Source organism: Humulus lupulus, chromosome 1 (genome assembly GCF_963169125.1).
Source record: "Humulus lupulus chromosome 1, drHumLupu1.1, whole genome shotgun sequence".
NCBI lineage: Eukaryota > Viridiplantae > Streptophyta > Magnoliopsida > Rosales > Cannabaceae > Humulus > Humulus lupulus.
In genome coordinates, this window is record NC_084793.1 from 64,380,711 (window position 1) to 64,452,799 (window position 72,089).

The following is a 72,089-nucleotide window of genomic DNA, read 5'->3' on the forward strand; positions in this document are numbered from 1 at the left end:
CCCCATGTATGAAATTCAAGACACAGGCCGTAGCATGCCTACCAGAGAAAACTACCTCAGTGCCCTGAGTTCATACAGGTCGTGGCCAGCCCATGAGGGTCGCAGCATGCCTACCAGAGAAAACTACCTCAGTGCCCTAGGTACATGCGGGTCGCGACGCCCAAGAACATGACCGCGGCGCGACCCCACGAACCCAGAAATCCCTATTTTTCCTCAGCCAAAACCTTCCCAAAAATCATCCCAATCAATTCCCAAAACCAAGATTAAACCCACCAAACATTATCAACACCTAAACACCATCGAAACCCAAGTTCACAACCTCCACCAATAACAATCCAAGACCTTGAGCTTCAAAGCTCAAGAACACCCAAAACCAAAATATACTTCACTTAAAATAGAGTTTATAATCTTTCCTTAGTTGTGATTATGTCTTCCTATCTGCAACTAATCAAGCCCCAAAGTCAAGCCTTCAATCCAAGCGTAAGTTTTCCATTAATTTCCTCAAAACTCAATCCAAGGATAGAGAGAAAGAGAGAATAACGAGAGAGAAAAGGTTAAGGGAGAATGATGCTTTATTTTGGGTTTCCTACAGTTGAGGGAAAAAGTGACTAAGTCACTATATTGGCACCAAAATGACCATAATTCCCCTAGGGCCAAATTCCTCTCTCACAACCCCTCAAGGGTAAACTTGTCATTTGCACTTATCTCGCTAATCATAATTAACGTCTCACAATTCCAGTTATTTCTAACATCCTCAAATAATTACCAATTAATTTCCCCATTACCTGATCCCGGTAATGTACTAAATTACCAAAACAACTCTTGACTCACTCCGAGTCAAGTATTGGTCCCGTTGTGACTTTCCCACTAGATTGCTCCCTAGGATCGTCTCATGCCAAGTAACCCAAATATATCTACATAATCATGTGGTCCCACACATATATCACATATATGTCAAATGTACCCATAATGGGCCAAATTACAAAAATTTCCCTTTTAATCAGAAATGGGCCCACATGCATATTTAATACAACCAGCATGCATCTCAAGGCATATTATAATACAACTCACATAATCATATAGTGATGCACATATATATTACATAATTTCCATGATTTTCCATCCTGGCCCCCTAATCAAGGGCCTAAGCCTTATTAGGTAATTTGGGATGTTAAGTAATTAACCAATCAGGTCAATCCCCTATATTGCGAATGGCCAAGGCGATGAAATCATGGTTAGCGCCATGGGTGTTGCTCGAGCAATTATGGCAAAGCGTTGGCACTTATCACACTTTTGGACGTATGAGGCCGAGTATTTTTTTAGTATAGGCCAAAAATGGCCTTACCTCAATATCTTTAGAGGCATGTTTTACCCCCCAGTGTGGTCTCCACATAATCCTTCATGTATTTCATGTAGGATAGTTTATTGTTGACGCCGTTTTTCGTCAACAGTGAATAAAGAGCACGAAAACAATAAATGGTTATGGTCAGAAAAATACGATAAAATAAACGGGATTTTTTACGTGGTTCAGCAGTTAACTCTGCCTAGTCCACGAGTCTTTGTTATTAGAACTTAAGATGATTTCTGGAAATTCTTCAAGAATGAATTCTCCAGAGTTTCTCTCAAGATTACAAAAATTCGGTCCCTTTCAATGGTGCAAATCTTCTATATTTATAGAGGAGATTTTAGAATACTATCCCACACATTTCAGGAAGTTATTCTGTATATGTAAATAAATTTAATGGCATTAAAAGCCTGTAACTCCTTTATACAAGGAAACGTTCCCTGAAGACCAGGGAACGTATAACTGAATAATAAATACCCCTTTATTATAGGGGATTTACAACAATGAATGTAGACAGCGTCTCTCCAAAATGATTCACTAAGATATTCAAAGTTATCAATCTACATCGTCAGTGCCGTGTTCATCCAGGTCTCTTAATGACTTTCGAGTTGTAGCATTTTCCCCAAGATCATGTGGCTTCGAGCTCACACTTATGTCAGGCTCGGAACCCCTGATCCGAGGTCATCTGAGAATAAACGTACTTCGATGTCTATCTTTCGAGCTTGTGAGGATTTCAAGGCTACCATCTTCGAGGTTGCCCCTGCTTTGTAGGTTTGGTGCCTAGGTTGCAGACACATGTTCCAGACATTACGAGCCCATTCCTGACGAATCCAGCTTTCGAGATCACAATTCTTAAGGCTCGAAATCTGGGTGTAACATTTTGCCCCCTCAAAAGTATTTGTTCGAATCCTATGAGAAGGAAACTTTTGAACTACTTTCTTCAGGAACCGCACCATCACACATACTTGAGGGTGGACGCATGTCAGTTGGGTATTGCTCATCCAAGGTACTCGAGTACCTTGGAAATCTGCCCACGATCGTTCGCCTGCCACCTTTTCAATGCCATCTTGTCATTTGTCCCTGGCCGTCAGATTTTATAAGGATTCTGGCCAATGGCTCATATTAATCCCTTTTTTTTATCACTTTTTACTATCTATATATAAGGCCCTGGACATCTTCTTCCTTTTATTTTACACTCATCAGAGAAAAAAGAAGAGACAAAACCATAAGCCATCCCAGAGAGCTTTTTGCTTTTGCATGTTTTCCCAGTCGAAGAAACAAAGGACCGCTAGCTTGTTCGAGACCGTAAAGTTATACCTGCAGCCTCTCCTTTAATCAACTATTTCTCTGCAATCGCCATCATTGTGTAAGTATCTGATGATCTTTTCGTTTTCCTTTATGCCGGTTTCTGTCTGTGTTCTTTTTATTTTTGGGAATGCACTGGTTTATTTTTTAGTTTGACATGCTAGAAGGCTCTGGTCGATAGGCATTTAAGTTTAAGCTTCTACACTAGGTTTAAGTCACTGGTTCTAAATCCAGTTTTGATGTAGAACAAGCTCAAACAAGGTCTCTTTTTTCTGGGTTTTCAAAATTTAAAAGACATATCTTGCACACCAAGATATCGGGTACAAAATCTTGGTTCTAAAGATTGCACGATACCCAAGACTACCATTTCTGAATAACCGTCACCTTTTTCCCCTGATATTTTGGGATTCTCAAAAATTAGATCCACTCCCCTCCTTTTTCTCGTAGAATATACGTTCTGACCCTTAATCGGGTTTCCAGGATCAAGCTCGGCTCGTACCCAAGCACTTTCCGAGCTTGTCTTGCCAAGCTCATAATTCTTGAATCCTTGCATGCATGGCCCTCACCATTTTTTCTTTCTCGCTAGATGTCACAGAATCTGGAAAGACGGTGGGGGTCGTTGCTGGCGATTCCGCATTCGCCAAAAACTCCGAGCCCAGAATTGCTGTTTGCTCGGAACCAATGCCTGATTCGTGAATACGATCTCGCGCGCGAACAGGAAGAAATCTGAGCTCACTATCGCCTCCAAATCGTCGAGGTCATAGAAAAGAATAGGAGAATGCTTCGAGAGGCTCTTTATCCGGAAACTGATTCAGGGCCCGGGCCGATCCCCCTTGACCCTAGGTTAAAAGTGACCATCGCGTACAACCCAGGAGAGCTGCAATTCTCACTAATGGGGGAGCCTTCTACCTCGCAACCACGGAGGGAGTTCTTTGAGCCTGAGCACTACTGGAGCTCGGTAACCTTGACAGGTCAGATAAACGATCTCCTGGCCTTTCACGGCCTCAGACTGTCAAGCTCCTTAAGGTGTTGAGCCCCTACTTCCAGCGAGCGAAGCTTCCATGCCCCAGGCGATGGAAATCCTGATAACAAGCTGAGGTACGCGGCTTGGAGCTAGGAGCATATGAAGGCAGGAGCGTTACTGCCTTTGAAGTCTTTCTTCAAGGACTTCACAAACTTTGTTGGGTTGGCTCCATTCTAACTCAACACTAATTCTTACAGGGTTCTATCTGCCCTGAAGTCATTGTACCACGAGTTGAAGTGGGAAGGACCCACGCTAGAAGAGATCTTGTATCTCTTTTGTTTGAAAAGCAACCCCTCCCGAACTCGAGGAGGGGACGACTTCTACTATCTTTCGAGCTACCCCAAGGAGAAAAAGGTGTTCGAGGATCTTCCCAACCACCCTCCTGACTTTAAGAAGGCCTTCTTCTGGACAGATGGCCTGTCCTCGTCTCGATACTATTCATTCAGACGGATTCGTAAGTACCCCAACCCTCTTTACCTTTGCGCTCGGACTTTTGTCTGTAGGCTCGTACTTAGATGAAATGTGTTTTATTTTCCAGCCAACTATCATCGTCCTACTCCCACTAACGTGACGAAGGAGCATAGAGAGGCTCTGCTCCAACTCCCTTATGGCAAGAAGTCTCTCTCATATCTTTTGCATGAGAGTAAGCTCCGACCTTGCGGGCTTTTGGGAGATGGCCAGTCCACCTCGGATTGGTCCAACAAAAAGTACGACCTCTGGGAGCTCGTGCCTTTGCCAACAGGCATCCTCCCTCCAAGGAGAGAGGCGAGGCCCCCGCCTTCGGTTCACCGACGGAGCCCGCAGTCGTGGAACGAGGCCAATGATGAAGCCTCGAGCTCGGGCTCAGATGATCAAGGTATTGTCATCCTAAGCTTGAAAATGCGGTCCCCCACCCTATTAAAACACAAACCCGATAGGTTAGTGTTGTGCTAGGACGATAGGAACCACTTCTATGTGTGGACTTGGGTAGATGAACGGGTTCATAGGTTCGATAGTTGGCTCGGGAAGTATGACACTATGTACAGTCTGAACGAGGTGTGGGACGGAATAGCCGTCCAATATGGGACCAATGACTATAGGGACCTTTCAAGGTTGGCGTCCACATATAGGGAAGGTACTCCCCCCGCCTCTTCTGAAGATGGGGGAATTTCATGGTCTCCGAGCTCAAGCTCGGGGGAGAATTCCAGTTAGGTCTTTCTCCACTTGGTTTTTTTTATATCTTCCAAGTTTGCTAGCACTATGCTTAACCTCGATTGGAATTGTGCAGGTGCTATGGATTCCGACCTCGACAATATCCTCAAGAGTGGCGGTGCCAAGAGGAGCAAACGCCCCAGGGGGTCGCAAAAGGTTGACCGGCCTGCCAAGGTCCTTAAGAGGACCGAAAAGACACCTCCTCCCCCGGCTCCGCCTTCCACGAGTTCTACTGTGGTGCCGACCTCACAGGTCGGTGCCTCCGTTATGGCCGAGCCTCAACCTCCTGTATTGGTTCACCCAACACTCAGTCCACCTCCCAAAAAACCTTCAGCTTCTCTAACTCACAAGTTGTCAGTTTCTACTCACGTTGAGGAGTATGTAAATGACAATGCTGCTGGATCCCATGGGGCTACGCTGGCTTCGGACGTCTTGTCCCGAGTGGGCCAGAATTTTAGCAGTTTCGACGCTCCCCAATGGCAATTTTTGAACAACGCCCGAGACTGCACCGCCCTCTACGAGAAGAGTATCGAGCTTGCCGCTGCGGTAACTTTTCTTCCCCCCTTTTCTTTTTCTTAGTTATATTTATAGACGGTCCGAGTGTTAATGATGATTTTTTTTTGTGTGTCAGACTCTTGCTGTTTCTGCCCAGCTCAACTATAAGTTGAACAACGAGATCCATTCGAGCAAGTCCTATGCTCAGGAGGCGAAGGATCTTCAACTCAAAGTGAGTGATGACCTGAAGGCAGCAAATGCAAAGCTTGAGGCAGGAGCCGAGGAGCTTAAGACCAAAGCATCCGAGCTTGAGAAGCTGAATACTAGGCTCGCGGAGCTTGAGAAGGAGAATGCCAGGCTCACGGAGCTTGAGAAGGAGAACACTCAGCTCTAAGAGGCTAACAAAAAGCTCGAAGAAGACCAGGCCGCCACTTTTGATATAATTGAGGGTGAAAAGGCTCGCCTCCTTGCCGAGTATAAAGAGAAGAAGGACCAGGTGGTTGATTTGGCCATGTACAGAATGTGGGCCAATAACGAAGACCTCAATACCAGCTTCCTACGCTCTCTTGAGGCAAAGCTCCTGGAATAGTGGAATGCTCGACTTGAGGCAGAGGAGGCTGCTCGGGAGGCCGCCACCGAGATTGCTCAGAAGGATAGTCATGCTATTCGTCCTGAGGGGTCTAGTGCCACTGATGCTGAGAAGGCCAAGGAGACTGCTCTTTCTTGAATCTCATCTCGGGGCTGCGTCCCTTTATTTTTGTAATTGTTTTATTTTATGCCCGTGGGGCTGATACAATTTCTTTTTTCTTTTAATATCCATGCTTTTCATTTCTTGGTTTGAAATATTTTGCACATTTTATATTAAAGAATCGCATATGTTTATTTATTCATCCAAACATAGTTTGGATTTAGGCTCGAGGCTCAATGCATTCATGCACCATTTGCTCGAATTATCCGCTTCCGATCTCGTTATTCGTCAAGGTCGGACATTACTTTAACCATGAACCTGAAAGTACTTGTATGGTGTGTAATGCGAATGGTTTAGTTATATCTTTATTGTTTAGTTACTTTTCCTCGTCCTCGGTTATCTCTCTGAGGTTATGAGTTCGAAACTATTTTTTATAAGATACTCCAGCCTCGATCTCGACTTATCTCGAAGTAGGTTTATGTTCCAACTTATCGTTGATTAGTTTTAGCTGGTCTGTTCCAAACCTTTTAAGGTTGTGATTGGTTTGTAATCCATACACTTATATGTTTTTGATAATTTGGTTTTATCCAAACTATCTTAGCTCGCGCATTTGGTTACATCCAAACACTTAAGTTTTTGGTAATCGGTTATATCCAAACACTTGTAGGTATTTCGTATATGTTACTTTATTTTTCAAACTGGTGGTATTTATATATATACCAATGATGTCCCCTTAATATCCTATGAATGTGACCATAGGTTATTAGATTAAGAGAGATTGCAAAAATAAATTATATCAGACGAAATAACTCTTTATTTAATAAAAATCCAAAAGTAGGCAAAATAGTACAGATAAACAAGCATGGTCACAGGCAACATCCTTCCTGCACTATTGATAGTAAGGTCTTAGGTGTTCGTCGTTCCATGCTCGCGGTACCAGGCTCCCATCCAATCTTCCTAGCTTGTAGACACTGGGTCGGATGATGGACTCTATCTGGTAGGGTCCTTCCCAATTTGGCCCGAGCACGCCAACTGCTGGATCTTGCGTTGCCAAAAATACACGCCTTAGCACCAGATCTCCCACACCGAACTTTCGATCTCGAACCCTCTGGTTGAAGTACCTGGTAGCTCATTGCTGGTAGGCAGCGTTCCTCAACTGAGCTTCGTTTCTTCTTTCTTCGATCAAGTCTAAGGTTTCTTCGAGCTGAGTGTTGTTCGAGCTTTGGTCATAAATGTGAGTTCGCATTGTTGGGATTTCGACCTCGATAGGCAACATAGCTTCACAACCGTATGCTAGAGAGAATGGGGTATGCCCCGTTGATGTTTAAGCTGTAGTCCTATATCCCCATAGGACTTGGGCCAACTCTTCGGGCCATCGTCCCTTTGCTTCCTCCAACATTTTCTTTAGCGAACTCTTGAGAGTTTTGTTTACAGCTTCGACCTGGCCATTTTCCTGAGGATGAGCTACTGATGAAAAACTCTTTATTATTCCATTCTTCTCGCAAAAGTTGGTGAACAAGTCGCTATCAAACTGGGTTCCGTTGTCCAATACAATTTTCCTCGGCATCCCATATCGGCATATGATGTTCTTTACTACGAAGTCAAGGACCTTTTTGGAAGTTATTGTTGCCAACGGTTCAGCCTCCGTCCACTTTGTGAAGTAATCTACGGCAACTACAGCATACTTCACACCGCCTTTGCCAGTTGGGAGAGAGCCTATGAGGTCGATTCCCCATACCGCGAATGGCCATGGGGAAGTCAACATGGTCAGCTCGGATGGTGGAGCTCGAGGAATCGTGGTGAATCTCTGGCATTTATCGCACTTCTTTACGTACTCGAAAGAATCTAATTTAATGGTAGGCCAGAAATAACCTTGGCGTATGATTTTCTTGGACAGGCTATTCCCCCCAGTATGGTCTCCACAGAACCCTTCATGAATTTCTTCAATGATCTTTTTGGCTTCGGGTGGAGTCACGCACCGAAGTAATGGCATGGAAATCCCCTTCTATACAACTTTCCATCCAAAATAGTGTAACGGGGAAGTTGATACATTAACTTTTGAGCCTGGTTCCGATCTTTTGGAAGGACTCCAGTCTCGAGATATTCGACTATCAGGGTCATCCAGGTAGGCTCGGACTCAATCATACGCACGTCTTCCCCACCCGGCTCATTAATGCTAGGTGTCGAGAGATGTTCTACGGGCACAACGTTTAGCTCATCATTCTCGGCGGAAGTAGCGAGCCGAGCTAAGGCATCTGCATTTGAGTTTTTCTCTTGGGGAACCTGTTTGATCGCATAAAACTCTAAATGTTCCAATGCAGATTTTGCCTTCTCTAAGTAAGATGCCATTTTCATGCCACAAGCCTGGTATTCTCCCAAGATTTGATTAACCACAGGCTGGGAGTCGCTAGAGCAATGTATTTCTTTAGCTTTGAGCTCTTTCGCTATACGAAGCCCTGCCAGTAAAGCCTTGTATTCAGCCTCGTTATTCGATGCCTTGAAGTCGAATCTTAAAGCAGAATGAAATCTGCTCCTTGCGGGAGTAATCAAAATGACCCCTGCCCCCGATCCATTTTCATTAGATGACCCATCAACGTAAAGTTTCCACAGCTCGTGGGCCAGGGTTAAAACTTCATCGTTGGTCATGCCAGTACACTCCACTATAAATTCTGCCAATGCATGTGCCCTAATAGTCATCCTCGGGTGGTAGGTGACCTCAAATTGTCCGAGTTCAACCGTCCATTTAAGAAGTCGACCCGAACCCTCCGGTTTAGATAGGACTTGCCTAAGTGGTTGATCAGTCAGTACATGGATGGGGTGTGCCTGGAAGTAGGGTCGAAGTTTTCGAGACGAATGAATTAAGCTGAGAGCTAGCTTTTCCATCAAGGGGTATCTCGACTTTGCCCCCAGTAATCTCTTGCTGATGTAATATACGGGCCTTTGTACCCTGTCTTCTTCTTGCACGAGCACTGCACTTATTGCATGTTCGGTAGTGGTAAGATACATGTATAGTACTTCGCCCGTGACAGGATTTGATAAGATGGGAGGCTCTGCGAGGTGCTTTTTAAGCTCCCGGAAGGCCAGCTCGCACTCCTCCGTCCATTAAAATTTCTTTCCTCCCCTCAAAAGGTTGAAAAACGGAAGACAACGGTCTGTAGATTTCGAAATAAACCTACTTAGTGCCGCCATCCTGCCGGTCAAACTTTGGGCATCCTTGTGTCTTCGAGGTGAGGGCATGTCAATCAGGGCATGGATCTTGTCAGGGTTGGCTTCTATTCCACGAGTGTTTACAATAAAGCCCAGGAATTTTCCTGATGATACCCCGAAGGAGCACTTCTGAGGATTTAGTTTCATGTTATACTTCTGGAGCACGCCAAAGCATTCTTCGAGGTCGTCAACATGGTTATCGTTAAGTTGAGACTTGACTAGCATGTCATCAACATAAACTTCCATGTTGTTCCCTATTTGCTCTGAAAACATCATATTCACGAGACGCTGGTATGTGGCCCCAGCATTTTTGAGCCCGAATGGCATGACATTATAACAGTATAGCCCCTTGTCTGTTATGAAGCTCGTATGTTCCTGGTCAGGGGCATGCATGGGAATCTGGTTATATCTAGAATAGGCATCCATGAACGACATCAGTCCATGCCCTGCCGTTGCATCCACGAGCTGGTCAATCCTCAGTAAGGGAAAACAGTCCTTCGGACAAGCTTTGTTGAGGTCCGAATAGTCAATACAGGTTCGCCACGTCCCATTAGGTTTTGGGACCAACATCGGATTGGCTACCCAATCAAGGTAAAAATCATCCCTAATGAATCGGTTTGCTTTTAACCTGTCGACCTCCTCCTTCAGTGCCTTCTTCCTGTCATCATCCAATTGTCTCCGCTTTTGTTGCTTCGGAGGGAAGCTTTTATCAATATTTAGCGCGTGGCTTGCTATGTTCGGACTTATTCCTACCATGTCTGAATGTGACCATGCGAAGACATCCTGGTTTCTCTTCAAAAAGAAAATTAGTTGCTATTTGGTTTCTTCCTGGAGGTGTTTTCCAACCTTTACCTTTTTCGAGGGGTCGGACTCTTCGAGCTGAATCTCTTCGAGCTCTTCTAAGGGTTCGAGGTCAACCTTCTCCTCAACCCTTGGATCGATTTCTTCATCAATCTCCAAGAACGTCCCGTCTTTACTCTGAACAATGACGAGCGCTTGTGCGCTCGTCTGTTTCTTTCCTCTTAAGGAGATGTTGTAGCATTCCCATCCAGCTATCTGATCTCCCTTCAACGTCCCGACGCCACTAGGGGTCGGGAACTTAATGGCCAGATACCTTACAGACGAGACTGCCCCCAGCCCAACCAGGGCAGGTCTCCCGAGCAGCACATTGTAGGCTGAAGGTAGATCCACTACTACGAACTCCATCATCTTGGTTGTTGAGACTAGGTAGTCTCCCAAGGTCACGTGGAGTTCGATGGATCCCATGCAGGCAGTTCCTTCTCCTGAAAAGTCGTATAGCGTAGTCGCACATGCTTTCAGGTCGCAAAGGGAGAGTCCCATCTTTTCAAGGGTTGCCTTATAGAGAATGTTAACTGAGCTCCCATTGTCTATGAGAACTCGGTGGACCATTTTATTTGCCAGTTGAATGGTGATGACCAGTGGATCATGGTGAGGAAACTGAACATGGGACGCGTAGTCCTCAATGAAGGTTATTGGTTGGGATTCAATCTTTTGACTTTTTGGAGCTCTAGGTTCGGGTTCATAAGGAGACCCGTCCCCAGTCTTTAGCTCGTTCACATCTCTTTTGGGCATTTTTGCCCACTCCCGTGAGATGAGGCTCTCCCGAGATGGTTATCACATCTTCTCCATCGATTGGCGGGGGCCTATCTTCTTCCCTGGCTCGGGAATTGTTGTTTTGTGTGGCCTGTGGCGCGGCTGCCCTCTGGCTCGTAGTCGCCTGATTAGCATTCTGGTTTTTGACATATTGACTGAAATAACCTCTCGAGATCAATCCTTCGATCTCATCTTTCAGCTGTCGACATTCATCAGTAGTATGCCCTGTGTCTCTGTGAAATCGGCAATATTTGCCAGAGTCCCTCTTGGACTTCTGATTTCTCATTGGGTCTGGACGCCTAAAGGGGACCTAGTTTTCATTAGCCAGGTATATGTTCTCCCGAGACTCGTTGAGCTCGGTGTACACTCTATACACGGAGAAATATCTCTCCCCCTTCTTTTTCTTTCCTCCCTCGGCCTCGGGGTTACTCCCTTCGTTCTTTTTTCTCTTGGAAGGGTTTTCCGCAGCAGGCTTCGAAGCTGGTGGGTCCGTCGAAGTTGAGGCAGAGTTTACGTTTATCATTGTAGTTACGGGCTGGGAAGTCACATTAAGTGTCGACCTTGCCTCCTCTATATTGACAAACCTCTGTGCTCGTTTGTTAAACTCAGTTAAGGACCTCACCGGTTTTCTCTGCATGTCGTCCCAGAGAGCACTTCCTGGCATTACTCCAGCTTGGACAGCCATTAGGTGACTGCTGTCGTCCACATTCCGTGCTCGGGCAACTTCCAAGTTAAACCTTGTAAGGTAACTTTTCAATGTCTCACCTGGCTGCTGCCGAACGTTAGTCAGAGTTGATGCCTCAGGTCTAACCCCCATCATGGCTTTAAACTGCTTCTTGAAGTCTTTAGACAGCTGATCCCAAGAAGTTATTGAGTGTCTTCTATATTTTTCAAACCAGCTTTTGGCTGGTCCTGTCAGTGATGCTGGAAATAACATGCATCTGAGCTCGTAACCCACGTTACTTGCTCTCATTATGGTATTGAATGTACTCAAATGGCTGTACGGGTCGGACTTTCCCTCAAACGTTGGGACGTGAGGGATCCGAAATCCTTGGGGAAATGGAGTGTTGGAAATATGGGGAGCAAACAGTTCAAGCTCCTCATCAGAATCTTCATATCGATCCTGACCTTGCTCATTTTTCAAAAGCCTGAAGGCCTTTTCTAACTGATCGATTCTTTCCTAGACCGGGTCCGTGAGGGGTCTTGTCTGGAATTGGTTGTTGTCGATTACAATTCCAGGTTCGCGCCTCCGCAGGGGGTCTTTACGCCTATTTAAGCGATCCCTCAGGTCCTGGTTCGTCGGGTTAACATTACCCAGATTCTGATTCAAATGTTCCCGCAGGTCGAAGTGATTCCTGTGGCTCCCAGTATTCTGCCGACCTCGATCATGCATACTAACTGATCTGGTATTTTCAGAGTCGTCACTAGTAATACTTGTCGCATGATTATTTCTAGATGGGTCTTTTTCGTGCCGCCTCGTTTCTGCCGTGCGAGACCGGGACGTTTGAGTTTTTTCAGATAGGGCGCCTCTCCGCTCTTGGAAAGCTTCCTTGTTCCCTTGTCTCCTCCCCGCACGTCTTTCGTCCTCATCTTGAACTGGTTGAGCATTCCCGCGAGGAGGTGAAGGATATCTTATAGGCGATGGAGGGAACCGTATGGGTGACGGTGGCTGCCACCCATTTCGCGGCCTGGGCGGTCCGGAGTTTTCCCGAGATGGGTTGGTTGCATTCTGTGTGCTCCCAGAGACTTGAGTCTGAGCCTCTGCGGGGCTCGGTTGCTCTCAGTTCCCGCTGGTACCCCCGCAGGTGGATTAACTGGCGCCCTAGCTCAGGTACTTCTCTAGGGTCTCGAGGGAGCGGATGGCTCTGCTGGTGCCGGAGGTTGTTCTGGCCTTCTTGTGGCAGCATTCTTTCATGGGCGCCCACGAGGCCTGCGGGGAGGAACATGCACGTCCCTCGGAGGAGGATCTTGGTTTTCGCGCAGAGGCGGGGCCTGAGCCGCCTGCGCCTCTGCGACTATCCTTGCTAACTCCTCATTCCGCTTGTTGGCTTCTGCCAACTGCTGTTTCAGCTACCGGTTTTCAAGTTCCACAATTGGAACGTACCGCTCAGGATTGTAATACATATCCTCTTCCCTTGGAGGTGCGGGTGGTCCCCGAGAATCGGAGGACTCGCTTCTCTCTTCAACATCCGAGTTTACCATTGGCTGTTTCCCAGGGCATCTCGGATAGTTTTCTTCAGGAACGTTAGCGGCCATAACTCGTTCAGGGACTGCATGCTTAAGGCTCTCAATGAAAGCACCAAACTATTGACGTCGTTTTTCGTCAACAGTGAATAAAGAGCACGAAAACAATAAATGGTTATGGCCAGAAAAATACGAGAAAACAATTGGGATTTTTTACGTGGTTCAGCAATTAACTCTGCCTAGTCCACGAGTCTTTGTTATTAGAACTTAAGATGATTTCTGGAAATTCTTCAAGAATGAATTCTCTAGAGTTTCTCTCAAGATTACAAAAATTCGGTCCCTTTCAATGGTGCAAATCTTCTCTATTTATAGAGGAGATTTTAGAATACTATCCCACACATTTCAGGAAGTTATTCTGTATATGTAAATATATTTAATGGCATTAAAAGCCTGTAACTCCTTTATACAAGGAAACGTTCCCTGAAGACCAAGGAACGTATAACTGAATAATAAATACCCCTTTATTATAGGGGATTTACAACAATGAACGTAGACTGCGTCTCTCCAAAATGATTCACTAAGATATTTAAAGTTATCAATCTACATCGTCAGTGCCGTGTTCACCCAGGTCTCTTAATGACTTTCGAGTTGTAGCATTTTCCCCGAGATCATGTGGCTTCGAGCTCACACTTATGTCAGGCTCGGAACCCCTGATCCGAGGTCATCCGAGAATAGACGTACTTCGATGTTTGTCATTCGAGCTTCTGAGGATTTCGAGGATACCATCTTCGAGGTTGCCCCTGCTTTGTAGGTTCGGTGCCTAGGTTCCAGACACATGTTCCAAACATTACGAGCCCATTCCTGACGAATCCAGCTTTCGAGATCACAATTCTTAAGGCTCTAAATCTGGGTGTAACATTTATGCTTCCTTGGGAAAAACACACCGCATGAGGGGTAGAGAATGCAATCGTAAGTAGAGAATTCCCTCAACCATAACATACAGTGGAACTTGATATAAAATATTTCTTGCGTCTTTTCGATCATTTGGTAGCTCACCTGTTGTGAGAAATTCTACTATGGGGTTGTCCAGGTCAGTTTTGTATCAATCACTTCTACCTCAACCGGTTCCTTAGTTATGCTTGGTTTTTCTAAGAAATCCACTTGGACTACATTTAACGTGGCTACCTCTTCGGTGGTGGCATGTAGAGCTAAGGCATCAACATTCAATTCTGCTCTCGGGGTACCTGCTCAATGGAACAAACCTCAAACTAAGAGAACTCATCTTTAACCTTAGCTAGATAAGCCTCCATTTTAATACCACGACCTTGGTACTCTCCCAATATTTAATTAACCATGTGTTGGGAATCACTGTAACATTGACTCGCCATTGCTTTTTGTTCTTTTACCACTCGTACCCTTGGTAATAGTGCCTCGTACTTTGCTTCATTGTTGGATTCTTCAAAACTGAACCGCAGAGCGGTCTGGAATCGATGTCCTTCAGTCGAGAACAAAATTATCCCAGCTCTGGATTCATTCTCATTAGATGATCCATCAACGAAGAGTTTCCACAATTCTAGCACTGGTTCCCTCATTGGCTCGTCCTGGAAACCTATGTATTCTACCACAAAATCAGTGGGCCCTTGACTCTTGATTGTTGTTCATGGTTTATATAATATCTTGAACTGACTGGGTTTGATGGCCCACTTAAGAAAATGTCTCGATGCTTCAGGTTTTTGTAAGATGTGCCTTAAAGGTTAATCGGTTAAGACGTGGATGGTGTGAGACCGAAAATACGGCCTGAGCTTTCTTGAGGCCAAGATCAAGTAGAATGTAGATTTTCTATTGAAGGGTATCTGGATTCAGCTCCCAGAATCATTTTACTCATCTAGTACACTGGCTTCTATGCTCAATTTTTTTCTCGAACTAATACATCGTTGACCGCATTTTTTGTCACAGCTAGGTATAAGAACAAACATTCCCCAACTGTTGGTTTTCATAATATGAGGGGTTCAGCCAGGTCAGTTTTTAGATGTTGAAACGCCTGCTCGAATTCTTTGGTCCACTCAAACTTTTTGTTTCCCCTGAGCATGTTGTAGAATAGGAGACTCTTGTCATTGGATTTTGAAACGAAGTGGTTTTGGGGCGCCACCTTTCCAATTAAGCTCTGTAATTATTTACGCACCCTTGGTGAAGGCATTTCTAGTATTGACTTGATCTTCTTTGGATTCGCCTCTATCCTCCTTGTGTTGACTATGAAGCCCAAAAAATTTCCCCAAGAAACCCCAAAGGTGCACTTCTGGGGATTCGACTTCATGTCATATTTCCTTAGCACACCAAAACATTCCTCTAGGTCAGATACATGATTGTTGGTAGTCTTTGAATAAACGAGCATATCATCGACATACACTTCCATGTGTTTTTCGATCTGGTTAACGTACATTTGTTGACCAGCCATTGGTACGTTGCACCATCATTCTTCAGCCTAAATGGCATGACCTTGTAGCAGTATACATTATGCTCAATCATGAAACTAGTGTGCTCTTGATCTGCAGGGTTCATCATGATCTGGTTATATGTAGAATATGCATCCATGAAAGACATGAGCTCATGACCGGCTGTTGCATCTAACAACTGATCAATTCTAGGTAGTGGAAAATAATCCATAGGACATGCCTTATTAAGATCGGAGAAAACAAGGCAAGTTCTCCACTTTCCATTGAGCTTTGGGACCAAGACAATGAGGTCAATTATTTTGCTTCCCTTATGAACCCACACTTAAGTAAGTGAGCTACTTCTTCTTCTACAGCTTTTGATCATTCCTTCCCCAAAAGCCTTTGTTTATGTACCTTCGCACGCACGTTCCTATCCAGATTCAAAGTATGCATCATAACATTTGGATTGATTCCCACCATGTCTTCATGTGACCAAGCGAAGACGTCCATGTTATTTCTCTAAAAATTGACAAGCTCATTCTTCCTTTCAATTCCAAGATTCTTTGCAATCATTCCAACCCTTGAAGATATCTTTAGTTTGATACGAATTTCCTCAAGCTCCTCCAAGGTTTGGAGATCATACCTATCTTTGCCTAATCTCTAATCAATGTCATCCTATTGGGTGACCTCGTTATCTCCTTCCTGAGGTTCTTCCGCCCCATGGGAAATTTCCATTACCCGAGGTTCCTTATTCCCATCAATGATGAACATTGCTTGCTGCTCGAGCTATGATTTTCCCTTCATAGCAATGCTATAGCCTTCTCTAGCAACGAGCTAATATCCTCTTATAGTACATATATCTGAGGTCGAGGGGAACTTCATTGCTAAATGTCAGATTGAGGGGATATCTTTAAAAGTCATCAGCATAGGTCTTCCCAAAATTGTGTTGTATGCAGCCGGGCAATTGATTATAATGAACTCGAGCATTTTAGCAACAGCTCGCATATCATCTCCTAAAGTCACTACAAGCTCGATCGTTCAAATGGTTGTTGTTTCTTCTCCCAAAAATCTGTATAGGGTCATTGAGGTCACCTTAAGATCGACTACAAATAGCCCCATCTTTTCTTGGGTGGACCTAAATAGCACATATACAGAGCTCCCATGATCAATTATTATTCTCTGTACTCTTCGACTAGCGAGCTGGATGGTTGCCATGAGCGAATCATTATGTGGGAACTGGGCATGGCTAGTGTCCTCTTCCATGAAAATGATTGGTTGTTTTACCAACTGCTATTGTTTTGATAACCTTTGCTCTGGAATGAACTCAATGCCATCATGGGTTCAGCTCATGTATCTAACTCTTCTAGGCTCCATTGCTCGTGCGCACCAGATGAGGTCCTCCGAAAATAGTGGTTATGTCCCTCCCTTCTATCGGAGGAGGGACAATCTGATTCCCCTGATCTAGTTGAGCCTGAGGTTGATTAACCAGATCTTCCTGAGCTAGTTGAATATATTGCCCTGCTGGCTGATTGGGAACTACTCTATTTCGAGCATATTAGGCTAACGGTCTAGCCCGGATGAGAGTCTCAATATCATCTTTTAGCTAACGATAATAATAAGTGTTTTGGTTGATGTCGTTGTGATATCGAAAAAATTTGGTTGGGTCAATCTTCTCCCTCTGGTGCCTCAACGGATCTGGTTTCTTCCATGGATGGCGATTAGAGTTTGCCAAGAAGATACACTCTCGTGTATCTATCATTTTGGTATAGGTAGTGTAGATGGAATTGTAATTTTCTCTAAGCTTATTCTTTTTAGTGCCATTCTGGTCTCCACACCATTCCGGTCTCCACACCATTCCCCTTCCTCTTATTACCCCTCGCCTGGTTATTCTGGGTAGCAGACTGAACCATAGCTGCAGCATTCATTACAATTCCAGCGGGCTAAACAGGGATCTGGTTGGTTCCCGCAATAGCAAATTGTGCCTCCTCTAGATTTATCCATTCATGAGCTCAAGCTAGGAATACATCTACACTCTTAACTCCTTTTCACTGGAGTTCTTTCCATAAATTACCTCTTATTGTGATCCCTATCCTCATAGCCATGAGCTTGGAGTTGTCATCAACATCTCTAGCTCTTGTTGCTGCATTGGTGAACCTGTTCAGATATGTTTTAAGGGATTCACCAAGTTTTTATTTGATGTTGTCCAAAGAATCGGCTTCAACACGAACTTCCTTCGCAGCTCAAAACTGCCTCTTAAACTCAGAAGACAGTTTCTTCCACAAGGTGATTGAATGTTTCTTGTACTTTTTGAACCATAACTTGGTCGGTCCAGTCAGTGTTGTTGTCAAACTCGACATTGTGGGCCATAATTAACGTATTGAAGGTCGCAAGGTGGTTGTACGGGTCAGTGGTTCCATCATATGTGGGCATGGTCGGCATCCTAAAGCCAATATATGGAGCTGCCGCAATGATGGGAGCAAAAGGCTCGAGCTCCTCATCGAAATCACAATCATCGACACCTTTTCCAGATAGGAGTTTCTTCATATGTTCCTCCATTAGGAACAGCCACTTGAGGGTTGGATCCATGGAATCTAGGTTATTCGGGAGCAGGTTACCAGCTCCCATCCTATTGTACGCGTTAGATGGGTTATTATCTCTCCAAGCCTGATCTCGGTTAGGCGGTACATTCCCATTGTCACGTACAATAGATGGGTCTCGTCTGGCCTGAGTGTAACTCAAATCATCGTGGGGAGCTAGACGTCCTCTTTGTGAGTTTAGATGATCTCGCATGTTGGAATATGGGTCGGAGCGAAGGCGTTGTGCGAACCTTAAGTTATTTGTCAAGTTGCTCTCATGCATGCCTCTGCGCTGGCTCTCTGTCTAGCATCTTCAATTGGTGAAGCTTGCAGCTCTTGGCTGGGATCGAGGACTTGGATTATTAGAACCAAGTCGCAGTATATAAACATCCTCTGAGGGGGGAAGATTTCTCCTACTATCCCCTCAGGCTGAAGCATTCCTTTGTGAGCGAGGTGGCATTGGATGTCGAATTAGTGATGGGGGATGCCTTATTGGTGAAGCTATCCTAGATTTATCGGGACACACCAAATTAGCTCACCCTTGGTTTACTCCAATTTCTCAGGTTGGAGGCAGTGCAGGTTCATTTATCTGTGTCAGAGCTTCTGGCCGAGGCACTAATGGATTTACTAGGATGCCTCTTCTTCTTGAATCTTTCTCATCTCGCCCTATTTGGCCAGGATGATTCCTGGGAGTGTGAGTTGAATGCTTATTCTTGTGAGGGTTGACAAGTTGAGCATCCCATGGAATCCATTCAAAAGGTACAGAACTCGGGGTTGTAGTTCGAATAGAACAACTGACATAAGGTCGATGATTCCTATGGGGATTGACAGGTTAAGTGTTTCGTGGAATCTATTCAGAAGGCATGGAGCTCGGAGTTGCATTTTTTACAGAGAGACTAACATTGGATCAATTATTCCTGTAGGATCTGTGGGGCCCACTTTGTCTCCTTCCGACAGTAGCATCGGTTGCAGGAGAGGGTGATCGAGCCAAGACCTCCTCAATCTGCTTATTAGCCCGTGAAAGGTGGTTCCTTAACTGGGTGTTTTCCATCTCAATGGCTGTCAAGTACCCAGGATGGGGATTTGGTGGGTGTGAGGCTGAGCTCCCAGCATCGTCATGGTCCACGTGTTGTTTTCCAGGACAGCGTTGTACAAATGTGCTTTCTCCATTGAGGACGGTCTCATGGTGAGCCTCCTCATCTGGTTGCTCCATCTCATTGTCACACATAGATCGCGTGACCACCATGGTGACTGTTAGGTGAAAATTATGTGGGGAATTAAGCCTAATATGCTCTCAATGAAAGCACCAATCTCTTGACACGATTTTTCGGCAACAAGGATTTAGAAATTCGACAATATAAATATTAGGCTCTTTGTAAACCAAACGTGTAATAAGTAGAAAATAACAAAGAATGCAAAATGCTCACAAGATCTTATGTTGTCCCATGGTTAAAATCCACGTAGTCCATGAGTCACTCTTATTGAACTATTTGGGACTCTAGAGAAGACAATTTCAGCATAGTTTTTTCATGTAGAAAGTCCATCCTTTTAACTGCCCATTCCTCTGGTATTTATAGGAGATTCTCATGAACATTTTTGGGTAACCGTACATTAATATGGTAATTCGAAAATTTGGGTAACTTCCAATTTACATAAATACATGATTCGTTATTGAATTTACACTCGTTATCTCAGGTAATAAATGCATAATAAAATTTGGGCCTTTATGAGGCATATAAAGAATCTCCGAGTCTTTTGAGATCATTCACTGTGCGTCATAAATAGACTTCCGCAAGCTGAACCCTTTCTTCGAGATGGATGTCGCAGGACTAATCTGAACTGACATGGGTTATGTTCAGGGCTTCACGAAGGTGATCTAGATGACGCGCATCTCGATCTAAGTTGTTGGCGCAAGAGGCGATCTGGAGACTATCTGGTTTTCGTAAGCTATCAAGTTTGACTCGAGCTGCTCACTACAGAGTTAGCAAGATGCTCTATATATCTGTACACTTTCTTCATAGGCTTGTCTGCCAGCTGTACCCTATGTTAAGTAATTCAGCTCATATTTTTGGGGTACAAGATAATCAAAAATATAAAATAAACTTATTAACCTTCGGTCATGAACGAGTATTCCAAAAAGTTTTCCAAAAAAATCTTTATTGAGTTTCAGACTTATTTTTCATGCACTAAATCATTTAAAAATTGAACTAAATATTTCTAATGTTATTACTATAAAATACTAGATTTAAAGCAAAATAAACTCAAATTTTTTTGATATACAATATGAATGATATATACATATAAAATTAACAATATAAAGTTGTGCCCTAGCAAGAAGGTTTTGTCTATAGATATTGTAACAACAAAGATCTACGAAATTTAACCCTTCAAAAAAATTATTTATTTATTAAATCTAAATGAAAGTCTTCTTTTACATTCATACACCAGAGCACCACATACAAAAGATATTATGGGTGAAGTAGAAGGAGAACATCGAGATGGCCACACATGGATACCAAAGGAAGAAGAAGAAGAAGAAGAGCGAGCAAGAGTAGATATCTATATATATATATCTTCGGGTATGTAGAAATGGATGTCGTGAAATGTGCCATTAAGCTTGGAATAGCTAACACCATCGAAAGTCATGGACGCCCCATGTCTATCTTGGAATTATCATCAGCCTTCACTGGACCATGAGGTTTTTGCTGAAACACTGAATATTCAAAGATATCATAAACAACGTCATTGAAGGTTGTTTGTACTCTCAGACAGCTCTCACGCCTTCTTGTGAAGTCTGAAGATAGAAGCATGGCGACATTGGTGTTGTTAGAGAGCAGCAATCCTATGCTGGCATCCTGGCATGGCCTAAGTGCCAGTGTAACTGATTCTTCAGCACCATCAGTGAATGGAGAAGATTTATGGAGCTACATGGCAGCCAATCCTGGGCACATCCAGCTCATCAATGAAGCAATTCCCTACCATGCCAGGGTCACGGTGACTACAATATAAGAAGGTTGTTTGGACGTGTTCAATGGTATTGGTACCATCGCCGACTTTGGTGGAGGCAATGTGTAATACCCTACTACTCGGGGACTATTACACTCTGTATTTTAAATAGTGCTAATGTAACGCCCTAGATAACCAAGACCATTACACTGTGTGCTTAAAATAGTGCAGGACTTGCTAATCAAGTCGTTTGAACATAAATGTGAACCTAAAGTCAATTATCAAGTTAGGGTTAAAATATTTTGGTCACAAACGACCAATTTTCATTTAAATAAATGTTTGATACATGGGATCCCAAAAATAGTAATTACATGGTGGAAAACAACTCTAAAAAATAGATACAACATAAGTCAGTCTAACGGCAAAATATAGTGTATAGTTGTAATTCCTGTACAATTCCCTTAGTCGTGGTGGTCGAGCAGCTGACAATGTACACTCCGCTCCCAGAGCTTTCCAACTCATGGTTGGCCTAATTTCCCTTTGCTTTTACCTGCACCACGTAGTACCCGTGAGCCAAGGCCCAGCAAGAAAACCATAAATAACAAACACATATAGCAATATGAGCATATAATCAACCTCAATCCAACTAGTTATGGTGATCACCAAAATACAAGCATAAGCTAGACAACGATAAACATATACTTTCAGACATTTATCTCAATCAGTAATACAAACAATTAGGTGTCGGTGCCCTTAGGCTGAGCCCTATGGTTATTTAGCTGATCCTGACTCGCTTAGGCTGAGCTGCGTTCATTACGCTTATCATCAGCCCCGACACCCTTAGGTTGTACTTTCATATCGCACATAACAACCATATAATTACATAATACATGCATTCAATTGCAGGGAATCTCAATCCCATTCACAACCAGATGGGTGTAATTTCCTTACCTCGAATCCCAAGCGATAAATAAAGGGCGGTCCCGAGTACGATCCTCAGTCCTGAGCCTTAACGATAATCCTAGTCACAAATAACAATAGATATTTATCAATCTCCAATCCAAATAAATGTTTTGGAAACAAATACTAGCCTCTGGGACCTCAATTCTACTAAACTGGGTTGTAGAATTCATCCTGAGCACTTAGGTTTGAATCCCCGAGCCTAAAACCATTGCTTCTCTTAATTTCCCATTTAGGGTCGTGGCCCACCCCTTAGACAGAGACCCATCCCTCCTTGCTGGAGGACATGTCCGCGACTTGGACCCCCTGGATCGTGGCGCGCCTGGAGAAATAGAGGCACCCCAGCCTCTTCAAGCATGCGGGCCGCGGCGCCTGAAGAATAGGGTCGCGGCCCGAGCCCTCAAACCCATAAAATCCTTCCTTTCCAGCATTTTTCTTCGAGTTTAAACCTTAAAATTCAACCAGAATCTTCACCCAAACTCATAATTGAACCCAGAAAACGTATCCTTATGTCCCAACCATTACAACTAACCTATAACAATTTTCTTACACCCATCAAACACCCCAAAACCAGCTTGGAAACCAGAACTCATGCAAACTCTAACTTCTAACAACAACACAGCAAAATTCAACCTAACAAACCTAAATTCCAGCAGACATAATAGAATTCTTACCTCAATTATAGCTTGATCCTCATAGTGCTTCTTTGGCCTAACCCAGCTTTAACTCCTCATATTGCCCAAGTTCCCAATCCCTTGAATTTTCTTCTTCAAATCTTCAATATCCCTAAGGTTCTAGAGAGAGATAGAGAAACTGTGTATATGGGAGAGTGAGAGAGATTAAGTACATTCCTATTTACTCTGGTAGTTTCCTAAACCTCAGCCGATCCTATACCGTAGCCAAAAAGACTAAAATACCCCTCAAGACAATTCAGCCCTCCAATTGTTCTAAGGGTATTATGGTCTTTTTCCTAATTCTCACTAATTCCTCAAGTCATCCTACCGATTATCAATTAATCCTGACATGTACAAATAATCACCAAATACTTATTCATTATTCAATAAATCCCAAAATATTCTCTAAATTCCCAAAATACCCCTAGGCTCCCATGAGTCGGGTATTAAACCTCGTTGTGACTATTTCGCTAATCCGCTCACTAGGATTGTCTCGAGCTGTGTACTGTAATATATATCCACATAATAATGTGGTCTCAAGCATTTATCACATATAATCACATTTATGCCCTTAGCGGGCAAAAATTACAGACATGCCCTTATAAACAGTAAAGGGCCAACATGCATATGTAATACTCATAAACATGAATATAGTATATTCACATCATCATATATATCATGCATGCAACATAGTCACGCATTTAAATCACATACATATATCCAATTATGCCCTTCCGACATGCAAATCAAGGCTCTAAATCCTATAAGCATTTTTGGGTTGTTACAACTAAACTCGCTAAACGAGTTATTTGGCCATAACTATGTAACTAAACATGATTAAACGTTTAGGGTAAAAAAAATTGGTCAAAGGTATCATCGTTTCATTAAAATGTTTACTCCATACATGGGATCCCAAAATACATTTAAAATTTTAACTACAATTAAAAAGTTACAACCTTTTGACCTAAGCAGAAAAATAGGATTTGACCCTAGCTCCTCTTTAAAACCTCGGCCGTGGTGGTCGAGCAGCCGCATATGACACATCGTCACCTAAGTTCTCCAACTCAAGGATGGTCCAACTTTCTTTTCCCTTTACCTGCACCACAAGGCACCCGTGAGCCAAGGCTCAGCAAGAAAACTTTAAACATGTTCATAAGCAATTAATAACATGTTACCAAATCATAATAATAATGCCTAGCAGTAATAACCCTACTCATGCATGCATGCATGCCGTCCATATAAATAACTACAACATCATATGGGCCAATATCCCAATATAAACGATCAATGAATCATACAGGGGTCCAATGCCCAAATTACATGATTATGGAACCATACTGGGGCTCAACACCCTAATACATGATTAATAAATCATACTGGGGCTCGACACCCTTGGATATGGGACTAATGAGTCACCTTGGGGCCCTTTGCCCTATCCTCTGTATAACAAGCCTTGGAGTTGGCCCAGCGTACCTGGCACTCTAGTTTTCTCACGACCAATAAGTCGGTCATGCGTATGATGCACTTTTGGTTAAGCATAACCATATCGACTAGCGCTCAGCGGCTAAGGCCATCCTTGACTAATAAGCCAATCCTTTACGACCAGCACTCAGTATGCTAAGGTCCTCCTTGACTACTAAGTTAATGATTTACGACCAACACTCAACTTCCTAAGGTCGTCCTTGAGTAATAAGTCAATGCTTTACGACCAGTACTCAGCGTGCTAAGGTCGTCCTTGATAAATAAATCAATGCTTTATGACCAGCAGTCAACAAGCTAAGGTCTTCCTTGACTAATAAGTCAATGCTGGGGCCTAGTCCTAAGATATGGGACTAATAAGTCACCCCAGGGCCCATTGCCCTTTCCTCAGTATAAGCGACCTTGGAGCTGGCCCAGTATACCTATTGCTGAGTTTTCCACGACCAATAGGTCGGTCAAGCGTATGATGCGCTTCTGATTAGGCATAACCATATCGACCAGCGCTCAACACGTCATTGTCGCCTTTGACTGATAAGTCAAACCCTTCTCAATCTAATATTGCAACCAAGGATATATCATATATCAAATATCCAAATACAAAGCACCTGCATGCTTAATCAATAATCACAAGAATAATCATAATCATGCACATTCTAAGGCATTCATGCCCTGTTCATATTCCTATTCAATAATTTGGGCCAAGCCATAATCACATTGATCACATACCGGTTGTAATTTTCTTACCTTTGGTCCAAGTACAAGTTACAAATGAACTACCCTCAAGCACGATCCCAGCTTCGAGCCCTTAGCGATAACCTAGTCACAACCATAATATAGAATCTCATCAATAACGAGTAAACACAGGCTTCCAAACCGAGTCCTAGCCTTTGGTACGTCAAATCCTACTAAATCGGGTAGTAGGATTGATCCCGAGCCCTTATGTTTGAGTTTCCGCACTCAAAACCTCCCCAATGCCAAAAATCCCTTAAGCGCCACAACCCCCAAACATTTGAGTCGCGGACCACTCAAGTCAGAGGCCCGAGCCTCTTCGCTGCCTGCACTAGCGCTATGGCACGCCATAATAGGCATCGCGGTGCTAACAGGCTAGAGACACATGCTTCTCCTTCACTCAATTCGAGCTGTAGCGCCCTTAGGGTCGCGGCTCAACCTGCAAACTCAGTTTTTTCTTCATTTTTCCCTTGCCAAATCCATCCATAAACCTATCCAAACATAGCAAAATCCCATAAACAAAGTTCCCAAACAACTCAGCAGCCCAAAACCATCAAAAACCAAGTTACAATTCAATCAAAAACTCATCAAAACTATAAAATCAATCAAATCTTAAGAACTCAAAAACTCATAACTTAAAACTTGGATTACCTCTTATTAAGTCATTTTCTAATAAAATCCTCCAACTATCAAGCTTCTAATCTTCCCTAAAATTGTTATGACTCTAACCTTGCTTGAATCTGAGCCCTAAAACTTGAGTTTCCTTCGAAAACGCTAACAGACGTCAAATGAGAAAACGGGAGAGAGAGAGAGAGAGAGAGATAATACTGAATGTATTTTTTTTTCTATCAGTTTACTTCGAGCTTAAGTAACCTTAACCAAATCCCAATGCTCGGGGTATCCCAAAAATGCCCCTAAGGGTAAAATAGTTAAAATTCCCATAATTCCCTCCTGATCTAACTAACTCTGAATATATCCTCAAATATTTAATCCCATTACCCAATATCCTGGCAATGTACTAAATACCCAAAATAACCCTTGACTCACCCAGAGTTAAGTATTGGTCCCGTTGTGACTTTCCCACTAGCTTTCTCCATAGGATCATCTCATACTGAGTAACCCCAATATATCCACATAATGATGTGGTCTCACACATATATCACATATATGCCAAATATATCCATAACGGGTCAAATTACGAAAATTGCCCTTTTAATCAGAAATGGGCCCACATGCATATTTAATACACCTAAACATGCATATCAAGTCATATTATAATATAACTCACATTAACATGTAATTTCCATAGTTTGCCATCCTGGCCCCCTAATCAAGGCCTTAAGCCTTATTAGGTAATTTGGGACGTTACAACTATCCCCTCCTTAAAGAAATGTCATTCTCAAAATTTTACCTGAGCAGCTCTGGATATAGATCCCGCATATCTGATTCCAGTTCCCAGGTCGCTCCCTCGACCTTACTGTTTCTATATAATACCTTAACCAAAGGTATAGTTTTTTCCCTCAGAACCTTATCATGTCTGCCTCATATCTGGACTGGCTATTCCTCATAGGAGAGATCTGCCTGAAGTCCCAGATCCTCATAACCCAACACATGAGTCTCGTCTAATACATGTTTCCTCAACATGGAAATGTGAAATACCTTGTGTACGACCGATAGTGCCGAAGGTAAGGCCACTTTATGGCCACCTGACCGATCCTCTCTAGGAGCTCAAATGGTCCTACAAATCTAGGGCACAACTTGCCATTATCCTCAAATCTCCTCACCCTTTTCCATGGTGAGACTCTAAGGAAGACATAGTCTCCCACTAGGAACTCCACGGTCCTCTGCTTCAGATTAGCATAACTTTTCTGTCTATTCTGATAAGCGAGCATCTAAGCTCTAATCTTTTCAATAGCCTCAGTGGTCCTCTGAACTGTCTCAGGATCCAAATATTTTATCTCACCCATTTCATCCCAATGAATTGGAGATCTACACTTCCTACCATACAGCATCTCATAAGGTGCAACTCCAATAATCAACTGGTAGCTATCATTATAGGAAAACTCTATTGGAGGCGAATATTCATTCTAGGACCCTTCAAAGTCCAATATACATGCTCTCAACATGTCCTCCAATCTCTAGATAGTCCTCTCTAATTTACCATCAATCTGAGGATAATAAGTTGTACCAAATTTCAGCTTTGTACTCTTCACCTTCTGTAACCTTCCCCAAAACTTGGAACTAAACACAGGGTCCCTATCCGATAGGATAGACTACAAAGTCCTATGAAGGCATATTATCCCTCTCACATAGAGATCTTCATACTAGTCAACTGTATTGGTAAAAAGTGAGCTGACTTTGTATACTGGTCCATAATGACCCAGACTGAATCATGCTGGCCCATTACCTTACGCAATCCCACCACGAAATCCATTGTGATGTCCTTTTACTTCAACTATAGAATACCTAAAGGTTGTAATAACCTTACTAGTTTCTAGTACTCTGCTTTGACCTGCTAACAAGTCGGTACTTTGCCACGTACTCAGTTACGTCCTTTTTCATCCTAGGCCACCAATATAAAGCTTTCAGATCCTGGTACATCTTCATGGTGTCTGGATGTAGAGAATAAGGAGTAGTATGAGATTCATCCATAACCTCCCGTTTAATCCTAGTGTCCATCGGATCCCAAATATGATCCTTATACCTTAATAACTCATGCCTAACACTGTATAGTCCTTAGTTAATCCAGCTAACACATCCCCTCTAATCTTTCCTATCTGTGGGTCGCTCAGCTGTTTTTCTTTGATCCTCTCTAAAAGAGTAAACTCAAGCGTACTATTGGCCAATTGGCCCACCAGTAACTCTACTCTAGTTCTGGCTGTATCTTTCAACTGACATGATGCATAGGCAAACACCTTCTCAGTTCCTGGAAGTTGTTCTCATACATGTCTGACCATGCAAACTTCTGATTTTTCATGTCAATTTTGTCAATGAGGTAACAATCTTTGAGAATTCTTCCACAAAATGCATGTAATATCCTTCCAATCAAAGGTAACTCTTGATCTCTAAGGCGTTCCTTGGCCTTGGCCAATCTCTGATTGAGAGTATACCCAAAATATTATCGATAAAGGCGATCATAAACCAATCCCGATAATCTTTGAACACCCTGTTCATCTATCCATAAGTGCTACCGAGGCATTAAATAATCCAGAAGACATGACTAAAACTCATAATACCCATATCTGGTATGAAAATCAGTCTTCTGCATATCTATCTCCCTGATCCTCAGCTGGTAATAACCAGATCAAAGATCCATCCTAGAGAATACTATCTTACTCAAAAGTTGAACCTTTAGTTCCTACAGCTCTGTTAAAGCCGTTCAATACAGTGCCCTAGACATTGGTTCCGTCCTTGGCAAACATAATCACCATTATATCTCTCGGTGTAGAGATAACCCTGACAGATCTTCTGGAAACACATCCAGAAACTCACAGACTTCCAAAGTATCCTCAGAATCACCTAGACTAGAGTGGGCAATTCTCAACACATGTGATGAGTGCATGTTTTATGCACTCGAATATTGATTTTTATCCTTAGAATGGTTTTTTTTCCTTAATTTTTGTGTAGATTTGATTAGTTTCATTTAAGTGTGCAGGTTTTGAGTTTTTAGGTGTTTTGAATGTTATTTTGTGTGTTCAAGTCAGAGAATGATGCATTACGTCGCTTCCGAGAGGCAAGAAGTCGGTGAAATTCATGAAAATTTAAAACCTGGAAGTCTAGGCGACATGTCGCCTGACATAAGGCGATGCATCGCCTGTCATATGGCGACACGTCGCTCGGGATATGGCGATACGTCGCCAGTTGCGCCACAAAAATAAGAAAACGTGTTTTTCCACAGGTTTTTCACTTGAATTAAATAGTAGGATGGCTTGTAGAGTCCAAGAACTTTACTTAGCTAAGTTAGATAGTAGTATTATAGTATTAGTAGTATTATTGTTACAACTGTGGATTTTTGGTTCAGACCGGGATTTATTTGGACACTCATAGTAACACTTGTAGATTTTCTAAGTTTAACCTATAGTTTAAGAATATTAATTTTAACCTAAGGTTTGATTAATATGACTGATATTGATGGTGATATTTATTATATTATAAGGTTTAGATAGACCCAATAAGATAGTAACACTTATCATATGTATGATTATTAAGAAATTATTATTTTAATGATAAAATAAGAGAAATATAAGACTTAGTCTTCACCAAAATCTGATAGGAGCATGACATTTATCACAATTTTATTTATTTGTGGATTAGGTTGATATTTAGATAATTAAATAGATTTTTCGTAACTTTAGGGTACTGTAACTTCCGACCTGTTTTTGACCCAGTTATATTAGTAATTTCGACAAATAGGATTTCTTAAAAGTTGTAGATAATTTAATGAGCTTTCTAATGGTATAAAGAGAGTCCAAATCGGAGTTCTACAGCTCCATATATGTTGATTTTACTGAAGGGGAGTTTAGAGTTACGAGATTTAGGGAGTTAGAAGTTAGGATTCTATTTGTTTTTATTATTTTAAAATCAAGCTTTGAATCCTTAAATCTCTCTGAAAAATTTGAACAATTCCTAAGCCTTTGGCTGAAGGATATTCAAATATTTTTTCAATTAAATTTAATTTTTTTATTCAAAGCCAGAAAGAAGATTTTTATTCCTAGAACTCTATAAATAGGACCTAGCACCAAGCATTTTTCATTCATTCTTCAAGCTAAGTTCAGAGGCTGCAAGTTGCTAGGTTATTGTGAGAGTGTAAACACTTGGGTTGGGGATTATAAGCTTGATCACTATAAGCTTACCAAACACTTGGGAAGTAAGGTCTTATAGCATTTCGGTTCAAGGTTTAGATTGGTCTTACAAGTCTTCAAGGTATTTCCACACTCTAGTTCATTGGTATTATTTTATTTAAGTTCTCATAGTCTTCTACTCAGCCTTCTAACCTTATTCCTATTCTTGGTTAGGAAATCCAAGTTCTTAAGCACAAGGTTTTTGGTAAGTATGTTTTAATATGTATAATTCCTTCATCTCTTTCATCCCTTTTTCTTCAATATCAATAGACTCACCCTTTCACAAATGGTTTTTAGGTGTGTTCCAAAGTCCCTACTCTGTCCTCATATCCCGGTAATTTTGGTAAGGAAAATAGGATAGGATTTATGTGTTATATGCTTTTATATGTTATCTTATGGTTTTTATGTTATGAAATATGTTATGATATGTATGTTTGTAGGCTTGGGCATATGACTCATATGACTAACAAGCCCCAAACAGATTATGGGCATATGACCTGCTTAGCTAGTAGGACCCTACTAATCTAATGGGCATATGACTTGTTTAGTCTATGGGACCCCAAGTAATAATGGCCATTATAGTATGTATGTGATATATGTATTATGGTATTTTTTTTTTTATGTTGCACTATGAATTTTTATGTATATGGCTATATGTTAGATTTTCCTTGCTGGGCATTAGGCTTATTCCTTTTTGTTTATATGTGCAGGAAAATAGGTCTTAGTGGCGGGGAAGGTTCTTGGAAGCTTATAGAATGTGTATTGAGGCGGAATGGATTCAAGGCCGAGCATTTCGGTTCGAGGATGTAGTTTTATTTTTATGGCTTTTACATGTATTTTTCCGCATCTTATTATGTAAATCTCTTTTTAATAATGTCATGTTTTGATTTTAAAACAATGGGAACCCATATCCTACTTGAGATTTTATGTAAGTTTAACTCTTATTTTTACAAGTTTCTTAATAAAGTTACGGTATTTTCACTTGTAAGTTTTATTAAGGATTAGTATGTATAGTTTTCGTTAATGGTCCAAAAGTCTAGAGTAGTTGGGTCATTACACGGCTAAGGAGATTTCTGGAGACTAGGGCATGACCACAACACATATATAAAGGAAAATAAACACATTTACAAGGGAGGAGACTCATTGGAGAAGGAACTAAGAAGTGAAATAAGAAATATTAATGGAGTTCTTTAGCGTTCTTTGTTTTCCCTCTTTATTTCTTTGTTCTTTTCAGATAATTACAATATATTTGAGATTATAAACCACATCATGTGTGGCTAATTTTCTTATTTTGTTAGGGTGTAGATGGATCTCTTGACATTATTTTATTTCTATGATTTAATGCAAAGTCTATTTTAGTCCAATATTGTTCTTATGTTTTACTTTGAATCATTGTTGTTTTAATTTTGATTTTTATATTTTTCTTTAGAGTAAATGAATTATAATGAGGGTTGTATTTAGATTGTGAAGATTATTACTCGAGAGGGAAACATTCAAACAATCCGGCAGAAGGTAGAACAACTTAGGTTATGTGAGATTGAGAGATAAGCATAAATATAGGCAACCGAGATAATTCTAGATTGTGAAACAGAGAGGTGGAATATTTAGGATTATTTCTAGAATGGAACTTAATGAAGGTAAGGATAAATGGTCGTATAGAAATATAGGCTAGGTATCTTTTGCACATTCTTTATGCAGCACTCGAGAGAGGGTAAAAAGATAAAACAATGCTCTAGGTTTTTGAACGTATTGGATTGATTTAGGCACATTAATGATTAGGGTTAAGATTTTTGGAGAGTGAAGTTGAAACCTTAACAATTGTTATTATCTTGAGTCTATTCACATTTAGTTATTTGTTCTTTAAAATTCATAGTTATTTATTATTTTGCTTCTTGTTATCTTTCAAAATTGATTGCTTATATAAAGTAGGATTTAGTATTTGCTATATTTAATTTATTTAATTGATTTTAATCCTCATGGAACAATATTTTTCTTTAGACTACTTTACTACTTATTCGATTTGTGCACTTGCAAGCATATTCATTATTTTACGCAACAAGTTTTTGGCGCCGTTGTCAGGGATTAAAAAAAGAAATTAAAATTGAATTACTATAGCAAAGAAAATATCGAATTTTAATCTAAGTATTTTATTTATTTATTTATTTATTTGTTTGTTTGTTTACTAACTTTGGTTTCTAAATTTATTTTGTGGTTGAAGGTGTATGCGAAAAGCTCGCCTCTCAAATCTCCTACCACTAGATTCTGAAATTGAAAGAAGTACATCTTCCATTAGGAGAGAGCGACGAGCTAGATCATGAAAAATGGCGGACCAAGTTAACAACAACAATGTACCAGCCAACAATAATAATGCTCCTATGAACGCACCAGCAAACCGGACCTTGAGAGACTATTTTAGGCTAGTTGTGAATGACAATTATTCAGGCATTCAAAAGTAACAGGTGAATGTCAACAATTTCTAGCTTAAACCAGTCTTGGTTAACATGGTACAACAAAATCAATATTCTGGCCTAGCTGATGAAGACCCCAATATTCACTTGGCAACTTTCTTGGAGATTTGTGACACGATCAAGATCAATTGGGTCACGGCAGATACTATACGATTGAAGCTATTTTCATTTTTGTTGAGAGATAGAGCTCGAGCTTGGTTTCAATCTATACCTCCAGGAATTGTGACTACTTGAGAGGATATGGCACAAAAATTCCTCACCAATTTTTTCCTGCCATCTAAAACGTCACAACTAAGGGCTGAGATTACTCAATTTAGACAGATGGAGTCCTAGAAATTGTATGAGCCATGGGATAGATTTAAGGAGATTCTCATAAAATGTCCTCAACATGGCATAGAGGATTGGTTTCAGGTTCAACTATTCTACAATGGGCTCAATGGACCAACAAGATTACATATTGATGCCACATCTGGCGGAACCATTTTATCAAAGACACCGGCAGAAGAATTAAGCTTGTTTGAGGATATGGAAATGAATAGATGTCAATGACAGAGTGAGAGATCGACGATTAAGAAGGCAGCTGGGGTTTTTTAAGTAGATCAAATAATGTCACGGATGGCATAGATGTCTCCTTTGACTAATCAAATTAAGGGTCTCGCTGAAAATAAAGTAGTGACAAGCCAAGAAACAGTATGTGCAGCACAAGCTTCTAGTTCGAATGGGTTGGTGGATGAATAATGCCAATATGCTAATCAAAACTATAACTTTAGGCCCAACAACAACTTTCCCACATACTACCATCCTGGCCTTCGCAATCATGAAAATTTTTCCTGTGCCAATAATGGAAACTTTCTCCAACCACCTCAAGAGCCACCTAGAAAAATGGGGGAGAAGCCTTCACCATCACTTGAAGAGTTACTGAAGACTTACATAGTGGACTCCAAGGCAAGGCTAGATCAACATGACACTCGTCTCAACAATATTGAATCACATTGTACTAATATGGGAGCAACGATGAAGACATTGGAAACATAAGTGGGTCAATTGGGCAATACTAGGAAGACTCAAATGTCTAGATCTTTCCAAGTGATACGGAGAATAATCCAAAAGAGTGTAATGCAATTACTTTGAGGAGTGGAAAAGAATTAGATACTCCTACAGTTGAGAAGAAAAAGGTTGATGAGATCCCAATGAATGGTGAGAAAGAAGAAGACAAGAAAAATGAGAGGATTCCGAAGAAATATCCAATAGTGGCTAATCCGAGTTCAATTACTTTTACGGACAACACACCCAAGATTACTACTCCATTACCATTTCCTCAAAGATTTCACAAGAAGGCGATTGATGAAAATTTTGCAAAGTTCTTGAATATTTTCAAGAAAATACATATTAACATTCCTTTTGTAGATGCCATTGAACAAATGCCAAACTACGCTAAGTTTATGAGGGTGGTGATGTCTAAGAAGCGTAAGTTAGAAGATTATGAAACAATGAAGTTAACGAAAGAATGTAGTGCCATTATTAAGAGACAATTACCGGAAAAGTTGAAAGATCCAGGAAGTTTTACAATTCCATGTGTTATTGGTGAACTACATATTGAGAAGGCCTTGTGTGATTTGGGTGCTAGTATCACTCTAATGCCTCTCTCTATCTTTCGAAAACTCAATCTTGGAGAGGTCACACCAACTATTATTTCCTTACAATTGGCGGATCGTTCTTTGACGTATCCTAGAGTTATCATTGAAGATGTTCTTGTGAAGATTGATAGATTCATTTTTTTGATTGATTTTGTTGTGATTGACATGGAGGAAGACCAAGAAATTTTGATAATCTTGGGAAGATCTATAATAGCAATCGAGAAAGCTTTGATTGATGTACATGATGGTAACATGACTCTAAGGGTGAATGTCGAAGAAGTAAAGTTCAATATTAGTAATGCTATAAAATTTCCCAAGGAGCATGTGGAGTGTAAAAGAGTGGATGTAGTTACTCCATGCTTAAGAGACTCTTTCAAGACCATGTTTCATAATGATCCTTTGGAATTTTTTTTGATAACACTGATTTCTAAAGAGGACCTTGGAGTGGAATTGGGAATGAATGATATGGAGGTGGTCGATAGTGTCTTTGCTTTAGAAGCATTACTGGTAGAAAAGGAGGTGCCTAAAAAGGAAGATATCTATATGGCTCCAACTCTCGATAATAGCTTGGAGAAAAATAATACTACTAGTGACGACGTTGTTTTGAAGCAATTATCTGCACATCTTTGGTATGCATTTTTGGGTGATGGATCTACCAAACCCATAATAATTTCAGCATCATTGAATGAAGAAGATGAAAGGAATTTGTTAGAAACTTTAAAGAGGTATTCATCCGCCTTTTCTTGGTCAATTTCAGATATTAAAGGCATTAGTCCAGTGATTTGTATGCACAAGATTCTTATGGATGACTCCTATAAGCCTTCTATTGAACATCAATGTCGTCTTAATACAACTATGAAAGAGGTTGTGAGAGCGGAAGTCTTGAAGCTTTTGAATGCTAGAATTATTTATGCCATTTCTATTAGTTCACGGGTGGGTCTGGTTCAAGTGGTACCGAAGAAAGGAGGAAGGACTGTTGTAATGAATTAAAAGAATGATTTAATTCCAACTCGTACTGTGACGGGGTGGAGAGTGTGTATTGATTATAGGAAGCTGAATAAGGAAACTTGGATGGATCATTTTCCCTTGCCTTTAATTGACCAATTGTTAGATCGCTTGGCGGGCCACGATTTCTATTGTTTTCTAGACGGTCATTCGGGATATAACCAACTTGTTATTGCTCCGAAGGACCAAGAGAAGACCGCCTTTACTTGTCCATATGGTACATTCACCTTTCGTAGGATGCCATTTGGCTTGTGTAATGCACCAGCCACTTTTCATATGTGTATGATGGCCATTTTCGCTGACTTAGTGGAGAATGTAATGGAGGTATTTATGGACAATTTTTTCAGTTTTTGGTTCCTCATTTGGCTATTGTTTGTGCAACCTTGGGATAGTTCTCAAAAGATGTGTGGAGACCAATCTTGTTCTTAATTGGGAGAAATGCCATTTCATGGTTAAGGAGGGGATTGTACTTGGGCATTGAGTTTCTTCTTTGGGTTTGGAGGTGGACAAAGCAAAAATTTCCACTATTGAGACCTTACCACCACCAACTAATGTGAAGGGGATTTGAAGTATTTTCAGCCATGCCGGTTTCTATAAGAGATTTATTAAAGACTTCTCTAAAGTTACTAAGCCATTATTCAAGTTATTAGAGAATGATGAGCCTTTTCTTTTTGATGAGTCATGTTTGAAAGCTTTTAATGTCCTTAAAGAGAAACTTATTGCAGCACCTGTTCTTATTGTGCCCGATTGGAGTGAGCCATTTGAGATAATGTGTGAAGCAAGTGACTTTGCTATTGGAGCAACTCTTGGGCAGCGAAGAGGCAAGATTTTTAGAGCTATATATTAATCTAGTCGTACTTTAAATGAAGCTCAAGAGAATTATACAATTACCGAGAAGGAAATGTTAGCGGTGGTTTATTCTTGTGACAAGTTTCGTCCTTATACAATTAGATCTAAGGTGGTAATCTATACCGATCATGCAGCTATTCGGTACTTGTTTGAGAAAAAGGATGCTAAACCACGCTTGATTAGATGGGTTCTATTGCTCCAAGAATTTATTTGGAGATCCGAGATAAGTGAGGAAGTGAGAATGTAGTGGCTGATCATCTATCTCTTCTTCAGGGGGTAAATAGTGGAGATGATGGTTCATCAATTTTGGAAGCTTTTCTGGATGAGCAATTATTCTCGGTGGCAACTAAAATCCCTTGGTATGCTGATTCTGTCAACTATTTAGCATGCAAGGTTTTGCCACCGGGTCTATCCTCTCAACAAAAGAAGAAATTTTTTCATGATGTGAAGTAATATATTTGGGATGATCTAATTATCTTCAAGCAGTGTGCGGATATTGTTATAAGAAGATGTGTACCGGAAGAGGAAGTAAGTGAGATTATATTCCATTGTCATTCTTCTCTTGTGGGTGGCCCTTTTGAAGTTGCAAGGACTGCTGCAAAGGTCCTTGATAGTGGGTTTTATTGGCCTACTTTACATCGAGATTGTTATGCATATGTGAAGAGTTGTGATAGGTGTCAACGTGTGGGAAACATCTCTAGAAGAAATGAATTGCCTCTCACTAACATTCTAGAAGTGGAGATCTTTGATGTGTGGGGTATTGATTTCATGGGACCATTCCCACCTTCATTTGGTAATCTATACATTCTCTAGGTGGTGGACTATGTAAGTAAATGGGTAGAAGTTGCTACAACAACTACAAATGATGCTCGGGTTGTAGTCAAATTTACTCAAAAGAATATTTTTTCTAGATTTGGTACACCGAGAGCAATACATAGTGATGAAGGTACCCATTTTGATAATAAGGGTTTTGATGCTCATATGACAAAGTACGGAGTAAGACATAAGAAGGCCCTAGCTTTTCATCCACAATCAAATGGTCAAGCAGAGATCTCTAATCGGGAAATTAAGCTTATCTTGGAGAAAACGGTGCAATCTAATAGACATGATTGGTCTAATAAGCTTGATGATGCTTTATGGGCATATAGGATAGCTTTCAAGACACCTATCAGCATGTCTTCTTATCGAATTGTGTTTGGAAAGGCTTTTCATCTACCATTTGAGCTTGAGCACCGTGCACAATGGGCCATTAAAAAGCTGAATTTTGATTTGAAAGCTTCAGGAGAGAAAAGACTTCTTCCAACTTAATGAGTTAGAACAAATTCATCATGAAGCTTATGAGAATCCACTGAGCGAACGAAAAATTGGCATGATAAGAAAATTCTTCGAAGGGAGTTTGTACCAAGAGAGAAGGTTCTTTTATTCAATTCTCGTCTTAAACTCTTTCCCATTAAATTATTGTCTCGTTGGTCGCGACCGTTCATAGTTATTCAAGTCTTTCCATTTAGAGCTGTTGAGATTCAAAGAGGTGATGAACCTGCATTCAAAGTAAATGGCCAACGGTTGAAGCATTATTTTGGAGTAGAAGTAGAGAAAATGTTGAGCATTAAGCTCGTTGATTAGTGGTTTGGTATTGAGGTACAAGGTCTAGCTAAAGACTTTAAATTAAACGCTACATGGGAGACAACCCATCTTTTTGATAACTTGTATTTATTTTTCGTAAAGTTTAGTATTTTAGTTTAGGATTATTTTTAATTTTAGTTTTTAAAGTTTTATTCAAAAAAAAAAAATTGGGTCAGGCAATGTATCGCTTGCATAGTGGCGATGCATCGCTAGAATTGGAATTTCGAGCCTTTTTGGGCCTCAAAACAGAGAGTTTGGCGATGCGTCAGTCGGATTTTGGCTACGCATCGCCTTAGCTTTAATCGCACCAAACGATACATCGCCTGGTGAGTGGCGACACATCGCCACTTCTGTAAAAAAAATTAAAATTTAAAATAAAAAAACCAGCACAAAAGTCACGTTTTTTTTAGGTTAGGTAGTTTTTTTTCTTTCATTTTTTTTACTTAATTACTTTTACTTCTTTTCCTTTTGTTTCCTACTCTCCCATTCCCACATTCCCTTTTTTTTTCTTTTTCTTCTTCAATCTCTATCACCATCATTTTTATTAATCATCATCTTCCTCATACTTCTCATCTTGTATGATTCATTCTCCTCACATTATTATTTCCTTGCTTTATTTCTATCATTTATTACTCTAAACTATATTTCTCAAAATTTTCTCAATGGAAAAATGGAGATGAAGAAGGGATTCCATTCCATCCCAATCAAGGTTATTTATCTTCTTTTGGTTGAATTCTTTGTTTTATTTTGATGATGATTGGAAGTTTGGACTATTTTGTGTGATGATATGTACTCTTGGAGAAGATTTAATATCTATATAGGTCTTGGAGGTGTGTGGTTCTTTAATGCATATCAAGTGTTTGATAAAATGCTCCAATGATAGTTTCCATTGATTTTTGAGGAATTACTTTCATTTTGTTGGTAGTTTTCATTTTTTTTTTTATGCTTGGAGATACATTAGCAAGTTTTGGAGTGCTTGATTTCGGAAATTATGCATTGATTTAGTATATGTGGGATGTTAATATTTTTTTTATGATTGGTGCTTTTCCTTGGAGTTTAGGGAAGAATTTTGGTGTTTTGTGAGAGGTAGTTTGGGTTCAAGAGTGGTTGTGAGGGTCTTTGATTATTGCTTATGGGGATTAAAAAGAAGAGAACCGAGGCCTCTACCTTAGTGTCCTTCATTGTTCAACATTCTTTTGTAAATGATGAGGCCAAGGGTAAATATAAGTTGTATAATGATCGGAATAAGAAAATCATAATGGAATCTTCTTTTCAGCTGGGGCCAAGTGATGGCAATTTGTTGAGCATGATTCAAGAACGTGGATGGCAACGCTTATGTGAGGTTTCCATTATGGGGAATATTAGTGTGGTTAGAGAATTTTATGCTAATGGCACCCAACAAAAAGAGAACAATTTTGTGATGGTAAGGGGTTGAATTGTGAATTTTTCTTCATCGGTGATTCATGCATATTATGGGTTACCACGAATTCTGGATGATGAATATCATACTATGGTGAGAGAGGGTCCATATTATAGATTTATTTTAAGTCAACTTGCTCCCCCTGGTATTGATTGGAATTATTCTACTACTAATTCGACAGTGCCCCGTAATGTGCTTAGTACAGTGTTGAATCCTTATGCCAAAGCATGAAATATTTTTATTTGTTCAACATTGATGCCCTCTACCAATAAGTCTAAGATTCCAGTTGACCGCATGGTGCTTTTGTATTGTATTTGTGCGAGCAAAACTATTGATGTGGGGATTTTGATTTGGAACAGTATTTTGAAGATTAGGAGGGGTGCTACTACTAGTGGTCATGGTCATGCCAGTTTGATTTGGTGTTTCGATGAATGAGATTAAGCACTGTTTGCAAAATACCACTATAGATCATGGTAAATTGACTCGTGGTTCATTCTGGCAAGGTGGAACTCCTCGTCCTTCTGGCCTTGGATTTGAGGTGGACGATCTTGAGAATGTCCTACCACCACCAGTTTCTCCACATCCATGTCTCCGACAGCCACCTTATGCTTTCCAACAACCGAATTATGATAATCAAATTTGGCTACGTGCCTATGACAGACAAGCTCAGCGCGCTTCTTCGTCTCAACCTGCTGAGGATAGGCATTATTCTCTTGATGATATTGGTCAAATATCGGTTCAGCGGGGAAAGTGATTGGCTAACCTGGAGTTGTCCAATTGGAGTCTTCATCATCGTCTGTCTAATATGCAGGAGTGTCAGTTTCACTTTTACAACTACACGGCGACAGTTCATAATCAATCACAGCAACAATTTCGCGATTGTCATTTTCCACAATTTCGAAGACTGTTTCATGACCCATACCGCTCTCCAAAGCCCGAGGAGCCACCAGTTGCTGATGACGGTGATGATATGGTCAACGATCCTTAGTCAGGCCATGGGGTATTCTTTTCTTTCCTTGATATTTTCTTGTTAAACAGTGGGGACACTGTTTTTATTAAGTTTGGGGGGGGGGGGGGGGAAGAGTTTATGTTTCTTTTATTTTCCTTTATTATATTTTTCTTAGTTTTTATTTTTTTTTTATGTTTTATTGGATGACTGTACTTGACTAAATTGAGATGTTGACTTTATGACTCATGGGTTTCAATGATGACTATTATGTTTAACGCTTTGATATCGCTTGGTGTGTGTTTTGAAGTTTATTGACTGTGTGCTTGGCTTATCTTACTTGGTGTTAATATTATTATCTCTTGTTAAAGTATCTCTTTATGATTCTTATTCAATATGTGGCTTTGTGGGTATTATAGAGACTTTGATTCTTTTTTCTTTTTTTTTACATGGATACAACTAGAACTTGCTTGATCAATCCGTTGAGGCGAAATCCTAGATCTTTGTTATGTAGAAATGATAGAGGCATTTTCTTTGAATCGTTCGAGCCAAAAAGCTAAGCTATATATATTTTTCCTTTTGTTTCCCTTTTTGAGCTATTGTGGCATTCTTATTCTTTGTTTTTTTAACACATTTTGAGCTTGTGACATGCCAATTTCAACTTGCTTAATTTCTATCCTTTTACCCTCTTTTGCATCATAATCATAGGATGACTTGTATTGATTTTTGGAAAGTGTTGTAAAGGAGGGGAATGTGATATATTATGATTGTGTGATTGGAAAAATGATGATGTGTTGGGTTTCAATGTAAAAAGTGAGTTACTCTTCAATTGTGTTGCGTGTACAGTTTCTTTTCAAAATAAATAGAAAAAAATAAGATGAATGTTTTTGAAAGAAAAAAAAATGTTGAAATGAAAAGGAATTGAAAAAATGGAAAGAAACAAGTTTGGGGGAAGTAGTAACTCAATGATGAAAAAAATAGTTGAAGGAATGAGAGTGTGAAAAGAATGTTTTGGGAAAAGAGGAAGCTTTATAGTTTAAAGTTAGTTTTTTTGTAAGTTTATGGTGTGAAAATAAGCCTAGATGACTATTCTCATCCACCAGTGACCCGAGCCTAATGATATAAGCCAAATGTAGACCTCTTGATTTACATTAATGGAGACAAGTTGATCAAGTGAGCTTATGTTTGTTTTCACTTTGTTATTTGTTCATTATTTTTGTCTTGATGCACATGAGCTACATATTTGTTTGAGATTATTAGAGATGTTTGTATACAATGAGAGGGTAATATTAACATTTGAGTATTGATTTGCTTAAATTCTAGTTTTATGCTTTAATTCATATATTGAGTTATTGAAAAGAGTTAGTAATTTGAGAAGTTAACCCTTGAGTCTAAATAAACATTCTTGATTTGGTTGTGTTAGCCATTTTTAGTGTTTAAGAATTCATTGTTTTGGTTATGGTTTGCTATTACTAAGAGTCTATTTTGCTTGAGGAAAAGCAATTGTACAAGTTTGGGGGTATGATGAGTGCATGTTTTATGCACTCAAATATTGATTTTTATTCTTAGAATGGTTTGTTTATCCTTAATTTTTGTGTAGATTTGAAGAGTTTCATTTAAGTGTGCACGAATTGAGTTTTTAGGTGTTTTGAATGTTATTTTGGGTGTTCAAGTCAGAGAATGATGCGTTATGTCGCTTCCTAGAGGCAAGAAGTTGTTGAAATTCATGAAAATTTAAAACCTGAAAAAGCCAAGGTGACATGTCGCTTGACATAAGGCAATGCATCGCCTGTCATATGGCGACACGTCGCTCGGGATATGGCGATATGTAGCAGTTGCGCCACAAAAATAGGAAAACGTGTTTTTCCTCACGTTTTTCACTTGAATTAAAAAGTATGACGGATAAGGAGATTTTTGGAGACTAGGCCACAACCACAACACATATATAAAGGAAAAGAAACAACATTTAGAGGGGAGGAGACTCAGTGGAGAAGGATCTATGAAGTTAATCAAGCAATATCAACGGAGTTCTTTAGCGTTCTTCGTTTTCCCTCTTTATTTCTTTGTTCTTTTTAGATAATTACAATATATTTGACATTACAAACCACAGCATGTGTGGCTAATTTTCTTATTTTGTTAGGGTGTAGATGGAACTCTTGACATGATTTTATTTTTATGATTAATGCAAAGTCTATTTTAGTCCAATATTGTTCTTATCTTTTACTTTGAATCATTGTTGCTTTAATTGTGATTTTCATATTGTTCTTTACAGTAAATGAATTATAATTAGGGTTGTATTTAGATTGTGAAGATTATTACTTGAGATAGGAACATTCAAACAATCCGGACGCGGGTATAACTATTTAGGTTATGTGAGATTGAGAGATAAGCATAAATCTAGGTAACCGAGATAATTATAGAGTGTAAAACCGAGAGGTGGAATATTTAGGATTATTTCTAGAGTGGAACTTAATGAAGGTAAGGATAAATGGTCATATAGAGATATAGGCTAGGTATCACTTGCACATTCTTTATGCGGCACTCGAGAGAGGGTATAAAGATAAAACAATGCTCTAGGTTTTTGAACATATTGGATTAATTTAGGCACATTAATGATTAGGGGTAAGATTGTTAGAGACTGAAGTTGAAACCTTAACAATTGTTATTATCTTGAATCTATTCACATTTAGTTATTTGTTCTTTGAAATTCAAAGTTATTTATTATTTTACTTCTTGTTATCTTTCGAAATTGATTGCTTAGATAAAGTAGGATTTAGTATTTGCTTTATTTAATTTATTTAATTGATTTTAATTCTTGTGGGAGGATATCTGTCTTTAGACTACTTTACTACTTGTTCGATTTGTACACTTGCAAGCATATTCATTATTTTTCGCACAACATGAGATAGATACAAGGAGAAGAAGAATAGAAGATTATATTGAAGCTTAGAAAAGGACTTAAGTTGTAGAGAGAATCTAAAACCTAGAGAGCATCAAGATAGATCTTCTGATCTTCTCCAAAACAAGTGATTCAATAATCTAATTTCAACTCTCACTTAGCATTCATTTTATAGTCTCAAATAGGTAATTTAGTTTAATTAAAAAATCAATAAAATAATAGATAATATCAACCATTAGGTCGAAATTCTCATAGACTTTAGGCCCGTGAAATTTTCCATATAATTATAAGCAAATTGGACTTAAAATCAAGGTCTGTATTATTTTCTATTGATTAATTAATTAATTAATTAAATCCTTTATCAAATTAATTGTTTATAATTTGAACATTGATTAAAACTTATTTATTAATTTAGACAACAATTTTTCTTAATTAATAAATCTGCCCTAAAATCCTTTTTCTTCTCTAAATTGTAAAACTCTATGAAACTATCCAAAGTTGACCTGGTCAACATTGATCATTCTAATTGATAATTAAATCAATTAATTGAGACTATCTAGATGATTTTATCCAAGGTACAATGGGGACCATGGGCCTATGAAATCAAGCTCCAATAAGTTATCATAAATTTAACAAATAAATTTACTAACCTATTAATTCCTCGCGACTCCACTAAATACTCAGAATTGCACTCTTGAATTCGTAGAACGCTCTATAACAAATATAAATACGTTATTAATTATCCATTGTTACAACCATATTTATTACTCAATCCTCTATAAACGATCTACAATGAGTTAGGACTAAAATACCATTTTACCCCTCATTGTATTTTATCCTTAAAACACTTAGTTTCTTGTAAGTGATATTTCAGTAAACTAATATTAATTACAGAAATGAGATCTCTATCATTTAGCACCTTGAACCAAACTAAAAGGAAACCATCGTTTTACTTCTTTATCAAAAGCTATTATTTTTTCATATCTATGATTAACACTCCCACTTAATTATACTACCGAGTTCCCAAGATGTAAGTATAGGCTAGTCTATAGGGTAAGCTGGTAATGAACAAGTCAAAGAACTCAAATAATACAATCAGTTAGAATACTAACCACTCATAATTGAGATTGAATTGACCTATGGTCAACTATATGATATGACTAGAATATATAATAATGCTATGTTTACTTATCCTATCTAATATCAATATCGGTCTTGTCCGATGTAACAAATACATCAGATCTTATCTACTTTGCTAATGTTCTGGAAAGAACATAACACTGCAATGTGTAAGTAGATCATATCGTAGATTGGCAAGTCAGTGTAAATCTTGTGCACTGACTAATCTTAGGACTAATTTATTTTGAACAAATAATCATATTTATAGTCCATTGTGATTACATCACTATAAATACGATTAGCTATATGCTCAAGATTTAATAAAAGTTTATATTAAACAAATAATCATTTAAATAAAACATGTGAGCAAAGTGATTGACCAAGTTAAAAAATGATTTCTATTCTTTTATTGATAATTAAAATGAGATTACAAGGAAATTGGATTTTAATTAGGGCATAAAACCGCAACAAACTCCCACCTTCACTAATTGAAACTAATGCCTTAATTCTACTAATCCCATATGCTAGATATGCTTATCAACTGTCGCTTCTGGTAGTGTCTTTGTAAACGGATCTACAAGATTGTCTTCACATGCAATCTTCATAACCTTCACGTCTTCCCTGGCCATATATTCTCAAATTATGTGATACTTCATTTCTATATGCTTACTCCTTTTGTGGCTTCGAGGTTCTTTCGAGTTGGCTATTTCTCCTGTGTTATCACAGAACAACACAAGCGGTTTATCCATATCTGGAATAACACCAAGATCTGAATAAAACTTCTTTAGCCAGACTATTTCCTTAGCTGCTTCAGACGCAGATATGTACTCGGTCTCCATGGTTGAATCTAAGATCGCAGACTGTTTTACGCTTCTCCATATCACAGCTCCACCCCCAAGAGTAAACACCATTCCAGAAATAGACTTCCTGTCATCGACATCAGTCTGAAAATCTAAATCGGTGTAGCCTACAGGGTTCAACACCACCATTGTAGACTAACATATAATCGGTAGTCTGCCTTTAAACTTCAGAATATGCTTAATTTCTATCCAATGTTCCGGTCCTGGGTTTGACTGACACCTATTCACCACCCCCACTCAAAGCAGATATCTGATCAAGTACACAACATAGCATACATCAGACCTCCAACTGCAGATGAATAAGGAACTTTTCTCATTGCATCTTCCTCTTCAGGAGTCTGGGGAGACGACATCTTTGAAAGATGAATTCCATGGCAGGACGGTAGACGTCCTTTCTTGGAATTTGTCATTGACAAACGTTCAAGCACTTTATCAATTTAAGCTGCTTGAGATAGAGCTAAGAGTTTGTTCTTTCTATCCCTAATGACCTGGATACCTAGAACATAACTTGCTTCACCCAAATCCTTCATCTGGAATTGAGTCATCAACCAATTCTTCACATCTGATAATTTTTTAACATTGTTTCCAATGAGTAAGATATCATCTACATAAAGAACAATGAACACCACTATTTGATTTGCCTTCAGTTGGTAAACATAAGGCTCATCAATATTTTGTTCAAAGCCATAGGTTTTGATTATTTCATCAAACCTAAGGTTCCAGGAACGAGAAGCTTGCTTAAGTCCATAAATGGACAAATTCAACTTGAAAACCTTTCCTTCTTGTCTGGCTACATTAAATCATTCTGGCTAGTCCATATAAATGACTTCGTCAGGCTTCCCATTAAAAAAAGTTGTCTTGACATCCATTTTCCAGATCTCATAGTCGAGAAAGGTTGGTATGGATAGGAGGCTGCGAATGGCTTAAGCATGGCTACCGGACTAAAAGTTTCCTCATAGTCTACGCCTTCTCTTTGGGTAAAATCCTTTGCCACTATTCGAGCATTATAAGTTTCGATATTTCCATCAACACCTCGTTTCTTCTTATAGATCCACTTGCACCCAATGGCTCGAAAGTCAATAGGTGCTTCCACAAGATCCCAGATTGAATTTGAGTACATGGACTCCATTCCCTGTTTCAGGGCTTCGAGCCATAGTTCCTTTTCAGGGCTAGCCATTGCCAGTTTGAAAGACAATGGATCATCATCACTAGTGTCATCAACAACCATATTTTTTTCACCATCCAAACTATAGCGCACTAGGTTCCTAAAAGCCCTCCCACTATGAGGCTACGTGACTATTTGCTCAGGAATAGTGGTACTTTCTTCATTTAAATCAACTTGCGTCTATTTGAAATGAAGAGTGGGAATTTCATCATCAACTTGCGTTGGTGACGATGGAACATTGGTTGGAGTCAATTCTTCAACCATCTCCTCTAAAACAACTTTGCTGCACGGTTTGAAGTTTCAGACATAGTCATTTTCCAGAAAAGTAGCATTCGTAGAAGCAAACACTTTCTTTTCTGAATGACTATGGAAAAGTCCACCCTGAGTGCCTTTAGGATAGCCAACAAACATGCAAACTTCGATTCATGGTTCAAGCTTTCCTTCCTTTTCTTCAAACCGTGGGCAGGACACCCCCAGATTCTAAAATGATGTAAGCTAGGTTCATGATCATTCTATCGTTCTAAAGATGTTTTGGGGATTGTTTTCGATGGTGGGACATTTAGAATGTCATTCGGAGTTTCAATTGGATGTCCCCAAAATGAAGTTGGCAGAGTTGAGTAACTAAGCATGCATCTAACCATTTCCAATAAAGTTTTGTTTCGATGTTCCACTACACCATTTTCTTGCGGAGTACCCGAGGTAGTAAGTTGTGATAAAATCTCAAGTTCAGTTAAATGATCATGCAACTGCATATCCAAATATTCTCCACCTCTATCAGATCACAAGATCTTTAATGTTTTACCTAATTGGTTCTGAGCCATAACTAGGAATTCCTGAAACTTTGAAAATGTTTTTGCTTTCCTATGCATTAGGTAAAGGCATGAGCATCTAGAGTAATCATCAATGAAAGTGAAGAAATACTCAAAACCACCCCTGTCTTGTACATTCAAAGGTCTACAAACATTTGAATGAACAAGTCCAAGTGATTCCTTGGCCATATCACTCTTTGCAGAGAATGGACGCTTGGTCAGTTTGCCTTCTAAATAAGATTCACAGACAAGTAATTCACCTACGGTGAGTCCCTTCAAAGGCCCGTCCTTTGTGAGTCTTTGAATTCTATCATAGCCAATGTGACCTAGTCTCAAATGCCATAAATACGTCATGTTATCGTTATCGGTCTTTGGACATTTGTTGGTCCTAGGTTTACTTTGAATAAATCATTATTAATAGTGAGGGGTTCATTTGGTCGCAAAATATAAAGCCTGTGTTTTCGAACATGCAATACACACTTGTGATCCATTAAAAGAAATAGATATATTAGAACTTGTGAAAATCATAACAAATTGTTCAAATTGCAACATGGAAACTGAAATTAAATTTCCACTAAAATCCATAATAAAAAATACATCTTTCAAGATTAAATATTTATTTCTGAACTTTAGGCGAGCTCTTCCTCTATCTTGGACAATAACAAACGCTCTGTTCCAAACTCTAAGAATTAAGCCGCCTTCATCCACTTCCTCCCACGAGGCAAGAAGTTGTAACGAGTTACAAACATGGTTAATAGACCCCTAATCAATAATTCATACATATTATTCTCTAAAACACATGTTTAAGATATATGAACTATAATCATTACCTTTGTTTTTCGCTGCTAGAAAATTGGGCAATCCTATTTCCAATGCCTCTTCTCTTTGCAGTGAAAACACTTACCTTTACCTTTCTTATTTTTCTTTTTCTTCCCCTTAGGCATCTGTGCCCTTGGTTGTGCACTCGTCTTTGTAGCCTTTGCAGGCCCGGGGTTGGTGTTTTGTCCACCTTTCCTCTTGTTTCCAGCTTTCGAAGACGAAGCTTGGTTAGCTTCAGCCTTAGCTGGATCAGCAGTAGCAGTAGTCTTCTTTTCTGCTCCTTTACTAGGTTCATCCATGATAGACTCGAAAGTCTAAATCTCATTCATGAGCTGCATCAGACAATAGTTTAGTTTATTCATCACATAGTTTGTGGTGAACGACAGGAAAGTTGGAGAGAGACTGTTGAGGATTAAGCTAGCTTGAGTCTCCTCATCTATAATTGCTCCATGCAGTTCAGCTTCCTAAAAGTAGTTGGTCATCTTGATCAAGTGATCACGAATGTGCTAAGAGGTGCCATCTGAGTACTGGCATATTTCTTGGTGGCCTCAAAACAAGTCTGCACAGACTTTGCACCAAACATGTCTTGGAACTGATCCATGATTTTGTAGGTCGTTTCGACATTCTCCATCTTTGTCTTGAAAGTGTCGACCATACTAGTCAACATGTAGTATCGTGCCTTGTTAGTGGCCGCACGCCAACACTCATATTTGTCTCTAACATTCTTGGTAGCTCCTTCAGTTGGAATTTTTGGGGATTCCTCAGTCATGATGAGCTTGGCGTTGTCACCAATCAACACTATGTTGATATTCTACTTCCACTGAAGGAACTTTTCTCCATTATTAACAACCAACTATTCGATCAAAATAAGAAAACAAAATCTCTTATTTTATGAATCAGACCAACGGTTTCAATAATCAATAGATTTAATCCTAGTAGTCACCGTAAGGGTGAATCTAGTAGAATTTGACCTATAATTATCAATCTTTCGAAATTTAACCTTGTCAAAATAACTAATGAACACCTTCCGTAGGGGGACGAATTAAAGTGTCTCGAGGCCCCATTAAGTTATTGACCTTGTTAAACTAACGGTGGAGATCGAATATTAATTCTTAAAGTAAGCTCATTATTAATTAAAAAATAGTTCTTTTTTATTATTAATTTTCGAAAATTAATGACTATGGTTCTCCAAAAAAATTGTAAAAATTAAATTTTTAAAACCAAAGTCTTATAATATTCTATTAATTCTAAAGTGTCACATTGAAACAAATTCAATAAAATTAGAATTAATTTGTTGCTAATTAATATTTAGGTTTAACTGTTATAATGAACTTATACAATTAAGTCCAACTAGTGCAAATGGGCCTTAACAATTGGGCTTGTTTGGAGGAGGGCTGGATCCAGTATGTCGTTCACACTACTAAGGCCCCCATACTTCCATACAAGGTCCAAAAGACAGGAATTTAAACATTCGTTTTATTAATTGTTATTAATTGATTAGGCCCACTAAATAGGCATTCACAAGTGGAACCACCCAAAGGAAAGGAATTTAAACTCTACATTTTTTAATGGGCCCAAATAAACCTATCATTTTATGAATGTTTTGTTCAGCAAAATCCATATATTAAGCAAACATATGGGCCACTATCTGCGTCTAAGCACAATTGCAAAATTATCACATATAGTGCAAACAGACATGTTATAATTGGATGGGTCTAATCATGTTACTATATGAGCAAGTCTATGAATTTATGCAAAAATACCACAATTTATTTCATTTGCAAACATACCATAATTAATTTTCTAGGATTTATTCAAAATTCGAATTAATTAAATTTTGTAAAAATTAAATAAGTCAATTTAAATTAAATTTATCAACAATTAACCAAAGTTAACTTAAAGTTCATTTATCAACAATCAACTTAGTTTAGATCATTTTGAAAAATATTAATTTAATTTAAATAGGATTTATCAGCAATTAACAAAAGTTAATTTAAATCTCATTTATTAAAAAATATTTGATTAATTAGTTTGAAAAACGTGATATTTTAAAAAATTTAACTAGTTATAAATTTTTAAATAAATATCACTAGCTATTTTTGAAAAAATATCTTAAACAATTAAACAAATTCAAATATCCATAAACTATCTAGTCAATAAATTTTCAATTTTCAAATAATTTAAATATTAAAATCCATAGAATAATCAGATATGAATATCTTCAAATATCAGATTTCAAAAAAATATCAAGTGTTAAAAAATATATTTAGTATCTGATAACTTAATTCTAATATTTTAATATAAAAAATATTTAAAATTAATTAGTTAAATTATTTTTAAATTTGAATTTGAATCTTTGTAGAAAAGATCTATTTTTTAAAAGAACAAGCAATAAAAATATCGTATTTCAAAAAAGATATTTTTTAAATAATAGAAAAAATGTGATATTTTTGTATTAACCCATTAAAAACTACATTCAAAATTTGAATTTTAAGAAAAAAAATTATCGCATGCCGTGGCCAGTGAAATGGTGGCTGCGGCCAGAGCCCGAAAAATTTAAGGAAAAATTTATCTCAGGTCACGGCTATAGCCCGAAAAATAATTTCAATAAACTTTTGTGTAATTTTTCAATCCAAAAACTTTTTCTAAATAATTTTTACCATGTTTTATATCAAATACAATAAAAACTTTTGTGTAATTAATTGCATAGAAAACACAATAAAATAACACAAATTTGCTAATAATCATATAAGAATCAATATGCTTCATAAAAAACATGAAATCCAACCAATTATTCAACACATCAAATAATTCAATTTTTTTACCATGTTCATGCATGAAAATAAAGATTATCAAAGGCTCTGAGGTCAATTGTTGTGAAAACTTATACAGGATCTAAATTATTTCATGTAAATCTTATATTAAACAAATTAGTTTAAGACAACCTAGAACATGTTCCTATAATTGAATTCTAACAGAAAGAATGATAAGAACACTTACATTATATATAGCGCAATGTATTAGTCCTTCCTTTAGTTTCTCTAACCCTTGAATCCTTTTTCTCGCATGGTATCACCAAGAAACTGAACCGATCTTCAAATTTCTTCACAGTCTTCCAAAGTATCCTCAGAATCACCTAGACTAGAGTGGGCGATTCTCAACACATGAGATAGATACAAAGAGAAGAAGAATAGAAGAGAATATTAAGGCTTAGAAAATGACTTATGTTGTAGAGAGAATCTAAAACCTAGAGAGCATCAAGAATAGATCTTCTGATCTTCTCCAAAACAAGTGATTCAAAAATCTAATTTCAACTCTCACTTAGCATTCCTATATAGGCTCAATTAGATCATTTATTTTAATTAAAAAATCAATAAAATAATAGATAATATTAGCCATTAGGTCGAAATTCTCATGTGCTTTAGGCCCATGAAATTTCTCATTTAATTATAAGCACATTGGACTTAAAATCAAGGTCTCTATTATTTTCTATTGATTAATTAATTAATTAATTATTTAAATCTTTTATCAAAATAATTGTTTATAATTTGAACCTTGATTTAAACTTATTTATTAATTTGGACACCAATTTGTCTTAATTAATAAATATGCCATAAAAACTCTTTTATTCTATAAATTGTAAAACTCTATGAAACTACTCAAAATTGACCTGGTCAACTTTGATCATTCTAATTGATAATTAAATCAATTAATTGAGACTATCTAGATGATTTTATCCAAGGTACAGTGGGGACCATGGGCCTATGAAATCAAGCTCCAATAAGTTATCATAAATTTAACAAATAAATTTACTAACCTATTAATTCCTCGCGACTCCACTAAATACTCAGAATTGCACTCTTGAATTCGTAGAACGCTCTATAACAAATATAAATACGTTATTAATTATCCATTGTTACAACCATATTTATTACTCAATCCTCTATAAACGATCTACAATGAGTTAGGACTAAAATACCATTTTACCCCTCAATGTATTTTATCCTTAAAACACTTAGTTCCTTGTAAGTGATATTTCAGTAAACTAATATTAATTACTGAAATGAGATCTCTATCATTTAGCACCTTGAACCAAACTAAAAGGAAACCGTTGTTTTACTTCTTTATCAAAAGCTATTATTTTTTCATATCTATGATTAACACTCCCACTTAATTATACTACCGAGTTCCCAAGATGTAAGTATAGACTAGTCTATAGGGTAAGCTGGTAATGAACAGGTCAAAGAACTCAAATAATACAATCAGTTAGAATACCACTCAGAATTGAGATTGAATTGACCAATGGTCAACTATATGATATGACTAGAATAGATAATAATGGTATGTTTACTTATCCTATCTACTGTCAATATCGGTCTTGTCTGATGTAATAAATACATCAGATCTTATCTACTTTGCTAATGTTCTGGAAAGAACATAACACTGCAATGTGCAAGTAGATCATATCGTAGATTGGCAAGTCAGTGTAAATTTTTTGCACTGACTAATCTTAGGACTAATTTATTTTGAACAAATAATCATATTTATATTCCAATGTGATTACATCACTATAAATACGATTAGCTATATGCTCAAGATTTAATATAAGTTTATATTAAACAAATAATCATTTAAATAAAACATGTGAGGAAAGTGATTGAACAAGTCAAAAAATGATTTCTATTCTTTTATTGATAATTTAAATGAGATTTCAAATCAATTGGGTTTTAATTAGGGCATAAAACCCCAACATTGGATGCATGTGATTTTAGAGGGTGATACTTCGGTTTTGGATTGCTGAATGAAGATCTACTAAACTTGCATCTATTTTTTACACCTTTTTAGCATTGGGGAAGTCGTGAAGGATAAAAAGCCAAAGCTTGGAATCCATCAATTGTTGTTCATATCAAACAAGGCTAAAGGATAAGCTCGAATGAATTTTGGAAATAAATATATTGTTTTAAGACAATGTTTATTTTATTTTGATTTTCAATGGAAATTTTAATTTCAGTTTTTCTTATTACATCAACAACAAATTTTAGTTACTTTCACAAGTAATAAAATCCCATTTCTTTAAATGGATGTGAATTGTGAGGTGGATGTATGAAAAGCAAGCTATACCTATTGCAACTAAATGAACCCTATGTTCTAAATAATGAGCTGTTTAAGATAGTTAATTCTAGGACTGTTAAATGACAAAATGTCAATAACATCATAAATGACATACCTTCGGCATCTTTGCTTTGGTCATATTTGCTATGATAGGATTCAAAGACTAACAAAGGTTGGGCCTTTGAGGGAACTCACCTAGGGTAACCTACCTGTTTGTGAATCTAATCTCGAGGGCAAAATGACAAAGCGTCCATTCTAGGAGAAAGGGGCCAAAGAACCACTAAGGCTAATATATTCAGATGTTTGGGGAAAAATGAATATTCAAGCGAGGGGTGGTTACGAGTATTTCTTCACCTTCATCGAGGATTGCTTTAGAGACTCATGTAAGTACCTAAAGCATAGGAATTCTGAGAATTCGTTAAGAAGTTCAAAGAATTCATTGCTATGGCTTTAAAACCATATTAGGTAAAACGTTAAAGATTTGCGATCTAATTGGGGTGGAGGAAATTTGAATAATTATAACCAAGATCATTTAATTGAACTTGGATAATTGTCTAAAGCAACTGTCCCAAAGACTTTGCGACTTTGCAATAGAACGGTGTTGCTAAGTGGTGTGAATCGCGTGTTTATGAACATGCATGTTCTATGATAAGCTATTCAACTCTACCAACTGTTTAACGCCCAAAATGTGACAACCACTAAGCGGTGGTTGTAGTATAATCGGGCGGTCGATCCACGAGGACGTAACCTAAAATCAAAAGGTTAGTAGGAAATAGCACAAAAAGTTAGTAACAAGAAGTAAATAAAATTGTAAATGGAAATATGTTTGAGATTTTGGTATTGTATTTTGATAAAGTGATGAAATGAGATAAGTGAAATAAAGGTAAGATGTAATCAAGAGTTTGAGAAAATGAAAGGTTTCAAGAATCATCCATATGCTTGTTTAGTTACTTGGTTACTTGATTTACAAAAATACACAAGTAAATAGTTCACATCCCAACATTTACTTGGAAAATCTAACATTAAAGTCCATAGTTTTTCTAACAAAAGTTCATTTGAGTTATAAAGTTCTTTACTTTAAAAGCACAATGTTAATCTTATGAAAAATCTAAAAATGACAAAATACCCAAAGGCAATAATGCAATAGAAGATTAGACATAAAATTATGTATCAATATTACTTTTACTAATTAGAAGCACATAGAAAGAGCATGACTAATCCTATATACTATTAGCATAAGTAAATAAAGATAACAAAATAAAGATAGAGATGAAAGAACATAAATAACTCAAATATATTACATTAAGAACATAGTAAATCAAAGTAGCAAAATAACATCACTTGCATATGGAATCATCCCTAACCTTCCTAGGAAGATTAGGCCATTATGCTCATGATTCTCACAAAATTCTAAGAAGAAAATATGAGAAGAAAGTGAGTGGAAATTTTGCTATAGTTTCTCTACTCTAAAAATTACATACCAAATGTGAAGAAAGTGTCCCTATTTATAGATGGGGAAAAGGACTAAAAAGAAATTAAACAAAAAAATGGGGTTTACAAAATAAATCTGAAATATTAATAATAAAATATGATTTTGAAAAATCAAATCTTATTATTAATATTACCCTAGCTATTTTTGTGTGTAGTCAAAATGCTCTTTTTCTAAAATACCACAAAAACATGATCTATAAAGCTAAAAATAGCAATTTACAAAGCCCAATATCCACAAAATATGGCTGGTGACACAAGAGGATTTTGACCCATTTTCAACCAATGAGAGAGTGCCACGTAGGCAGCCTTGGCTGAGGAATTAGGCTGCTTCAATTGGGCCTGGGAGCTTGCTGAAGGAGCTTCATGTGGGCCTGCTGGGGAGTTGCTTGGGCGCATGACTACTTGGGGAAGCTTAAGTGCTGATCACGTTGGGCTTTTGTTGGTCACATTGAAGGAAAAACAAAGAGTTGGTTTGACCGGTCAATGCATTTGAGTCAATGCATGGGAGGTGAAGGGAATGGTCACGTTACACTTGGTGAAATGTGAAGGGGATATGCATATATGTAAGAAATAAGCATGTTGGGTCTTGAGAGCTTGCTACCTTGGAGGAGATGATGCGGACAGGTGGGAGCTGTGGAGTGCAAAGAGGCTGGCGGGCCTGGGCCTATTTTGGGCTTCAAGTCTTCAAAAATGCCACTTTCTTCATTTTCTTTTTCAGTTTTAACTATTTCTCTATTCTCCCTTTTTATTAGTGTCCAAATGCAATTTATTTCCTGAAAATTAAATATAAATTAAATTAAAATTAATATTTTCAATTATAAAATATATTACAATAAATTCATGAAAATATTAATTAAAACTTAATTTATTTTACACTTTAAAATTAATAAATTTGCATTTTTGAGCACTAATCACAACCCCCAACTAGCTTATTGCTAGTCCCTAGCAATTCAAGCGAAAAAGAAAATTGTCAAGTTGAATAATCAAGTCAAACCAAGCAAAATCATCTAAGCATTTTCAAATTATCAGCAAGAAGTCAGAAATTACTATCGAAGCTACTATAGTTGTGATTTCAGAGTTGTGTGTGTGTGCACCAAACCATATTCATTTTCTCACAAGTCATAACACAAATAGTATTGAAAAATCTCAAAAGTATAAAGATCTCAACTCCAAATTCCTCACGGGCATCGAAAGTATTGTATGGGAAGGATTACACTCTTGGAGTTGGAAATGTAACAGTTTACGCTCAATTGAGAAAAGACAAACTTTTTAGGACAAGCAATTTGACAAATATTGATCACAAGATAGGCAAATCAACTTATTAGAATTCAAATGACATACAACCTTTGGGATTTACATGAGAAAACTCTAAGAACAAAATGACAACTAATTAGAAATGATAAATAAGACAATGAACTATAATGATAATTAATTTTTTTTTTAATACAATTACACAATAATAGAAGGAAGTGTTTCTCTTGTTCTCTTTTTTTTTTTTATCTCTTTTTTTTCTATTATTTTTTTTCTTTTGTTTTCTTTTTTTTTTTTTTTTTTTTTTGACAAGAGACAACACAAAAATAAAAAGGAAATTACAAATACAATACAATAAATAGAACACAAATTTATTACAAAGACTTTTCTTAAATGAAAAATATCCCTCTAGTAAATGTCATGTTTTAAATTCCAAATATGTGACTTTACCAACTCAAATGATCAATAAAAATTCAAAAAGTTGTTTTCTCAACTCTCACAACTCACCAAGAAATGAAAAACTTTAAACTTGAAATTTCTCTCAACTATTTGTGTTAACAACCAATTTATTTATCATATGTTTGGAAAGTGCACAAAAGAACTCTGAAAATCACTTCTTAATAGCTAAATATAGTAAGAACTGACTCAAACCAACAAATTCTACTCATGCTTGGATAATGTTGAAAAAATTTGACTTAAAAATTCAACAAGACAATAATGTTTTCCAAATGACTTCTAATGACGTAACAATAAGATTTTACAAATGAAAGCCAATGCATGTTCACCACCCCCAACCAAAAATCAGACAGTGTCCTCAATGTCAAAATGAATAAGCAATGAAAAAGATAAGGAAAGAGAACACCTGGATGATGACCATGTCCATGAGGTGAGAGCGAAAATAGCCTGGTAACAAAACCCCAAAACAAAATACAAAAACGAAAAGCATACAAAAATAAAAGAAAGACAGAAAAATAAAGCTAATGAAAAATAAAAATAAAAAGAACAACAACAAACCATTCAGAACGTCAGAGTGTATAGATTGGGTCCTTAAGAAGGACCTCTTCAACATGACTCACACTCTCAATGTAATGCTTCAGCCATTGGCCATTGACGCGAAAAATTCTCCCATCGGTTGGATCCTCGACCTCCACCGAACCGTTGGGGAATACTTGCTTTACTACAAATGGGCCAGTCCATCGTGATCGCAGTTTACCGGGATGCAAGTGCAAGCGAGAGTCATACAGATGCACTTTTTGATTTGGCTCAAAGTGTTTTCGCAGGATTTGTTTGTCGTGAGCGATTTTCAATTTTTCCTTATAAATCCTGGAATTGTCATATGCATCGTTTCTCAACTCCTCAATTTCGGACAACTGGAGTTTGCGATTGATACCTGCGGCATTCAGATCAAAGTTTAGGGCTTTGATAGCCCAGTATGCTTTATGCTCGAGCTCGACAGGTAAATGACAGGCTTTGCCAAAGACAAGCCGATAGGGAGACATCCCAAGAGGGGACTTGAAAGCAGTGCGGTATGCCCAAAGAGCGTCTAGAAGTCGTGTAGACCAATCTTTGCGGTCGGGATTTACCGTCTTTTCCAGAATGTGTTTTATCTCCCTATTGGCTAACTCGGCTTGACCATTGGTCTGTGGATGATAGGCATTTGCAACTTTATGAAGTACACCGTACTTGCGCATAAGAGCCTCAAAGGATCGGTTGCAAAAATGAGTGCCTTGATCACTGATGATAGCGCGAGGGGTACCGAACCTTGATAACACATTTTCTTTCAAGAATTTGACAACTGTAGCGTTATCATTGGTTCGACATGGTACAGCCTCGACCCATTTGGAAACATAATCCACAGCGAGGAGAATGTAAAGGTAGCCAAAAGAAGGTGGAAATGGTCCCATAAAGTCTATCCCCCAACAATCAAATATTTCAATAACAAGAATTGGGTTCAGGGGCATCATGTGCCGACGGGATAAGGATCCTAACTTTTGGCACCTTACACAAGAACGACAGAAATCATTGGTGTCTTTGAACAAGGTGGGCCAGTAAAGGCCGCATTGCAAGATTTTTGCAGCGGTTTTTTTCACAGAGAAGTGACCACCACAAGCATCATTGTGGCAAAAATTCAGCATACTAGACACCTCATCTTCGTGGATGCATCTTCGCATGATTTGGTCGGGGCAATACTTGAATAAGTATGGGTCATCCCAAAAGAAATTGTGCACCTCGACCAGAAATTTGCGTTTGTCTTGTGAACTCCATTCAGATGGGAGTTCACCTGTTACTAAGTAGTTTACAATGTGAGCGTACCACGGCAACTTGGCAACAGAAAGCAATTGTTCATCGGGGAAATCATCATGAATAGGTGGACCGTCAGCGGGATCGCTGAATTCAAGTCGGGACAAATGGTCCGCGACGACATTTTCAACACCTTTCTTGTCTTTGATCGTTATGTCAAATTCTTGCAAGAGAAGGATCCACCGTATTAATCGCGCCTTAGCATCCTTTTTGGAAAGGAGATACTTAAGGGCGGAGTGATCTGTGAAGATCGTAATAGGCGATCCAATCAAATAAGATCGGAATTTGTCAAGGGCAAAGACAACGGCAAGCAACTCTTTTTCAGTAGTGGAATAGTTCATTTGAGCACTATTGAGAGTTCGGCTTGCATAATATACAACAAAGGGTTTCCCCTCCCTTCGTTGTCCTAGCACAGCTCCCACAGCAAAGTTGCTGGCGTCACACATGATCTCGAAAGGAAGACTCCAATCGGGTGACTGAATGATGGGAGCGGAAGTGAGCGAATTGACAAGCGCTCGGAAGGATTCCTCACACTTAGGTGTCCACTCAAAGGTAACATCTTTGGCTAGGAGGTTGCTCAGCGGACGAGCAATCATTGAAAAATTTTGTATGAACCTCCTATAGAACCCAGCATGACCAAGAAATGACCTAACGTCTTTGACAGTCTTAGGAGTCGGCAGGTTGGAGATAAGGTCGACTTTGGATTGATCAACCTCAATTCCTTTTTCAGAAACAATGTGACCTAAGACTATGCCAGAAGATACCATGAAGTGGCATTTCTCCCAATTGAGGACAAGTCCCTTCTCGATGCATCGTTTTAAAACAGCTTCAAGATGAAGAAGACATGTCTCAAAGGAGTTTCCAAAAACGGTTAGGTCATCCATGAATACTTCCATTGATTTTTCGATCATGTCACTAAAGATGCTCATCATGCATCTTTGGAAAGTAGCTGGTGCATTACACAAGCCAAATGGCATACGCCGGAAAGCAAACGTGCCAAAGGGACAAGTGAAAGTGGTCTTATCTTGATCCTCCAATGCAATCTCAATTTGATAATAGCCAGAATAGCCATCAAGAAAGCAATAGAAAGGGTGACCAGCTACATGTTCAAGGATTTGATCAATGAATGGGAGTGGAAAATGATCTTTGCGGGAGGCGGCATTCAATTTTCTATAATCAATGCACATGCGCCACCCCGTCACCGTTCTTGTGGGGACAAGGACCCCTTTTTCGTTTTGGATAACGGTGACACCAGATTTCTTGGGCACAACTTGAGTTGGACTGACCCATTTGCTATCTGCTACCGGGTAAATAATACCGGCATCTAGCAATTTCAAAACTTCATTTTTTACAACCTCTTTCATCGTTGGGTTCAGTCGCCTTTGAGGGTCTCTTCGAGGGATAGCCTCGTCCTCCAGATTGATCCGATGGGAGCAAATTAACGGGCTAATACCTTTGATATCAGCAAGCGTCCAACCTATCGCAGATTTATGTGCTCGCAGTAGCTCGAGTAACTGAAATTCTTGAGAATTTTGAAGGTTGGATGAGATGATAACTGGAAAGGTTTCACCGTCTCCCAAGAAGGCATGTTTCAAACCCTCGGGAAGTTGGGTCAATTGAACAATTGGAACCTCTTCAGCTGAAGTTTTCGGCTGTGCCCTCTCGCGAGGTAGCTCTTCAAAGCGAGGTTGCCAAAACTGAGTCCGTCTATTGCGTGAGTCTATGTGATCTGATATTGCAAGAGTAGACTCAATAGAGCTTGGACTTTCGTTGTCGGACAGAAGGAGGAGTTCATCAAGATACTCAAAGTTGTTGCGCAATTGAACCTCCTCGGGAATTAAAGAGTCAATCATGAATGTTTGATAACATTCATCATCTTCTCGGGGTTGTTTCCCGATGTGGAAGATATTGACTTCAAGAGTCATGTTTCCAAACGATATCTTCATTAGACCATTCCGACAATTGATCAAAGCATTTGCTGTAGCAAGGAATGGTCTTCCGAGGATAATAGGAATTTTAGACTCCATGTTTACCACAGATTGGGTATCAAGAATAAGAAAATCCACGGGGTAATAGAATTTTTCAATTTGAACCAATACATCCTCAACGATACCACTAGGCTTTTTGGTGGAACGATCAGCAAGCTGTAGTACAACAGATGTTGGCTTCATTTCTCCAAGACCGAGTTGCGAGTATACAGAATAAGGCATGAGATTGACACTCGCGCCAAGATCAAGTAAGGCTTGGCTGACTTCATGGGTCCCAATTTGGCAAGAAATGGTGGGACAACCGGGATCTTTGTATTTTGGCGGTGCCTTTTGTTCAATCACCACACTCACTTGCTCGGTCAAGAAAGCAGTCTTCTTGACATGGTGCTTCCTTTTTGCAGTACAAAGATCCTTGATGATTTTGGCATAAGCAGGCACTTGTTTAATGATGTGAAGCAAAGGAAGATTAATCTTCACTTGTGTCAAGTGCTCAAGGAGTTCAGCTCGGTTATCAGGAAGTTTCCCAACAGGTTTCAAGGCCTGGGGGAATGGTACCTTTGGGGTGGCATTGAGTGGTGGATTTTCGGAAATGACTTTTGGAATACTGGGAGAGTTGGATTTAAGGGGGGGGTCTGACAAAGTTTTACCGCTTCTCGTCGTGATGGCATGCACTTCCTTGACGTTTTGATCATTTGAATTTGAAGATTGGGCCATGTGTTGGCCTTGAACATTGAATTTCGGTTGGGAAGGAAGTTTGCCTTTTTCAGGAATGGCCAAGGATTCAGTCAATTTTGAGAATTGACATTTCATTTCCTTGATTTCTTCCATCATTTGGCGATTCAGTTTGGATTGTTCCTCCATGAATGCATGAAGAGTATTCTCGAGAGAATTTCATTGTGGATGAGCATTGTAATGAGGTGCAGAATACGCCTTTGATGGTTGAACTTGTTGCTCATTTCTCCATTGGCCTCCAGACGATTGAGCTTGGTTGGAATCTCTCCAACTGAAATTTGGGTGGTTTCTCCAACCAGGGTTGTACGTATGGGAGAATGGCTTGTTATATGCCCCTAAGGCATTGCATTGCTCCTCATAAACCCCCCTCATTTCATTCAAAGCTAAGCAGTCCTTAGCTAAGTGCTCCGTCCCTCCACAAACAAAGAAAGGTTCTTGCGGTTCCGCTTGAGCGATCATGTGCGACTTTTGCCCATTTTTCGACATTAAGACCTCAAACTGCTTTTTCAAAGCTTCGAGTTGGGCCTTAATACTATCCTCTTCTCGAAGTTGATAGATCCCAGATGGTTTGTGTCGGTTGGTGCTGTCAGTAGCACTTGGACCAGTCCAGGTGTGAGATTTTTTTGCAGTTTCTTCGAGATATTCAAGAGCATCGTCTGGCTCTTTTTCGAGGAATTCACCATTGCATAGCATCTCTACAAACTGGCGCTCACGACTCGTGAGGCCTTCATAGAAGTAACTGACCAAGCACCAGTTCTCATAGCCATGGTGCGGGCACTGATTTAACAGATCTTTGAATCTTTCCCAGACTTGATAGAACGTTTCATTGTCTTTTTGGGAAAATGTGGAAATCTGTCGTTTCAGACTGTTGGTCTTATGGCTAGGGAAGTGTTTCAGAAAGAAAGATTTAGTCATCTCCTCCCATGTTCCGATCGACCTAGGTCTCAAAGAGTACAACCAGCTTTTGGCTTTGTCCTTCAAGGAGAAAGGGAAGAACTTCAGTCGCACAACATCGGCATTGTGGGCTCGGTTATAGAACGTGGCTACCACCTCCTCGAATTCTCTGATATGCACGTATGGGCTTTCGTTTTCCATTCCATGAAATGTAGGCAAGAGTTGAATCATGCCAGGTTTAAAGTCTAATGCGGGCATATTAGGAGGGAAGATAATGCATGAAGGCGTGGAAGTGCGAGTAGGATGGAGGTAGTCATTGAGAGTTCTGGGTTGGATTTCATCATTGCGAGCCATTGCGAATGGGTTATTATCAGCGAAAGTTTGTGGAGAAGCAGGAATGGTGGAAGGAGTTCCGGTGGGAGTGGCAGATGAATTGGAAGAAGTGTCACTGGAAGTTTCGTGATGATTCATCCACTCTCGGAAATCAGAATTAGATTTATTTTATGTCTCTTTTTTTTTTAATTTATTTTTCTTTTTTTATTTTTGATTTTTTTGATTGATTTTTTTTTTTTGTTAAACTTGTTCCCAGGTAGAATTGGAGGTTTTCAGGTGATCTCCAACGCCTTACTAGAACTCCCCGAGGTTACTGAGTAAGTATGGTGGATCACAAGTCAACCTTTTCGACCAAACAACCTTTAAGCAAAGTAAAATTGCTTATTTTGACAAAACAAGTTTGGTTTTCTTATAGTAATAAGTTCAACAATGTAATAGTGCAAAGATAGATGCTCGAAATGTTCCCAGGACGATTGGGAAGGTTGCCAAGGTACCTCTTTAGACCCACACTTGCCTAGACAGAACTCCCCGAGGTTCCCAGGTAAGTGTGGAGGGTAACGCTATCACAAACCTTATTTAACAACCAATCTTTCTAGACAGAACAATATCGATTTCTACCATTTGTAATATTACACAATTGTTCCCAATACTAAGTGTTTTATGATTGAAATTTTATGAACAATTTTATGCAATTTTATGTTGTTGTTGTTTTTTTTTTTTTTTAAACCTAAATTCTAAGGGAAACTAAGGCAAAGGAAAAGAAAAACCTAAACTAAGCAACAAATAAAAAAAAAACACAAAATATAAAATAAAGAAAATAAAATTAAAGTGAAGAGAAAATAGCAAGCTTAATCTATTTTTTTTTTCAAATAAGTATTAAAAAAAAAGAATAGAAATTAAGAAAGAAAAATAGAGTAAGAATTAGGTAAAAAAAAAATTATATAAATATATATAGTCTTTTTTTTAAAAAAAAAATAAAAAGGGAAGAAAATGGAAAAGAAGAAAAAAGAAATAGAAATAAGAATAATTTTTTTTCTGTTTTTGCTTTTTTTTTTTTTTTAGTTTTTTTTTCTTTTATAGATATGTATATATATATAAATGAATATAAATATATATATATATATTTTGTTACCGAAAAAAAAGAAAAAGAAGAAAAAAGTGTAAAAGAAGAGAATAAATATATATATATAAATAAGGATATATATATATTTTTTTAGTTTTTTTTTTCTTTGTATTTTTGTTATAGTAGTAATATAATTAATTAAAAATTAGTAAATAGAAAAAAAACTATACTAACACAATATTTATTTAAAAAAAAACACAAATAAAGTTACGAATATTTTTGAAAAAATTTCACTAAACCTTTAAAAATTTACCTCCCCGGCAACGGCGCCAAAATTTGTTTAACGCCCAAAATGTGACAACCACTAAGCGGTGGTTGTAGTATAATCGGGCGGTCGATCCACGAGGACGTAACCTAAAATCAAAAGGTTAGTAGGAAATAGCACAAAAAGTTAGTAACAAGAAGTAAATAAAATTGTAAATGGAAATATGTTTGAGATTTTGGTATTGTATTTTGATAAAGTGATGAAATGAGATAAGTGAAATAAAGGTAAGATGTAATCAAGAGTTTGAGAAAATGAAAGGTTTCAAGAATCATCCATATGCTTGTTTAGTTACTTGGTTACTTGATTTACAAAAATACACAAGTAAATAGTTCACATCCCAACATTTACTTGGAAAATCTAACATTAAAGTCCATAGTTTTTCTAACAAAAGTTCATTTGAGTTATAAAGTTCTTTACTTTAAAAGCACAATGTTAATCTTATGAAAAATCTAAAAATGACAAAATACCCAAGGGCAATAATGCAATAGAAGATTAGACATAAAATTATGTATCAATATTACTTTTACTAATTAGAAGCACATAGAAAGAGCATGACTAATCCTATATACTATTAGCATAAGTAAATAAAGATAACAAAATAAAGATAGAGATGAAAGAACATAAATAACTCAAATATATTACATTAAGAACATAGTAAATCAAAGTAGCAAAATAACATCACTTGCATATGGAATCATCCCTAACCTTCCTAGGAAGATTAGGCCATTATGCTCATGATTCTCACAAAATTCTAAGAAGAAAATATGAGAAGAAAGTGAGTGGAAATTTTGCTATAGTTTCTCTACTCTAAAAATTACATACCAAATGTGAAGAAAGTGTCCCTATTTATAGATGGGGAAAAGGACTAAAAAGAAATTAAACAAAAAAATGGGGTTTACAAAATAAATCTGAAATATTAATAATAAAATATGATTTTGAAAAATCAAATCTTATTATTAATATTACCCTAGCTATTTTTGTGTGTAGTCAAAATGCTCTTTTTCTAAAATACCACAAAAACATGATCTATAAAGCTAAAAATAGCAATTTACAAAGCCCAATATCCACAAAATATGGCTGGTGACACAAGAGGATTTTGACCCATTTTCAACCAATGAGAGAGTGCCACGTAGGCAGCCTTGGCTGAGGAATTAGGCTGCTTCAATTGGGCCTGGGAGCTTGCTGAAGGAGCTTCATGTGGGCCTGCTGGGGAGTTGCTTGGGCGCATGACTACTTGGGGAAGCTTAAGTGCTGATCACGTTGGGCTTTTGTTGGTCACATTGAAGGAAAAACAAAGAGTTGGTTTGACCGGTCAATGCATTTGAGTCAATGCATGGGAGGTGAAGGGAATGGTCACGTTACACTTGGTGAAATGTGAAGGGGATATGCATATATGTAAGAAATAAGCATGTTGGGTCTTGAGAGCTTGCTGCCTTGGAGGAGATGATGCGGACAGGTGGGAGCTGTGGAGTGCAAAGAGGCTGGCGGGCCTGGGCCTATTTTGGGCTTCAAGTCTTCAAAAATGCCACTTTCTTCATTTTCTTTTTCAGTTTTAACTATTTCTCTATTCTCCCTTTTTATTAGTGTCCAAATGCAATTTATTTCCTGAAAATTAAATATAAATTAAATTAAAATTAATATTTTCAATTATAAAATATATTACAATAAATTCATGAAAATATTAATTAAAACTTAATTTATTTTACACTTTAAAACTAATAAATTTGCATTTTTGAGCACTAATCACCAACTCCTTACCCCAGATCTTTTCTGGAGACATACTACCTAGACCGCATGTGACATTTTTTAAATGTTGTACCGTCTCAAAGCTGTCTCCAAGACACCACTAGAATTATGGAATGGTCATGAACCTGGTTTACGCCATTATGGAATTTGGGGGTGTTCTGATTATGTCTTGAGGAAAAAGGTAGGAAAGCTAGAACAACGAACTGATGTTTTTTTGTTTGTTGGCTATCCTAAAGGTACTCAGGGTGGTCTATTTTATAGTCCAGCAGACAAGAAAAGTGTTTAGTTCTACAAATGCTACCTTTCTAGATAACGACTACATAATGAATTTCAAGCCTCGTAGCAAAATAGTATTAGATGGAAAAATGATAAACTATTGTTCAATCATCACTGACACAATTCAATGAAAATAAGGTAGATTTAGAAACCACTAATCCAAGTCAGAAGGTTATGGTGCCTCATCATAGTGGGAGGGTTTCTCAGAACCCGGTACCTATGATATGGATAGTGAAACCCACAAGTTGGTTTGAGATACAAGTAACAATGATCCATTGGCCTTAAAACAAGCAATTGGTAAATTTGAAAGGAATCTTTGACTTCAAGCCAAGTACTAGGAAATAGAGTCTAAGTACTCTTAATATGTTTGAGATCTTGTAGATGTGCCATTGGACTGTAGGCCCATGGGGTGCAAGTGGATCTATAAGAAGAAGATAGGAGCTGATGGAAAGGTCGATACATTAAAGGCTCGACTCATGGCAGAGAGAGAAAGATGACTTAAAGAAATCTTTTTCTCCGGTAGCCATGTTAAAATTAATTTAGTTGTAAAACGCCCTAGACTAATACTTTGTAAAACATCTCCATGCTCATAAACATATAGAAAAAAAGCTCTTATTGTATGAAAATTTCAGTGGGGCCTTCCTAAGACATGCAAGTTGGGCCCAACAATTTAAAATGAAATAAAAGTTCTCATGCAATGTTTTTAAAAATAAATATAGTTCAAAATTATTCCAAAATTCAGACAACTCATAAAGTGTTCAATAACCAAAAACATAAGTCCTTAGGGTTTTTAAAGAAAAATATCACATCTTATTCATTAATATTTCACTAAACGATCTACGTGACGGACTCTATTCCTCAACTGTGGACTCGTCCCCAAAGTTGTAGTCGAAGATGTCCTCTGAGATGTGGAAGTAGTCGGGGGTGCTCACCAATGCTCTCATTCTAGCGCTCACTAGTGGTATGGCATGAACTACCTCTTGACATGCCATAGCTCCTTCCAAATCGTGTACCGTCTCACAATGCTCCTCCATCTCTCTAGTTTCCATCTTTACCATTACCGACTCCTCGCGACTAAAATCGTAGTTGTCCATAAAATCGTAGAACAAGTACTCAAAGGTGCTAATGTCCAGGTCGTCCTAAATGACGGCGTGCCATGACATAGCTAACTGGAAAAGGGCATCGGGATACACCGACAGTGCTTCCCTTAACACCCAGTATTGTTCAATGGGCCATAGCAATGCCCCTCTTTTGTTCATGATTCCTTGTATACGATCGCAAACCACCACTCACTACTACAAATATAGGCTTTCTCTACGGTTTTTTTTAAACAATAAATAAAAAGCGCAGTGAAAAGGTTTGAAAGAGTCAAAAAAATTATATTTAATGTCCGCGCCCTATTTTATTGTTGTTTTTAAAAAAAAAACGCAGTGAAAGGTTTGAATGGCACACTTTTCTCCGCGGTTTTGGGTATAAAACCGCAGAGAAAGGTGGTCTCCACCCACTAAAGCACAAAAACCTATTTTTCCCACTCATTTGCTCATCTTCTTCTTTGTTGAAGTCACGGCCGAAGCTCTCTCCCACCACGCCGTCCCTACCCACGGTAAGCCCCACATTGTCTATTTCTTTTTGTTTTTTTTCCATTTCCTTGCATATTAAAGCTTGAAATCATGTATATATACTTAATCTTGAGTTATTTTGAAGTTTTAGGGTAAAAATGAAGAAATATTGTGTGGGTTTAATGGTGGTTTCTATGTATGTTATTATGGTTATTTTTTGTAATATTTTTGAAATTTTATATAGGATTGGAGGACATTTTCATTGTTTAAAACGTGTATTGATCACTAAAACTTGATTTCTTTAATGTATATTTCGGTTTAGGGTATTTTTGTATTATTTTATTTAGAATAATGTTGTTTACATAATTTTTTATATTAAAAATTAGTGCTTGCATAATTTTGTATATTATTTAGGTAATGATTTTTTTAAAGTATATTTTTGTTAATTATATTATTTTAGGATAAATTCAATTACCATATATTTACTAATGTTTAACTTTTTATTGTAGGAAATATTTGTTTGAGTGTGAGCTCCCACTCAAGGTTGAAATTGGTGAATATTAATTTTTAAGGTAAGTAGTAATTACTACTTAATTTTTTTTTTTTTTTTATATTTACAAACTATTGTTAGAGGAGTTTGAATATATTAGATATTCATCCATCGTGAAGTAGGTTCTGAGATAAAATTGTGTGCTGCGGAGATAACAGAAGGTTGAGAACATGTGTGCCTTAGTGAAGTAGGATCTGTGAATTTTCTGTGTGCTGCGGTGACTTATGGTTGAGAACATGCATGTTGTTTGTTATATGTTTTGTTTGATGTGAATTTATAGGTAGATAACTTGGGATATGCTATAAATACAGAGGAAACTCTGCCCAATTTTTTTTTTGATGATATTAGTTGAACATGTTTTATAAGTTACTATATATAATAATAATGTTTTTGTTTTTGTTGAAATTTTAAATACATATGAATTTTGGATATGTTATAGAAATAAATGAAACTCTGTCCATTTCATTTTATAATTTAATAATTGAACATAATTTTAGAGTATTACTATACTAATTTTCTTTTCATTATCAACTTAGGAATTAGGTAGATATTATCATTATGGATAAGTCATGGATTCTTGAGAATAGAGAAACACAACAATTTCAAGACGGATTCAACCAATTTTTAGAATTTTGCCAAACAAATTGTAGTGATCCGGAAAGAATTCATTGTCCATGTATAGATTGTGGTAATGGAACAAAAGGAAATATTACCATGATAAAAAATCATGTATTTTGTCGGGGATTTGATACAAGTTATCGTACATGGTATTGGCATGGGGAATCATTGAAAAATAATAATCCATATCCATTCGGGAGGCGAGGGATTGATGATTTGGGTTATAGTGATTTTGACGATCATCCTATGGAATTGCTCGATGAAGCACAAGAAGAGTTTGTTGATGATCCTTCAAAATGTGGTGGCTAAGGGTGTACTCATTGTACCAAACATGGGTAGCCAAATTATCGTCCATGGAAATGTACTTGATGATTCAGTTGCGAGGGTTTGGCTTATAGATGTCTTACAAGAAGAAGCTGAGATCCCTATTCCCTTTGGTAACGTACGATATGTTGGGGACGCACGAGACACATTCCTGCCTTGGCCTAAAAATTTAATTGTGGCTTGTCAGGTATAAAATTATTTGCTTAGATATTTAAATTTTATTTTTAAATGGGTACACTATACTGATATGTTTAATGCTATTATGTAGGGTCCATTTTCATCTAATCACAAATCCCTATCACCAAGCCCACATTTATCATCAATTGGATCTCACGTAGTCATCCCCGCTGAAATAACTCAACCAGAACCTTCAAATTGGTTAACAGATAACCAATGGGACAAAATTGATCTGAGTCTAAAATTTATAGTGAAGGAGTATTATTCCAATAAAGGAATAGATGGGGTTGTACAAGTTCCCGTTGACCCGGAGTTTATAGGAGAACGCGAGGCTATCTTCATCACTTCGGAAGACGTTTATCAAGCAGCCTCCATGGATAATATTGGATCCTCAACTATGCTATTTGGTATGAGGTATGTATCAATCCGTTATGTCATTACAAACTATTAGAGGAGTTTGAATATATTAGATATTCATCCGTAGTGAAGTAAGTTCTGAGATGAAATTGTGTGCTGCGGAGATAACAGAAGGTTGAGAACATGTGTGTCTTAGTGAAGTAGGTTCTGCGAATTTTGTGTGCTGCGGTGGCTTATGGTTGAGAACATGCATGTTGTTTGTTGTATGCTTTGTCTGAATTGAATTTATAGGTTCTAATAATTTTGGATATGCTATAGAAACAGAAGAAACTCTGCCCAATTTTTTTTTGACGATATTAATTTATTAATTGAAAATGTAATATGAATGATTGATTCTCTACAGATGCATTTGGGAAAGCATGCACCCAAATTCACGACAATTATATAAATTGTTTGACACCGAACATCTTTCTATTGGCAATGATGAAAGTAAAAACTATACGGTGGATCTTATAGCCAAATGGATGATGACTATGGATAGACGAGGCCAAATATATTTCATTCCTTGGATTGTTGAGTAAGAACGAACTACTTAAACATTATCACTACTGTGGTTGAATTTTAATTTTATAATAATCATATTTTATTATTATTTTAGTCGACATTGGATGTTGGTGCTCGTGATGATGCGGGGGATGACCATAATTTTGGACCCTTTAAAAAATCATAAATCTCCACCAATAATTACGGAGGTTATGGAAAAGTAAGTTCTTCAATTGTAATGTATGCATTATTAATTTTTAAAAGTTGAGAGCATAATATGTATTTAATTAATTTTAATTTTTGTAGAGCATACGCACAATGTTTGGAAAATGAATACATCGGCACATTTACAAAATTGGTGAGAGGTTCTTGTCCAAAACAACCTGAAAGTCATGAATGTGGTTATTATGTACTAAGATACATTTATGATCTTGTAAATGCACCGAATCCAGCAGAAGTTATCAAGAAGAAAGTATGTTATATTTTAAACTCTTTTTTGCTTAAGAAAAACTAGATATAGTATTTAATTATCTAATATATATTAACTTTTCAATTTTGCAGTGGTTTGACAAAAAGCAATTCAATGTCAAAGAGGATCTACTACCACTACAAAGTGATTGGTTAGCTAGATTAATGCCATTTGTTTATGAAATCTAAATTTGTGTATGTATGTAAGATTAAAGTGCTAACTTATATTGGTTAGAATGATTAAAGTCTTTGATTCATTACTAGCCAATTATTTTGTATTAGATATGAAATGTATATATAACAATTTAACAAATTAGTTATACTATTGAAAATAATTATTTATAATTAAAATTGAAAATTAATTTTTTTTATTAAAAATGCTGGGTTATCAACCGAAATTGAATTTTTTTTTTTTTTATTAAGCTCTTTTCTCTGCGGTTGTAGTAAGCCAACCGCGGAGAAAAGAGAGCTTTCTCTGCGGTTGTAATAAACAAACCGCAGAGAAAGCTCTCTTTTCTCCGCGGTTTGCTTATTACAACCGCAGAGAAAGCTCTCTTTTCTCCGCGGTTTGCTTACTACAACCGCAGAGAAAAGTGTAGCTTTTCTCCGCAGTTTGCGTAACACTTTTCTCTGCGGTCGAATATACTGCGCTTTTCAATACTCTCGAAAACCGCAGTGTATTGAGTAAAAAAACCGCAGAGAAAGGCCTTTTTTGTAGTAGTGACTGTGGTTTTCAACACTGCAATCCTCCAATCGTAGGGGTCCTCCTCAAGCTGGACCTTGGGTATCGCGTAGATTTCCTTAAGTAGTTGTTTCTTAGCGGTTTTTATAATGGGAGGCATCTTACTATACTGCAATAACAAAACTATAAAATTAAAAATAAACAGAAATAAACAATAACATATAAAAACAAATACTTACAACGTGGTGAGGTGAGAGTTTCCCGTCTTTACCATGTATGGGGAGGATCCTTGGAAACATGGATGACCGGTGCTCTGAACCATTTGTAAAACGCCCTAGACTAATACTTTGTAAAACATCTCCATGCTCATAAACTTATAGAAGAAAACCTCTTATTATATAAAATTTCAGTGGGGCATTGCTAAAACATGCAAGTTGGGCCCAATAGTTTAAAATAAAATAAAAGTTCTCATGCAACGTTTTTAAAAATAAATATAGTTCAAGTCCCACTGATAAGTTTTGAAACCAAAATAAAACATAACATCATTCTTTAAAATTGGCGATTAAGCTGGTCGTTTACTCACCCATAGAAAACCCCCACGCCATACACACTCTAACGTTAGAACTCCCCACATCACCACGCGTGCCAAAGAGAAACTCTATTTATTACCAGAAAGAGAGAAAGGAAGGGGGTGAGCTAAAAGCTCAGTAAGGAAGTACAAACAACAAACAAAGAAAAACACAACAAAACATAATCATATCGTAAGACTCATACAACATCATATCCATACATCGTCATACATCATACTTAACGCCATCATCATACATCATACATAAACGTTATCATCATACATAATACATCATTATCATGCATCATATATTATTAACATATTCAAACATCATCATCATCATAAACATCATCATCACATCCTTGTGAACATGGCCCCCTATCTTGTCCATGTCACATCTTGAGGTAAACAGGAGGCTCTGGTCCTTGAATAACCACAGCGCGTCTGCCCTATGACTTATATCTTTATATCTATAGTAACTCGAGTTACGTCTTTATATCCTTGGTAGCTCCTTTGTTGTGTTGCGTTCAACGCGCTAACAACCATTTTCTTTTCATACAGCATACAAAACACAAGCAATCCAGTCATATCAACACAAAAGGAAATACATGATTCATCAAATTCATCACATCATCTCAAAATAGCATTTCATACTTTATATCACATGGTACTTTGTCATACATAGCATATATCTTCATACAAACCATTCTTACCGTTCATAACATAAATAAAAGGTTCTATCTAACATCCTTACCTCAGGTCCAAGCAAATCAAAAATTGACAAACTTCACAACGCGCCTATAACCATAATCAAATAGCATTCTTTAGCATCACATAAGATTTTCTTGTGCCCAACTCACATATCCCATGTATCCATGGATCATGCACACATGGTGCAATTTACACATAATTTACAAACATGCACATTTTTCAAAAAGAATCACAAAAGAATAATGCCACTTTTACCTATTATTCATGCATAGTTTTCAAGTGAAAATTATATGATTGAATATTAGACATATTTTTTAACGTAAAAGTGCATTTGCATGCCACATGCATACGTGGGAGCATTGTTAAAAAGTGACGTTAAAAACGATAATTTCTACACACTTATTTCTAACATTTTCAAAATAAAGATTTAGCAACATAATTTATCACCACTATTTATTTCTTTTAAATCCCTAAGTTGATTAAACCTCTTAAGACATTATTTTTATTTCATAAAAATAATTTATTTAGCAATTTTCAAAAATATAATAATTCCATTTATTATTTTTAAATTTCATAAAAATAACAAAACTTGAATTTATCTAAAGATACTTATAAATATCACGTTTCCTTTAGAAAAATAACATTTTATTTAAATTAATAAAATTACAAGATTTGATGTGAGCAAAAAATAAAATTTTAAGTGTGAGAAAA

The 72,089-nt window shown here is 37.9% G+C and overlaps 1 protein-coding gene and 2 non-coding genes across 3 annotated transcripts; 2 read left to right on the forward strand and 1 right to left on the reverse strand.

Moving 5' to 3' along the window:
- Positions 1-32,446: 32,446 nt before the first annotated feature.
- LOC133813244 (small nucleolar RNA R71) lies at positions 32,447-32,553 on the reverse strand. The gene has a single exon (XR_009884277.1). It is a non-coding gene; the product is annotated as a small nucleolar RNA R71 (small nucleolar RNA).
- Positions 32,554-33,040: 487 nt separating this feature from the next.
- Positions 33,041-36,957, forward strand: LOC133815738 (uncharacterized). Its single transcript, XM_062248546.1, has 7 exons — positions 33,041-33,103; positions 33,235-34,728; positions 35,444-35,621; positions 35,670-35,836; positions 35,923-36,042; positions 36,136-36,252; positions 36,463-36,957. Exons 1-7 carry the CDS (start codon positions 33,041-33,043, stop codon positions 36,955-36,957), a joined length of 2,634 nt encoding a protein of 877 aa, XP_062104530.1.
- Positions 36,958-60,944: 23,987 nt separating this feature from the next.
- Positions 60,945-61,051, forward strand: LOC133813751 (small nucleolar RNA R71). Its single transcript, XR_009884751.1, has one exon. It is a non-coding gene; the product is annotated as a small nucleolar RNA R71 (small nucleolar RNA).
- The last annotated feature ends 11,038 nt before the right edge of the window (positions 61,052-72,089 follow it).

What these genes read in the sequence shown, in the direction of transcription:
- LOC133815738 (XM_062248546.1), top strand. Translation starts at nt 33,041, where the DNA reads ATGGGGGAGAAGCCTTCACCATCACTTGAAGAGTTACTGAAGACTTAC. An exon ending in TCAACTATTTAGCATGCAAG is followed by an intron (nt 36,043 to 36,135) that starts GTTTTGCCACCG and finishes ATCTTCAAGCAG; the next exon opens with TGTGCGGATATTGTTATAAG. An exon ending in TTGCAAGGACTGCTGCAAAG is followed by an intron (nt 36,253 to 36,462) that starts GTCCTTGATAGT and finishes TACATTCTCTAG; the next exon opens with GTGGTGGACTATGTAAGTAA.